Raw genomic sequence first — 70,162 nt, 5'->3', positions numbered from 1 at the left:
AAGAGAACAAAGAAGAAAACTTTAAAAACTAACAGTAAACTCCAACAGAGCCTAGTGTTGTAGTTTGAATTGTGTATGTACTTGTGTCAATGTTTGTTTTTGTATGTTATTTTCTCTCTTTCTTTTTATCTATGCAGTATTTTGGTTTTATAAAAATGTTATTTCTCTTGTATGTAAAAAAAGGCTCTCGTCTCAGCAGGTTCTACAATCTAAGTGATTTATTCCCAATTATTCACCGCGATAAAGTGAGCTGCAGTTAGATTTCTGCTGCATAATTGGTAGAGTGAACATGGTACTGACAGCCAGTTTTCAGACAGACCTCACTTTCACATCATATGTCAAACATCTTGTCATAAGATATTTATTACACATGAAGAGAATATTTTTAGTTTTCCTTTTTATTTCCACTCAGGTTTTCCAAGACTTAAGTTTCTCCAATCTGAGACTATGGAGGAAATGTATCATATCATTATCTCTGAAGACTAGTCTGATAGCTGCAGTCAATGCTGTTTTGGTTTGAAATTGCGGAGGAGCCAATGGGAGGGAGCCTCCTATAAAAGGGGGTTGGGCTGCTCCTATTAAGGTCGTACAATAGTACACATGTGGGGTTCTTAAAATGTGACCAAAAACCATTATTTTAATTATTATTATTATTATTGTTGTATTAATTTGATCACAAACAATGCAGTTTTCAGAGTTAAGTGTATCATTTACATGAACAAGATAAACAGGCTGACAGAAACATGAAACATTAACAAGAAAACTACAATATCAGGGCCACACGGTGGCGTAGTGGTTAGCACTCTCGCCTTGCAGCGAGAAGACCCGCGTTCGAGCCCCGGTTGGAACAAGGGCCTTTCTGCATGGAGTTTGCATGTTCTCCCCGTGTGTGCGTGGGTTCTCTCCGGGTACTCCGGCTTCCTCCCACAGTCCAAAAACATGCAATGTGGGGATAGGTAAATTGGACACTCCAAATTGACCATAGGAGTGAGTGTGAGAGTGAATGGTTGTTTGTCTCTATCTGTGTGTGGCCCTGCGATGGACTGGCGAACTGTCCAGGGTGTACCCCGCCTATCGCCCGATGTAGCTGAGATTGGCACAGCACCCCCCGCGACCCTCTGGCAGAGGATAAAGCGGTAGATGATGACTGACTGACTGACTACAATATCAACTGTGAATGACAGTGAAAGCTTTATTTTGGCCACCAGGTGGTGCTTAATGACCCTAAATAAAAAAAGTATCTTTTGTGAACATTAAATGATCAATTATTCAATAATCTACGTATGAATCAAAAACACATGTATGTAAATATCAAAGTTTTACAAACATGGGGAACAACAGTGAACAAACATTTCATTTCCAAATAATGGAGCAACATCAACATTATATCAAAATGTACATTCAAAATAAGACAATACATCAAAAACAGGGAAGATGACAAGAAAAGTCTAATTTTTTAGAAAAAAATAGTTTTGATTCTGACTTTTAGAGGCCAAAGTCTAAGAAGTGTAAAATAACATGTCAGCGTATCGTTTACATGAACAAGATAAACAGGCTGACAGAAACATGTTGTAACAATCCACCATGCGTGTGCTGCTCTTTGTGTTTAAGTGTTAGTTAAAGTGTTGTATGAATAATTAACAGTCAAGTCTCTCACTGTTAATAATATACTTGACCCGTTTCTACTGCATGTTAGTGAAGAGGTAACTATAAGGAAGCTTTGCACAGATGCAAATCCTAACATTTATATAACATAAACTTCTGTGTAGCTTCTATAATATGTCCAGTACACTCTTGTTCACAGTGACTCTGACTATGACCATGCTGAGTTTCATGCATTTCTACTGTACCGTTTTTCAGGGAAATTAAAGACAAAGTGTCGTTTGTGTTATTTCCGTGTTTGTTGCTCTCGACTTACCTTATCTCTTTAAAACACGATAAACGTTGAACAAGTGTTTTTAACCTTTAGCATTTAAGCCTTCAAGCTCACTAAGAGCGAAAGGTATTTGGTTTTTGTGTTAAATACTGTAACTTTCTCTTTCGCTTCTCACTCCCTCAGTTTTTATGTTACACAAGAAGTAAAAACGTAAGACTACAAAACTACTTACCTTCACGAACAGTCAGGTTCTATTTATTCAGATTAAGCCAGTCGTCACGTGAAGTTCTGATGACGGTTATTAGTGAAACCAAGAAGTTTCAGGTCGAATATTCAACAAATATTTGCATTCGTTTTCCGCCCAGCGATATCCACACAATCCAACTACTTAGCTTCTCGCACAGTCAAAACACCGCCCCCGGCGTGACGGAAGTACTGCGGTGTGACGGAAGTACTGCGGTGTTGTAGCAGCTGGAGCATGGACGTAGAGCACCGAAAATCACCCAGAAACTGTTTTACACCTCTTTTGGTTTTGTTCACACATCAGATCATTTTGGCAAAACTTCAGCAGATTCATCATTGACAATATTTATAAAGACTTATTTTATTATGGGAGAATGTAGTATTTTGCTTTTATAGAACTCAAAATAGAGAGAATATGTACTTTGTTATAAATGTATGATTCTGTTGGCAAAATTCCATATTCATAAATGTAAATTCAGTGGTAAAAAACCTAATTTTGTCCCTTTTACCCATGAAGTTGTACATTATATTTCTTTGATTTCTGGCTCTAACAACAAAAAAGCAATTAAGACTGTCAATGTTTGGTCCTCCTTTTCTTTCTCTTTTTAATAACTCATCAGTTACCCTGGCAAAGTTTTATTTCTCCTGTTTTTGCTCTGTTTGTTCACTAATGCAATATGTTTCTTTCCTCACTTCTGTAATGTAACCATATTTCAATAAAGTTGTTTATAAAAAAAAAAGTCTCAAAACAGGAAGGACTTAGTCCGGGTGGTGAGAACTGCACAGGGGATTGTGGGCCGCCGTCTACCTGATCTGGACTCTGTTTACACCGCACGACTCCAGAGGAGGGCCAGACGGATAGCAACAGACCCCACCCACCCGGGCAACGCTACTTTTTTATTGTTCTATAAGTGCTTTTATCTATTTATGACATTTTAATGTGTGCTGAGAGTCTCAGGAGGAAATGTTGTTATGCTTGCATAATAACAATAAAGAATCTTGAATCTTGAATGTAGACATTTGGGTTTTGGTTTTGAGTTGGACTGAAATCCATTTGATCTGGACTTGGAGTGACCAGCAGAGCTATCTCATTTCTTATCCAGGCTCTGCACTGGCAGATCATGTCGGTCAATGTGCTCTACAGTAAATATCTTCTCTCTAATGAGGAAAACATTTTAGAAATGAACTCTGCATGGTCTCAGGTACTTTTTCTTCTGCAGGATGGAGTGTTTGACCAAACCACAGCTCAAACGCAGGCCTGTCACGAGAAGAGCGAGTCAGCGACTACTGAGAGGGGTCAAAGGGGCAAAACTAGAGCATAGTACAATACTTGTTTGTTTAGTTCAGGTATTTTCTCTACCACATGACCTGTGGCATCAAGATAGATGTGTTGCAGCCAAAATCTTTATTCCAGTGTCTGTGTGTAAATGAATTAGCAAAAGGATCTATTTGTTGATGACGCATGACTTTTTAAGTCAACGTGAGCTCAAGCTTTATGTCATTGTGGAGCCCTTCGCTGGTCTACATCTTCTTTCATTTTTGTGCTGTGTAACTTCCCCAAATCTGCTGATTTCGGTTCTTGTTTTCTCAGCTTTGCATCCATCAAATGAACATTGTGCTGAGACACAGACAAAAATGACAATTCTGTTTACGGCTGTAACTCTTCTTAACGTGCTGATATTTGAATATGAGTGTGAGTGAGCGTGGGTTTGTCACAGTTTTCTACTCACCTGACTCCTCCCCATTCTATCTGCCAAGACACACCTCCTCATCAAGCCAACACCACTCACCTGTGATCACAGCTGCTCCTCATCTCCTGCAGTCCTCCCTGTATTCTCCAGCTCCTCACTCACTACTTTGCCACATTGTTCTTAGTCCTCATGCAAGACTCTCCAGTGTTTGTTTCTGGATTGACTTTTGAACCCTGAACCCTGAACCCTGAACCCTGAACCTCAGCCTTCTGTCTGCGACCACAGTTCTGCCTCTGTCAACGAGTGCCTTCACATGCTGTGGTTCTAATAAAGACTGTTCCTAACTGTCCTGCGCTGTATTGTGCTGCATGTGGGTCCACATACTGCACCTGTTTCAGGATTGTTTTCCAAAAAGTCATTATAAAATAAATCAGTCCATGGGGGGACAGTTTTTCCTTCCCATATTTAGGCTTCATTTTCTTCCGCTGTTTCTTTGTTATTACTATTTTGAACACTTTTGGTCCTGCTTGACACTTTGTTTTTTTTGTTTTTCCCTTTAAAACTTTAACTTTTAGGTAGAACTTTTGTCCGGCCTACAGTCTTCACACATCTTAATCTTCTTTTGGTAGAAGTTGAAGTCACTTTGTTGTTGTTTTAGGTGTCAGCACAAACTTAAAACAGTGAGATTTTTAATGGTTAAATAAGGAAGTGTGAACATGCACATTTTGCACATACACCATGGTAATATTAGACTATTGGACAATGATACTGTAAGTGAAAGTGTTTGAGGCTTGGTGTGGTCAGCATTAACTATCATTTTCAGGATAAAGGAAGTGAAAGAGTGGACTGTGAAAGGAAAACAGGAAACCTTTTTGTTTTGAGACGGCTCACTGGGCCTTCTTCTCTGTGAGATTATAACATTCAAACAGTAAAACTCATTTTTCTCTTCAGGATCTGAAGCAAATAACTCATTTGACGCCTTAATCAAGAAATACTATTTCTTCTGGGTTGTTATTTGTGAAACAGTACATTTTAAAGTCCATGGGTAACAATGATTACGTTTTAGCATTAAAAGTAGAAATCCGGTTAAGGAGGAAACTGAAACATAAAAGGTTATTTTGATAATTACAAGTGCTGCTAATTTAGGGCAGCTGTGGCTTTTGGGTGGTGGCCTAATACATTTTTTTTAAGCACTGTATTTGTCTATATTCTTTTATGTTTATGCCATCAGATTGGTTCTGTGAGAAAGTGTTTTGTTCGTACTTTTGTTTGAGGAGATGATAAATAAAAAACATCAGCTGCCCTGAAATGCCACCTTGACTGTGTGTAAAGCATTATCACTGGGGCTTTTTCACAAAAGTCTTTGTGAAAAATGTTTTGTCCGTCAGTTTAAAACCTGCTGCAAGACAGCAACCACAAATATTACTGCAACTTTGGCATCAACGGTGACTCCAGCGCCCACGGTGACTCCAGCGTCCACGGTGACTCCAGCGTCCACGGTGACTCCAGCCACAGGTGTTTGTAGACTTCATTTATGGTTACAGCAAGAAAACAGCAAGTTATCGTTACACGACAGGAGGAAGCAAATACTAAACTATCCATCCATCCATTTTCTACCGCTTTATCCTCCACGGGCCCCATGGACACACCCTATTTCACTGAAAGAACTTGAATTTTCCATGTCAGTTTGACAAGTTTCCAAGCCCAAAAAGTCATTTCTGGATGTTTGTCCAAACCCAGTCTGCTCCCCTCTGTCTAGTGTCCAAGGCCACACCCGTCCCACGTCCACACTCTGAATACAAATACAAAATGTAATGTTGTGACTGATTTAGGATGGACGTGTCGTGAAAGCGTCACTTACTGCGTGTGCGGCCGACAAGTGGTGAACGTCCCATCTGAAAATGTCCCGGCACTGCAGTCAGCGCAAACTGTGTCTGTCAACGCTGTTCCTGTACAAATGCAAATGACACATACAGTGAGGAGTGAACACAGAATGATGGGATACAAGTTTAAAATCACATCAAAACATCCGACAAAAACATTCAAAGTGTCAAAGAAAACATTTAAAATAAAACCAGAGGGAGGGACGACGTGTTTTTGAGTGAATTTCCATCACCAGCCCATTTTAAAAGGCGGTCCAGCTCAGTGGTTCCAAAACACTGGGTCGGGACACACAAATAGGTCGTGACTCGCGCCTGCGTTCTAAATAACGCACATAAAATCAAGTTTACTTGGAAAATGTTTGTTTACTAATTCCAAATAAATACAGATGTGACAGCAAATTAGTCTCAATTCACATGACAGCTGTGTGCTTTCTCAAAAGTGAGCTTCCTCTTGTGGTACTTCAGAAATACTGTTCATACCAGGGTATGTGATCAGAGTGGAGCTCTTTATCTCTTAGAGTCACTTCATCTCTCACTTTCTTTCTCTTTCACTTCACTTCTCAGGTCATTGAAACAGTGTCAAGTAGGACACGACCTCATGCAATGTCAACACGTTATAAACATAAACATACATTAGATACACGTTATATACATATTGTGAAGACCCCAGTGGGCGGGGTTGTGTAGGTGTGCCTCTCTCCCTTTCTCTCTGTTTTACACAGGAATGCAATCAAGCCTATGCATCGCAGGTGTGTGCAGTTTACAAGGACGCATATATACACATATATATGTATACATACATATATGTGTATATATGTATACATACATATATACACATATATATTTGTATACATACATATATACATGTATATGTACAGACACATGTACATGTATATATACATACCATTATCTCGGATGTACTGTCCTGGTTTACACTGGCGGTGTTTCTCTGCTGTTTCACAGTTTAAGCCTTTGGATTTTACGCAATAGAATCCTTCCAGAGGTTCACAGAGTGCATCCCGTATTCTTGTGCAAGGACTGACTGTCTTCAGGCCAGAAGCTGTCAACAACACACAGTTCAAGTTCAAGTAGTTTATTTGTCAAATGTACTATATGTACGACATACAGCACAGATGAAATTGCAGTCCTCTCAGACCCACGGTGCAAAACAGGCAGTAAACATAAATAAACAATCAACAATAAACAATCATCAGACATGAAGTAAACAATCACCAAGAAAAATAAGTGAGGTAATCACTAAAGGAATCAATCACATGACTGAAGATGAAAAGGTATGTATGTGGTGTGTGTGCAAACAGGTAGAGCTGCATAGCGCAAACTTCCTCCATTACAACAAATAAAACTTTATCTAAGGACACAAGAGCTTCTGTAACAGTTAATACACCAGTATGTAGAAGCCCTTTAAGCAATTTAATACTAAAATACAATTATTATTGTCAAATTTACCGTTTTACAAAAAAAGTCAAATTGGAATAATTTAATTTACATTCATAAACAGAAAACAATAGTTTTATTGGTTGAATATGATGCTTGATTAATTTCTGACTTCTCAGAGAAGAAGCCGGCTCAAATTTGAGTAGAAAAGGGTGAATTAATTTATAATAATTTTAGTTTTAAAAGATTTATTTTGGCCACCAAGTGATGCTTAATCACACTAAAAGTATCTTTTGTGATATATAAAAAAGATCAATTGGTCAATAATATATGTATGAATCAAAAACACATGTATGTAAATATCAAAGTTTCACAAACATGAGAAACAACAGTGAACAAACATTTCATTTCCAAATAATGGAGCGACATCAACATTATATCAAAATGTACATTCAAAATAAGACAATAAATCAAAAAAACATGGAAAATGACAAGAAAGAAAGTCTACATTTTTAGAAAATGCTTCATGTACAGAAATAGTTTTGATTCTGACCTTTAGGGGCCAAAGTCTAAGAAGTGTAAAATAACATTTGCATCACTTCCTCTTGTGTGTCTCCACACTAAAGACGTACGTTTGAGGCGTTTAATCAGTCAGTTTGAGTCCCTGACTGAGTGAGAACGGGACCTTTGACCCATTTTGACTGATACATTATGTGTTTACAGATTTTATTTTGACTTTAACTTGTAAAGGTTTACCTTTAATTACAAACAATTAATTTTGTAACTTGTCCTTTTTGCACAACACAAGAAAAGAACCTCCTTACAAATAAAGTAACTTTTACTCTAATTACATTTTAAACAAGCTACTTTACACAAAGTTTGATTAACTGAAGGAAACATGGTAACAACAACATCTACCTGGAGCACAGCTTGTGCAGTTCAAGCAACGTTTGAGTCCACTGAAAACATCGTTGAAGGTTCCGTCTTCACAGGGATTACACTTAGTGCTGGATTCATCCGAACAGTCTGCTCTTACATACTCTCCTGAGGAAAAAAGAAAGAAAGAAATCAAGTTTAAGCTGCTGTCAGAGATGTTGTGTTACATTTTATTGCCAGTTCTCTGATGGTAGGGTTTTGGGTTTTTTTCCACCAACAAACAGCCAAAACAAAGTGTCTGTGGACATGCTGAAATGTCCTGATAAGGAGACAAAACACTCATTTTGATATTGTATTTGGAAGATGTGGATTTTGATTTTGTGGTTCATTTTTGTTTGTGTTATTAATGTTATTCCACATTACGGCTGCTGTAAAGCAAGGGCCTTCACCTTATTCTCCGGCTACAAGAACAAGACTGCAGCCATTACTCTAACGAAAATGAAAAGAAAGAAAAGAATGAAAGAATACTCGGAGGAATCTTACCAGGTGAACACTTCGGACAGCACTCAGTTCCTGCCTGGTAATATGATGGAATACAAGCTGAACTTCCTCTGCAGACACTGATCATGCAGAGCTGTGGAGAACAGAGCAAGGTTTTTACCCCATCTCTTGATCAGAAATGTTGACATGACTGACGACAAGAGGCGAGGTGTTCAAGGAAAAAGGAAGAAGAGGATACCCCGAGGATGACCAGACCAAAATAAGCTCTTTAGCTTGTTATAGCTACTGTTGCCAAATCAACTCCCATTGTGAAGTGTTTAATCCACAGACGTCAACTGCCACCAGGCTCCTATTGGAGGATACAGCTGTCAATCACACTTCTGACCGTCCATCCATCCATCCATCCATCCATCATCCATCCATCTTCTACCACTTTATCCTACACAGGTCGTCAGTTCATCACATAGAGTCAAACAGCCATCCACTCTCACACTCATGGCCAAACTCCACTACCACATAAAAAACCCTCTACTGAGTGGGTGATGACATCTATGCTTGAGTTAAAAGGTAAACAGCAAACAGTAAGAGAGAGATGAGGTTAAAAATACGTTACCAACAAAGATGCTGCTTTTAAAGGTTTTCTCACAGAAAACATTTTGACAGAGTGTTTGGCGGAGTTTCTTGTGCTGAAGACACCATCTCAATTAGATCTGTGCTGAGGAGGGAGATATAAGATCTGTATATGAAGAGAACAAAGAAGAAAACTATCAAAGGATTAAAGGAAGGAAGTGTCCTGTTGAAGGCTTCTAACTATTACTATGCAGGTAACTACCAGTAAACTCCAACAGAGCCTAGTGTTGTAGTTTGAATTGTGTATGTACTTGTGTCAATGTTTGTTTTTGTATTTTCTTTTCTCTCTTTCTTTTTATCTATGTAGTATTTTGGTTTTATAAAAATGTTATTTCTCTTGTATGTAAAAAAAGGCTCTCGTCTCAGCAGGTTCTACAATCTAAGTGATTTATTCCCAATTATTCACCGTGATAACGTGAGCTGCAGTTAGATTTCTGCTGCATAATTGGTAGAGTGAACATGGTACTGAGAGCCAGTGTTCAGACAGACCTCACTTTCACATCATATGTCAAACATCTTGTCATAAGATATTTATTACACATGAAGAGAATATTTTTAGTTTTCCAAGACTTAAATTTCTCCAATCTGAGACTACGGAGGTCATTTAAAAGTGATAAGTGTCATTTGTTGTACTTTCGATTTATTGCTCAGATCAAAAATAGGAAGTTAAATAATGGGGCCACGGAAAGATTTTGATATTTAATTTGGATTTAATTTTATTTGAAGAAGAATTTTTTTCTGTTTTTCTGAGTAATTATTTTCTGTTTTTCGTGCTCACTACGCTTGTAGTCGGTGATGGTCCTGATGCCTTTCCACATGTTGCGGGTGTTGTCACGGAAGTGTTCCTCGATGCGTTGCCTGTACCGGTGTTTCGCCAGCTTCTTTTCAGGCCCTGCTATAAGCCAGTTTGTGTGAAAAGCACCGTGCCCCTTCTCCAATAAACGGGAGAAAAGGTGTTAAAAGTAGTTTTATAACTCCAGATTCTTTCACTCAACGTCTTTATCTTCAACTCGAATTCATGTGTTCACAGCTCCACAGTTCACACCGTCATCTGCCCCGTGTTCACGATGTCAGTATGAATCCACACAGCAGCTCTTAATACATCGATAATAGGTTTGAAAATAAATGCTAATGAGCGACGAATAAATCACTAAAACCTGCTTTGTTGTTATAATTTTTTTTAAATGTAAAAGAAAACCCATCATTGCCTTCATTTATTCATATTTCTCATAAAGTTTTCACATCGTACGGTTCCCTGACAGTAGCGCCGTTCCCGAGACGCCACATGACCGCGCTTTGCTGTGCTCGTACACAGCTGTGACGTCACTCTGGGAATTAAGATGTTTCTGGGCTTTTTATGGCCTTTACGAAGGTTTTACGAATGTGAAACTCCATGAATTAAGAATATAAAGATCTATACATGCCTGTGTCCATGTCTCAGTTTTACAGGCGTCTCTTTTACTGTTGTGCTCAATGGGAAAATTGCTTTTTTGATGCAGTACCACGAGTGGCCACCATGACAAAATTGTCTTCAAGGTAGAGGGGCGGTGCTCTATCCGGTTCCAATATACGTCCCCCAGCTGACGGCTGCTAGTGCTTCGTACTTGGATCATGCGTGTTGAATATTCGACCTGAAACTTCTTGGTTTCACTAATAAACCTCATCAGAACTTCACGTGACGACTGGCTTAGTCTGAATAAATAGAACCTGACTGTTCGTGAAGGTAAGTAGTACGTAGTCTGTAGTACTCCGTAATCTGTAGTCTTACGTGTTTACTTCTTGTGTTACAGAGAGAGAGAGAGAGAGACGGCGAAAGCGAAAGCAGTATACAGTATTTAAAATGCGGACTGTTTCTTTTGTTTAAAACAAAAACCAAATATCTTTAGCTCTTAGTGAGCTTGAAGGCTTGAATGCTAAAGGTTAAAAACACTTGTTCAACGTTTATCGTGTTTTAAAGAGATAAGGTAAGGCGAGAGTAACAAACCGGAAATAACACAAACGTTTGCCTTTCAAAATTCTAAATTCAAACCTATTATGCGCTTCAACCATTTGGGTGAACGATGTCAAACCAACTGTGCAACATATAGATTAATATTCCTCATGTGCCACAAGGCTTATATTTTCGTCATTTTTTTTTTTACAATTAAAATATTTACAATTTCACTTCTGCAGCGATTACTGTCAAGATGTTCCAACATAAGAATGGCTGTTAGCTGTTAGCTGAGAGATTAAACAGAATACTACAGGAGAATGTGCACCACTTTAGTTTCTTAACTTGTGTCAGGAAACCTGACAAAAAGTCTCAATAGGAACATCTTGACAGTAATCGCTGCAGAAGTAAAATTGTGAAAACTTTATTGTGAAAACTTGACAAAAACATATATTTGAAAAATAAGCCTTGTGGCACATGATGGATGTTCATATCTGTGTTATACAGTTGGTTTGACATCTTGAGGTCAAAAGGTCAAGGAGCATAATAAGTTTATTCATACGTAGATTATTGAATAATTGATCATTTAATGTTCACAAAAGATACTTTTTTTATTCATGGTCATTAAGCACCACCTGGTGGCCAAAATAAATATTTCACTGTCATTCACGGGTGATATTGTAGTTTTCTTGTTAATGTTTCATGTTTCTGTCAGCCTGTTTATCTTGTTCATGTAAATGATACACTTAACTCTGAAAACTGCATTGTTTGTGATCAAAATAATACAGCTTCGGACAGCACAGTACCATGTTCACTCTACCAATTATACAGCAGAAATCTAACTGCAGCTCACTTTATCGCGGTGAATAATTGGGAATAAATCACTTAGATTGTAGAACCTGCTGAGACGAGAGCCTTGTTTTACATACAAGAGAAATAACATTGTTATAAAACCAAAATACTACATAGATAAAAAGAAAGAGAGAAAAGAACATACAAAAACAAACATTGACACAAGTACATACACAATTCAAACTACAACACTGGGCTCTGTTGGAGTTTACTGTTAGTTTTTAAAGTTTTCTTCTTTGTTCTCTTCATATACAGATCTTATATCTCCCTCCTCAGCACAGATCTAATTGAGATGGTGTCTTCAGCACAAGAAACTCCGCCAAACACTCTGTCAAAATGTTTTCTGTGAGAAAACCTTTAAAAGCAGCATCTTTGTTGGTAACGTATTTTTAACCTCATCTCTCTCTTACTGTTTGCTGTTTACCTTTTAACTCAAGCATAGATGTCATCACCCACTCAGTAAAGGGGTTTTTATGTGGTAGTGGAGTTTGGCCATGAGTGTGAGAGTGGATGGCTGTTTGAATCTATGTGATGAACTGACGACCTGTGTAGGATAAAGTGGTAGAAGATGGATGGACGGATGGACGGACACCAGTGTGATTGGCAGCTGTATCCTCCAATAAGAGCCTGGTGGCAGTTGACGTCTGTGGATTAAACACTTAACAATGGGAGTTGATTTGGCAACAGTAGCTATAACAAGCTAAAGAGCTTATTTTGGTCTCGTCATCCTCGGGGTATCCTCTTCTTCCTTTTTCCTTGAACACCTCGCCTCTTGTCGTCAGTCATGTCAACATTTGTGATCAAGAGATGGGGAAAAAACCTTGCTCTGTTCTCCACAGCTCTGCGTGATCAGTGTCTGCAGAGGAAGTTCACGTTGTATTCCATCATATTACCAGGCGGGAACTGAGTGCTGTCTGAAGTGTTCACCTGGTAAGATTCCTCTGAGTGATCAACCGGACCTCAACAGAGGTCTGGGGACACACTTACAAAACCACTACTTATCCCCTGTTTATACTCCAAAAAAGAGCCTTGAGAATCCTACATTATGCCAGTTACAGAGAACATACAAATCAACTATTTACCAAATCAAAAATACTTAAATTCTATGACTTAATAAAATACTGCACAGTACAGATGATTTATAGGGCTGCCAACAAAAACCTCCCTCACAATCTACAGACATTATTCCTGAACAGAGGGGAGGGACACAATCTAAGAGGGAACATGAGGTTTAGGCAGAGAAGGGTAAGAACTACATTAAAATCCTTTACTGTATCGTTCACGGGGGTCAGACAGTGGAACAATCTGGATGAGGAGATGAAAAAATCAGCAAAACTGAGTGTATTTAAAAAGAAGTATGTAGAGATGACTATTAATCGATACAGAATGACACAGAAGGAAAGTATGACAAAGGTCAGGGACAGAAATCTGTAGACACTGTGGGAAACGGTGCGATGGAACATCATGGACACATGTACATACACACATGGAGTCTGAGTTGACTTTCTAGAGCTAGACTATATCTCTGAGTGCTACCGAAAGCTGAAACATGTTTTCTTTGTCAAAATGTCATAAAAAAAAAAAAGAGGAAATGAAATGTATGATGATAATGGGGGCGGGACTAGTTAAGCTTTGCTTCTCCCGCTTTCCCTTTCGGTTATGTTTATTGTGTGAACTGCAATGTTATGTGATGAGTGATCTAAATGTCATGACCGAAATAATTAATAAATAAATAAAGGCCTGTACATACTCTGCAAGAACAGAGACAAGAAGAAAGTAAGTTGTGGCCAGGACATTACATACTTCACGAGAAACTCGAGAAGTGCAGACATCTGGTAAATCCTCATAGGTAATGACAACGTTTCCACATTAACCACACACAATCACACAATATATGTCGGACACCACACAAGAAACAATCTGCCCAGACGATGTGTCGAGAACGAGCTGCAAGAAAGAGAACAGAACGTCTGTGTTCTTGTGGAGAATGTGCAGGCCTTTACCCCCTCAGGAGTGACACTGGATTGTGTTCTGACATACTGTGAAAGGGGGGCAGATATTATTAGATTGTTCTTCTTTCTGTGCCTTTCATTCTTTTTAGTATTGTTATTTTCGTTAGAGTAACGGCTGCAGTCTTGTTCTTGTAGCCGGAGAATAAGGCTACGTTTACATGATGGCGGTCGGAACAGAAGACGCAAAAGTGGCGTCTTCACTTTTTGTTCCGCGTTTAGACGAGCGTTTTCGGGAGGAAACCTGCGTGCATACGGTGACGCAAAAGTGTGTGGGATTCGATTGGGTGTGCATGCCAGGCGGCTAGGTGGCGCTGTGATACACTATTACACAACACCGCCATGTATGAGCGCATGCGCAGAATCTTCCTTTCTCTCCGCGAAAAGCAAAACATCGGGAAAAAAAATGCCTGTACGTTTATTAGAGCTGCCAGAGCAGCTTGAAGGTCCGTCCCATGGAAATAATCCGACATGTTTGTTTTAGAGTTGCACGATACCCGCGGTGCCAAATCGTAACGGTTCCTACTATACTAGAAATTCTTCCACATCCATGAGGCATGACCAACGGATGTCAACCAAAATGCCTCTGTACACAACAGACGTTGTTGTTGTAGTTTTCTAGGAGCAATGGCCGTCTCGTAATAGCGTATTTGTTCTGTTCTGTTTGGTTATGTAGTAAAGTAAAAATCCTGAAAGGGCATTATGGACAAAATCATTACAGCCTTCTTCATCTACCCTTCCCTATCAAGAAATAACTGACAAGGGACCAAAGGAAATTGTGAAATGCTGATTGTTTGGACAATGGAAATTTGCTTTTCTAAATAAAAAACAAAACAACAATGTTTTTGTCCTGGCCTATACACACTTTCTACAGACTTAAGAAAACGTCATTGTTGTTTCTCACAGAGTAATCATTTTAAACACGTTATTCAAATGAAAATGAGAATAATTATGTTAAAATGACCTTTCCCTCTGATATCGTGAATCATATCTCAATCACAATCAGATATTAAGTCCAAGTCGTTCACCCCCAACGTAGCGTTGAAGGTCCAGACTTTAGTGTGAAAACAAATCAATCTAAGGTTAAGTACAACAATGAAAGCACCCTTAAATATCTCCATTAATACCAGGTGTTACTGTAATATTATGGCATTCATGGGGCGACGTAGGGACGAGGGAAGGAGAATACAAATGGTAACAATGTCCCGGAAGGTCCAGCAGCTTGAATTATTTTTTGTCTTATTTCCTCTTCCTGTTTCTTTGCAGGATAATGTGTCAAATTTCCTTTCTCTGTCCCCCTTTTGATAGAGGGAGGCATTGTTGGTTTCTCTCTCTGGAATTGCCTCATCCTTCTGTTTTGTATTGCCTATTTCCTCTGGTATCATTCCTAGGTAACCACTGTGCATGTGTGTGCATGCGTGTGTGTTCACTCAGGACCTTTTTTCTGTTATTAACACTGACTGTGTTTTCATGGAGACCAAAACCTGGTCCCTAATGAGGCAGAACCTCATTCTTGAGTTTACTGATTAAGGTTAGAAGTAAGATTGTGGTTACATGATTGACTTCATCTGTCCTAAAGCATGGACGTTAATGTCCTAACAAGAACGGCTGCCCAAACGTGTGTGTGTGTTTGTGTGCGCGAGCGCACGCTCATATATGACTCAATCATCCTCAGTGCTTTGTCTCCTTATCAGGATATTTCAGCATGTCCACAGCCAAAACAGTAACACAACATCTCTGACAGCAGCTTAAACATGATTTTCTTTCTTTTTTTCCTCAGGAGAGTATGTAAGAGCAGACTGCTCGGATGAATCCAGCACTAAGTGTAATCCCTGTGAAGACGGAACCTTCAACGATGTTTTCAGTGATCGCAAACAATGCTTACACTGCACAAGCTGTGCTCCAGGTAGATGTTGTTGTTATCATGTTTCCCTCAGTGTTTTTAATTCAAGGCAATTAAAGTTTCTAGTCTGCCGAGATCTACTGGTTCACGTAGTCGTTGTTTGTCGTTTGCCGACAGCCTTTCAATGACGGAAGTACAATGTACACGAGAAACCGACACTTCCAGATATAATGGACACAGTATGTTGTGAGTTGTTGAAACATGGCAATTTATGCACTTTCCTACCTTGGTGCTCTGGCACTGGGAAGGGGAAGCTAGTTTCTTGTAGTCAGGGCAGTTGCAAGTCTCAGGCAGGCCACAGGGTGGTCATCTGTCACAATGACCTGACAGTAGAGTTTAGATCAAAGACCCAAAAAAAACAGCACATGCACAATCTGTCGGGGCTGACCCGACCCATTAACTGTAATTATGAGCCTGAGCACGATTTAAACCCAACACTTTTTTAGTAGAAGGTGGAGTGGCTCAGTGGTTAAGACCGGTACCCTGTGTGCGATTGATTGTACTCAATTCCATTGTAAGTAGCTTTGGATTAAAGCGTCTGCTAAATGACATGTAATGTAATGTAGTAAGTGGGTTGTTAATAACCAATAGCGTAGGTTTGCATATGAACGGTGTCTACACCAATATTTGGAGAAAGCCGGTGATTTGGTGTTCTGGTGTTCAATGGAGCGGTGACTTTCTAGGGCTGTCAGTCCAGACCTTAAGCACACGGGTTCAGGCAAAGATTCTAAACTCTACCTGACGGCCACAACAGAGAGGGGAACGTCGTCAATTGACTGAGAATTAGTCCACGATTGAGTGGTTGGACACCCAGGTCCTAAGATATATGTAGAATGTATGTAAGGTAGATGGCCATGGTTTCAGACTCGGCTGTATCTGTCATTGCCATGTGACGACCATGCGGTCTCAGCACAAACCTCTGACATCTATCTGCATGGATGAAAGCCCATCACCTCCAGCTAAACCTCCCCAAAACTGAACTGCTGGTCTTCCCAGACGAGCCAAGATGCATTAATATCGACTCCCTATCTCTGCTTCCTTCCAAGACAGTAAGACGTGTCATGATTTATGACCAGATGACCTTTACAGATCCTGTTGCTTTGCACTATTCAATATAAGAAAAATCAGGCTGTACCTAACCCAACAGGCTACCCAGCTCCTAGTACAGGCTCTGGTCATCTCCCGTCTAGACTACTGCAACACTTTGCTAACAGGCCTCCAACTGTGCTGTGAAACCGCTTCAGATGGTCCAGAATGCGGCGGCACGTCTTCAATCAGCCTGAAAGGGCATATGTCAAGGCCTACAAAGTGCTTCATGGGTCTGCTCCCACCTACTTTAATGCTCTTCTAAAGGTTTATGTTACCTCTACTCGACTACTCTGTTCATCAGAGGATTGTCGTCTGGCGGCGTAAACACCCCGCACAAGACAATCCAGACTCTTTTCGTGTGTCGTTCCACGCTGGTGGAATGACCTACCGAGCGCTACCAGAACAGGGGGCGTCCCTGTCTATCTTCTAGAAGCTCTTGAAAACCCAGCTCTTCCAAGAGCATCTTCTGTCCTAGCACTTACCTCACCCCTTCTGGACTTGGATCCACTTCTGCGCTCTCACCCATCAGTCAGCATCATCAGTCCACTGTTCCTGTCTAGTGGACTACTTCTCTGTAGCTTATTCCTCTTTTGTAAGTGGCTTTGGATAAAAGTGTCTTAAGCTAAACGCTTAAATGTAAATGTGAAATGTTCAGACAGAGCTCTCAAATAGGGATGTCCTGATACAACTTTTTCACTTCCGATACGATACCGATATTGCAGCCTTGAGTATTGGCCGATACTGATATTGATCCGATACGATATCAGCACCAATCATACTGTACATACTTTATTTACATATTTTGTAGTGTGGAATGTTAGAATAGGCTTGATCAAGTGATATTACTTAAACAGAGAACAATAGTCAGCAACAGTAGGTATGAGAAAAACTGACCCATTTATTATTAACCAATGGGTTACATACATTTTCACCTTCAACATAACAATATTCGATTTTTTTAATTTCATACAGTCTATGGTTAATTTCACCAGGAGGAAAGTACCAATTGCTAATAGGGTGAGCGACTCGTCCCGGAGATAAACCCGGAGCCCGAGGCCCCGCATAGCTCTGTGTGTGAAGTTTCAGGTCACATTTAAAACACACAAAGCTCTTGGCATGGCTGGTTTTTGGGCTATAATTAACAAACGGAGGCTGTTGAAAGTCGACAGGTGGCGCTGGTTCATGAAATAATGTTGTTTTAGCAGCTCGCCTCAGGAGGAGCTAGCGTGGTGCTGATGCTAACTCGCGCTTGCTGTGTGGCTTCGTATCCTCTGATTTCAGAGGTTAAAGAAACATGAACCTCTGAAACAGCAGTAGCACACACACACACACACACACACACACACTGTTGTTGTGATCATGTGATCTACATGCATCCAACACGCAGAGCTCACGTGATCAAAACGGGCGCTGCTGGATAGAAGAGCTGGAGCAGAATGGACTGTTGTATCAGAGAGCTTATATCAGAGATTTTAGAGGCAGTCCGATATAATCTGATATGCGTTTTTTGGCTGATATCGGACCAATATCAATATCGGAGTGGAACATCCCTACTCTCAAATTCAATTCAATTTTATTTGTATAGCGCCAAATCACAGCACACATTATCTCAAGGCACTGTACATGGACAACATCATCGAGAGCAGAGAAACCCAACAATTCACACAATGAGCAAACACTAGAGGCATCAGTGGAGACAAAAAGTCTGAGATTAAGCAGCGAGCATAATATTATGACCTAATGGACTCAAACTGACTCTGATTAAACGCCTCAACGTCTTTAGTGTGGAGACACACAAGAGGAAGTGATGCAAATGTTATTTTACACTTCTAAGACTTTGGACCCTATTTCTGTACATGAAGCATTTTCTAAAAATTTAGACTTTTTTTCTTGTCATCTTCCCTGTTTTTTGATTTATTGTCTTATGTTGATGTTGCTCCATTATTTGGAAAGGAAATGTTTGTTCACTGTTGTTTCCCATGTTTGTAAAACTTTGATATTTACATACATGTGTTTTTGATTCATACGTAGATTATTGAACAATTGATCATTTAATGTTCACAAAAGATACTTTTTTAGGGTTAGGGTGATAAATTTGAGCCGGCTTCTTCTCTGAGAAGTCAGAAATTAATCAAGCATCATATTCAAGCAATAAAACTATTGTTTTCTGTTCAGGAATGTGAATTAAATCATTTTAATTTGACATATTTTTGTAAAACGGTAAATTTGACAATAATAATTGTATTTTAGCAATTAAAAAATTTCATTTTGCTTAAAGAGCTTCTACATACTGCTGTATTACAGACAGACAGACAGACTACTTTATTAATCCCTTTGGGAGGTTCCCTCGGGGAAATTAACAGCTCCAACATCCACACACAGCAAAAAACTGTTACACAAGCTCTTGTGTCCTTAGATAAAGTTTTATGTGTGGCAATGGAGTGAATGTGATTCCTTCAATGATTACCTCTGTGTGTTGTTGACAGATTCTGGCCTGAGGATAGCCCGTCCATGCACAAGAACACGGGATGCATTCTGTGAACCTCTGGAAGGATTCTTCTGTATAGAATCCAAAGGCTTATACTGTGAAGCAGCAGAGAAACACAGCCAGTGTAAACCAGGACAGTACATCAGAGATAATGGTACGTATACGTGTGTGTGTGTGTGTGTGTGTGTGTACAAATATTATTTTAGGTAAAAAAAATAAAATGAAACCATTCTAAATGATGAGGTACCGACAGAAGGCAAACTGTCATGACCCAAATCACAGCTGTCATGTGATTTGTGACTAATTTACAGTCACATCTGTATTTATTTGTAATTAGTAAACAAACATTTTCCAAGTAAACTTGATTTTATGTGCGTGTTTAGGAACCACTGAGCTGGACCGCCTGTTAAAATGGGCTTGCATGAAATATTCCCGATTTCCCCCATTCTTAATGGTGATGGAAATTCACTCAAAAACACGTCGTCCCTCATTTTTAATGTTTTCTTTGACACTTTGAATGTTTTTGTCGGATGTTTTGATGTGATTTTAAACTTGTATCCCATCATTCTGTGTTCACTCCTCACTGTATGTGTCATTTGCATTTGTACAGGAACAGCGTTGAAAGACACAGTTTGCGCTGACTGCAGTGCCGGGACATTTTCAGATGGGACGTTCACCACTTGTCGGCCGCACACGCAGTAAGTGACGCTTTCACGACACGTCCATCCTAAATCAGTCACAACATTACATTTTGTATTTGTATTCAGAGTGTGGACGTGGGACGGGTGTGGCCTTGGACACTAGACAGAGGGGAGCAGACTGGGTTTGGACAAACATCCAGAAATGACCTTTTGGGCTTGGAAACTTGTCAAACTGACATGGAAAATTCAAGTTCTTTCAGTGAAATAGGGTGTGTCCATGGGGCCCGTGGAGGATAAAGCGGTAGAAAATGGATGGATGGATAGTTTAGTATTTGCTTCCTCCTGTCGTGTAACGCTAACTTGCTGTTTTCTTGCTGTAACCATAAATGAAGTCTACAAACACCTGTGACAGAAAAAATCCTGTGTGTTGACTTCAGGTCGAGCTCGAGTCGGGTTTTTATACGGAAAATGCTTTGTTTTTAGCTGCAGGTAATGTTTGTAGTGTCCTGAGAAAATGTCCCTCTGTTGTTGCAGGTGTGGAAACCTGCTCAGAGAAGGAACTGCTTCGGCTGATGCTGAATGTGTGGAAGATGGTTCAAGCATCAATGTCACTGTCGGCGTCGTCGTCGTCGTCATCGTCCTTTTAGTCATTTTTTTATACGCTGGTATAAGTGGAGCTTTGTACTTCAGGAAGAAGAAACGTATATCAGGTAGGGTCTGTGTGGAGTTACAGATGTTAACATGGTTCAATGAAAATGATAATGGTTTCTGCTGAGTCATGCCACTGTTGAGATGTTATTCATTGTTTTTGTTTGTTACAGACAAACGTGGATCTGTCTCAACACAGGTATGTTTGTTACTTTCTTTTTGACGCCGTGTGTATGATTTGCTTTACATTGTGGGGGAGGAGTCTTAGTGATGATGCGCATTGTAACAATGTTTATCTCAATGACGACAAGAAAGAGAAAGTCTTAATACTGAGGTACCAGAGGGAAGAGGGACAGAATGTCAACAGCAGCGATGGATAGGTCGTTTGGTGAAAGATGACATCACTGATAATTATTCTTTTTTCTTTTTTTACATTTCTCTTAAAAGGGAGAGGAAAACAGAATGATACAACCACCAGTCTGAGCAGAAACAGGTGAGACAGTAGTGTCATCTTTCTGTGACGTAGTAAACAGTATGTACAACTGAGTGTTTTCTTTGTTCTGTAAGTCAACACAGAGGAGATGATGGCAGGAGGAAGGACAGCTGTCTGTTCGCTGCAGAGTGAATGTGTTCTAATATCCAGTTCTAACCTGCTGGGTGCTGTCACATTTTCTTTGTAGAGTACAGAAATTAAACTGCTGCTGTCTCTGTGAGACTGTGGGCAGCACATCACCCTCACACTCAAGATTCAACCAGCATTTGCCTCGGTGGCCCCCTGAGCCACGGACTGTCCAAGGAATGCTCCGTAATAACAAGGATTTCGTGAGAAATTTTGCAATTGGTTGTCTGAGACAACAGAGGCGTCTGACAGGATGGTTACGGGCGTCCAGTGAAGCACCAATGCCTTTCGCTTTCTTCAAAACAGACAAATGCAATGTGCTCCATGTCAAGAAAAGTTTGTATCTACACCAACAAACCTGGAAGAACAAAAAAACATGGAGGATTCAATGCAGGAAGTACAACTCCAGAGAAAAGACGACGCTACGGAAGCTTATTGCTGCCACACATACAAAAAAAAGTGGAGTGCTCAGTATTATGTTATAACGAGAAACTATCTCACAGAAGAATAATGGCCGTTTCTCAATACCCAAGTAAGCAAGTATGTACTTGCTTACTTGAGAAGTACGCTGGGAGTATATACTTGCCAAGTACGGGAGTACACAATATGTGGCTGTTTCTCAATACTCAAGTAAGCCAGTATGTATGTATTGTTCTGCTGTTTGAATGGTGGCTGGCGCCAAGTGCTGCAGCCTCATTACCACCACCTACAGTGTTGATAAATGAACATATGAAATACTTTTAATAAATGCATATATATTATTATTTTCACATTTAAGTATTTAACTTCATTTATTAATTCATTTCTATTAAAATATACAAACAATGATACTACAATAGATATTACAGCATTGTATTGTATGTACTGTATTGTTAATGTGCAACGTGCAACTTTCCTCTCCTTTTACCAAGTGCAATATATAAAATAACATCCATCCACTCTGCTGTACAATCTACTGTATGCACTATCATATACTGCATATTTCCCTTACTGGCTCCCACTGTAAATACTTGAAATACTTCTTTGCATATCCTTATAATTTTTATCGAAGGTATTGGTGCACTGTTTTGTTGTTTCTTCTTTTATTCTTTTATCTCTTCACTTGCACTACTAGAGCTGTCCTTTAATCTCGTTGTACACTGTATAATGACAATAAAGGTGATTCTGATTCTGATTGTAACTTGTACAAATATATACTACTCTACATATCAAATATTTACATATTATATTTAAATACAGATACAATGACCGTGCGATTTTAATATAAATCTAAAATTCAAACTTTCAGGTCAAAACGTTTCCATTAAAAACAAGTAACACGTCAACAACAAATCTATGGATCACACCAAGCATGTAATGACAGCGACGTCTGAGCCAGCGGATCATTTCATCAGGACAGGCCGAGGTAACGCTGCTCTGTGCCGGGCACAGTAAGCGCCGAGCGTCCGCAGAGGCGGAGCTGATCACCTCCGACAAACTATAAATACGTCATATCTTCATACACAAACCACATGTTTGAATTCTAAATGACTCATTTCTCGCCTCAAATGATGTTAAAACTTTGTTACAGAAAAATATTTATTTCAGATTTATATTTCTATTATCTGCTGCTATGCTCCACCGAAATGTATTCTGGGATACATGGCCATCCCAAGTACGCTTAAGTCACCTCCGATGCATACTTGGTAAAAATGGGTGGAGCGAGAACACTTCCGGGTTTGAGTACCGTCCTCGCTGTTCGCTTACTTGAGAATTGGAACAGCACTTGGACTGAGGCTGATGACGTTTTCACAAGTACGGGAGTACGCAAGTACACACAAGTACGCACAAGTATGGATATTGAGAAATGGCCAATGTGTCCCTGGATCGTAAAAAGCACGCCGCTGCATTATAAGGATCAGATATATTCAGTCTGTCAGTTGTGTGATATATCGGGTCGATCTCCGTGGATTTGTGCATAGTTCATAGTGAACTCTAAAAGGGTTGAAAGAGTGCTGGTCATTGTTGCTGCATCTTTTCCTGCCAACATGAAGGTTCAAAGGCCCTTTAAAGTTGTGGAGCCCAGACAAAATGTCCCCGTGTAGACAGGTTTGCATGCTTTTTGTCACACACACACACACACACACACACACCTCTCTATTCATGAACAGCATTCTTAGTGAGGACAGTGTTGCACCTTAAACCTTAACCATCACAACCAAATACTTTACACTAACCTTCCACCAATTGTAACTAACCTTACAACAAAATCCTAACCCTCAAAAAGACCCTGAAAGCAGTTCTCACAAGGTCAAATCTTTAAATAAATGTATAAAAACAAGCAGTGGCCTCACTATGTTTTGGGAAAGATGTGTCGACTGTGATTTTGTATACATTTATTTTGAGATGTCAGAAACAACAGCTGGTGTACTTTGTAAACACTTGTAGGATTAATGACACATCTGAATTATCCTCTGAACTTTGAACTTTGACTTACCCGTGGACTTATGCAGTGACAGTGTTGTAATATTGGGTTCAAAGTCAAAATTAAGTTATAAGAGAAGTAGGTCCACACACCTTTCATTTCGCCTTGTATAAAAATGTATAGAGCAGCAGAGGAGCAATATTCACCACATGACTCATCACCCAATCGATGTATGTTTTTGAAATTTAAAGTCTGCGGTGTAGACTCCATAGAGAATAAGGAGGAAGGTGTTGCTGGTAATCCAGATTAGGATTGTAATTGGATTTGTTTGTGATTTAAATTTGTTTTAAGAATGTCTGACTGTTTGAAAATCTGTTTGATGTCATTTCTTCCCCTCTCTCGTCATAGCTTCACTCTATTGGTTAATGAAGATTTTGATTGCAATGTTTGCTGAGATCCTTTTGTTGTATTTTTTTATGTCTTCTATTTGTTTTGCACTGTTTTCTTTGTAAGAATAAAGTTTTTATTTTCAAGAAATCAAGCATGTATCTGTAGTGAGGGAGAAAAGCAGCAATGGGAGAGTGGTAAAATAAATGGGAAGTAAACAAAAGTCAAGTTTACACACAATAATGCAGTGAAATATCACAGATTAAAGAGTATGTGGAAGAAGATCTCAGGAGGCCTGGGGTTTTAAGCATTAATAGACTTATGAATGGAACGGACAAACTAAGTCATATTGTGTTGGTAGAATGGCTGACCCACACTCAGCAGCAGGAGCAGAAGGTTTGCTGTAATGCACCCGTTAAACAATAAGAAGAAGAAGAAGTGAAGAGAGGAAGAGGGTGTAGTCTGGTTCGGGGAATTCCTATGACGTCAGCCCGTTGTGTGTCTTGTGATACGCTGTGATGTTTTAAAACAACAAATGCCGAATTGTTGTGCATTGTTTGTCGCCCTGTAAAAATAAAACAATGGTTTCCCCTCTGTTCTGTTGAATGTTAGCTCCACAGTCATTCACTAACCGCTCCAACTCACCGGTAACAATCCTCAGTGTGTTCGTTGAACACTCACTAACGTAAAGCACGTTTCCCAGTCATGACGTAATGCTCACGTGAGAGGTTTTACGCCAAAGATTGTAGTTTCCTTATCGTTATTATTATTATATTCAGCGATTTTTTATTGACGCTTTTCTGCCGTTGACGTTTTTTAGATATGTTGTCCGTGTCGCTGTTGTTTGGTAAGTGCCACAGCAGAGCTAAAGCGCTTCCCCGAAGTACGTCGACACAGAAAGTTAGCATTAGCTTAGCGACATGTGCTAACTTAGCTGTGTGTGTGTGTGTGTGTGTGTGTGTTTAGTTGTTAGTTGTTGGCCTCATTGTTCCCGGGTCGTGGGAACAATGAAAAGAAAAGGAGTACAAGAGCCGTGACGGAGACTGCTGTTCGAAGTGCGACGAAGGTATAAAACACAAGTAGGTCCAGCTGCAGACCCGCAGACCACTCAACGAAACGCCCCTTTACTCAACGAAACGCCCCTTCACTCAACGAAACGCCCCTTCACACTACACGACACTCTGATTGGCTCTCAAGAGACTGCGTCTGAAACGTGATGACGTTTACTAACGTGATAACGTCTTCTTTTATTGAAACTTTATTTACACACGCGTATTTCACAGACACTTGTTGACAAGAGACTTTTATCCCGGTGTGCGACAGGAATAGAGCAGAATAAATACTCGTGTTGACTTTTATGAACACAGAAATGTACTTTCTGTGAAATTTGTGAATAATTAATGTCACTTTGTAAAGTATGAAATGTTATAGCCAAACTGCTAAAATATATAAATGCCGATTGGAAAAGTTCTTTGAACATCACGTTTACACAATATAGTATCACGTTTTTGTGATATAATTATCACGTTTACACAATATAGTATCACGTTTTTGTGATATAATTATCACGTTTATACAATATAATATCACGTTTATGTGATATAATATCACGTTTATACAATATAATATCACGTTTATGTGATATAATTATCACGTTTACACAATATAGTATCACGTTTTTGTGATATAATTATCACGTTTATACAATATAATATCACGTTTATGTGATATAATTATCACGTTTATACAATATAATTATCACGTTTATACAATATAATATCACGTTTATACAATATAATTATCACGTTTATACAATATAATATCACGTTTATACAATATAATTATCACGTTTATACAATATAATATCACGTTTATACAATGTTTATACAACATAATATCACGTTTATACAATATAATATCACGTTTATACAATATAATATCACAAATTCCACTTTGAACACACACTTTGAATAATTTCATTTGTTTTTGCAAACTTCCAACATCATGGCAACCTGTATGTTACAAAAAGGTGTGTTTAATATAGGCCTACATTTATTGAATGTCTTTTTAGTCTGTAGTTTGACATGTTGTTCAACTGGACAGAACAACAATTAGAACTAATAAAAGTCTACTTGATTAGGTTTTTAACCTGAAAGAAACCCTCCTAAAATTCTGTGCTGGTGTGGTCCAGGTGGTGGTAGACAGAAGTTAAGTAGACAAGATCTGCTGAGTATGTCATTAAGGAGATGTGACCTATTTCCAGGAAGATATGTTAAACATTGGTATCTGAATCAAACCCAGCCAGCTGGACATCAGTAGGTCTTTTGATGAAAGTAAAACAAATGCACTGAAACCCTTGATTCTGCACAGAAAGTTGTATAACTTTCAAATCCATGTAATGAATACAAGTGATGAATGATATATTTTCTTTATTTTATACACAACAGACTATCCAGCAGACACATTCACTACCCAGGGATTACAGGCACCTGAGGAATTCCTCACACTCCAAGGCTTTCTTGTAATTGCTCAGGAAGCTATCCAGTTTCTGCCTCGCTTTTGAGGAAATGTGGCTCTGAAGCTGTTCCCCAAGCTGGGTTATGTCGCTGACAAGACAAAATGATATAGCAAAATAATTAAGTCGTTAAAGACACTCAAATACATAATAAGATATAAACTGAAAATTGGATTAACAGTTTCCTAAACTATCCGGCTTACCTTGAGTCAAACTCTGTGCCACGCATGTACATCTCCTTGGCTTTGTCCAGGGAGATGGAGTGAACAGCTCCGAGGGCGTATACTGTTGCCTGTGGCATGAAGATTAAGATTTAGACAGAAGATTGTGTTAGACAGTGACCATGTGTTAAAAGGAGACAGACATATGCAGTCATATAAAACATGTAGTCTACAAATCAGTGTCAGTGTCTGAGATCTCACCTCTGGCAAAAGTACATCCATTACGAATGCCACTGGATCTGCAGACTTCTTGTCTGTCTCAGTACGTTCGAGTACTTCAGACAAGAAGTGCATGACTTTGTCCACTTGTTCATCATCTTCAAAAAGAAGGATGACCCTGTCCTGTTTCTTGGCCCAAGGAGACACCGTGTTGCCTGTGATGATGTTCTGTAAAAATTGTATAGGATTTTAGTTTGGGTATTCATATACAAATACACAAACACCACACTAAATGCCATTGTCACTCACTTTAAGGTGTTGCAGCATGCCCTGATCCTCTGTGATTACACTGGTTAACAGACAACATGCCTCGCGTCGCTTCTGTTGGGCTTGTTGGGCCCTTTCCTAAAATTAAATTACACATAATATGCAACACTGAATACATGTGATTAAGAACTTTGAATAAGACATTTTCTTTCCCTGATTATTTGCACTTCCTCTGATAAGAGGCGTCATCCTGGCTGGCAACTTGTTTGGCCACAGTAACATCACTGCCCTTAATGGATATACAGATAAGCCTGTCTGAGAGGCAAATTGTTACATTACTTCTGAGAACAATCAATATTATCAGGGGCATCTATAAAAATGCAGGAATCTTGAAACTTTTTCTCAATATCTAAATTCTCAACAAGAGTGAAAATAAAATACACATTGACTTAAGATTCTACACACATGAAGTACAGTACACATAGATGAAATGGCTCCAGCATTAGTTTACTTTACTTTACTTATTTTGAGTTTCTGATACTCAAATGGACGAGTTGAATAGTTTGATGGTCACAGTTATCCATGGTCAGGACAAACAGAAATAACATCACATTTAATAATACATAAGGCTCATGGGGAATTTAAAGCCTTTCAGCGTTGAAATGAAAAAATATTTGATAATTTAGGACTTACCACCGTACTCCACCATTGTCTTTTGGTGTCCCTGCAGATGGGACACAAGCTTTGCGTAGCTCCCCTTTGTCTCCGAGTCGCATCTCCTCAGCTCAGGGTCTGCTCCTTCACTGAACGTAGTGTTGCTCTATAAGAGAAAATGTAAAATAAAATTGCATTTTGTATTTTTTATCATGGAAACATTATTAATCCAGAATCAAGTAGTAATGAACTGGACTGCATTTGCCTTTAAGACTTTCCCTGTCCTAAAATATATGCAGGCTAACTGAAATAAAACAAAAATCAAATGACACTGTTGACTGTGATTCAACAGAACTTCTAATCTCTAAACATGAAAAATATTATTCATCATTAAATCTTTTATCTTAACAATTGTAGAACTGAGGTCACACGTTTTCAAATGAGCAAAGCTGTGTGCAACTTGTCAGAGTCATTTAAAGATTAAAAAACAGATAAATACTAATATATAGAGATCATATAGTTTATCTTATACGTTTCTTGGTTGAAAATGAGACAATGTTATATTGTCAATGTTATAACCTGTACATATAAATAAAAGAAAAAAAGGAAAAAAAAGAAAAAAGGGAGAAAATCGCTGCGTCTTGCTTGCTGTTACAATCGCTATCGTTACAGCATGCAGACATTACTTATTTTGGTTTTGTTCACACACCAGATCATTTTGGCAAAACTTCAGCAGATTCATCATTGACAATATTTATAAAGACTTATTTTATTATGGGAGAATGTAGTATTTTGCTTTTATAGAACTCAAAATAGAGAGAATATGTACTTTGTTATAAATTTATTGATTATGTTGGCAAAATTCCATATTCATAAATGTAAATTCAGTGGTAAAAAACCTAATTTTGTCCCTTTTACCCATGAAGTTGTACATTATATTTCTTTGATTTCTGGCTCTAACAACAAAAAAGTAATTAAGACTGTCAATGTTTGGTCCTCCTTTTCTTTCTCTTTTTAATAACTCATCAGTTACCCTGGCAAAGTTTTATTTCTCCTGTTTTTGCTCTGTTTGTTCACTAATGCAATGTGTTTCTTTTGTCACTTCTGTAATGTAACCGTATTTCAATAAAGTTGTTTATAAAAAAAAACAAAGGCTCAAAACAGGAAGGACTTAGTCCGGGTGGTGAGAACTGCACAGGGGATTGTGGGCCGCCGTCTACCTGATCTGGACTCTGTTTACACCGCACGACTCCAGAGGAGGGCCAGACGGATAGCAACAGACCCCACCCACCCGGGCAACGCTACTTTTTTATTGTTCTATAAGTGCTTTTATCTATTTATGACATTTTAATGTGTGCTGAGAGTCTCAGGAGGAAATGTTGTTATGCTTGCATAATAACAATAAAGAATCTTGAATCTTGAATGTAGACATTTGGGTTTTGGTTTTGAGGTGGACTGAAATCCATTTGATCTGGACTTGGAGTGACCAGCAGAGCTATCTCGTTTCTCATCCAGGCTCTGCACTGGCAGATCATGTCGGTCAATGTGCTCTACAGTAAATATCTTCTCTCTAATGAGGAAAACATTTTAGAAATGAACTCTGCATGGTCTCAGGTACTTTTTCTTCTGCAGGATGGAGTGTTTGACCAAACCACAGCTCAAACGCAGGACTGTCACGAGAAGAGCGAGTCAGCGACTACTGAGAGGGGTCAAAGGGGCAAAACTAGAGCATAGTACAATACTTGTTTGTTTAGTTCAGGTATTTTCTCTACCACATGACCTGTGGCATCAAGATAGATGTGTTGCAGCCAAAATCTTTATTCCAGTGTCTGTGTGTAAATGAATTAGCAAAAGGATCTATTTGTTGATGACGCATGACTTTTTAAGTCAACGTGAGCTCAAGCTTTATGTCATTGTGGAGCCCTTCGCTGGTCTACATCTTCTTTCATTTTTGTGCTGTGTAACTTCCCCAAATCTGCTGATTTCGGTTCTTGTTTTCTCAGCTTTGCATCCATCAAATGAACATTGTGCTGAGACACAGACAAAAATGACAATTCTGTTTACGGCTGTAACTCTTCTTAACGTGCTGATATTTGAATATGAGTGTGAGTGAGCGTGGGTTTGTCACAGTTTTCTACTCACCTGACTCCTCCCCACTCTATCTGCCAAGACACACCTCCTCATCAAGCCAACACCACTCACCTGTGATCACAGCTGCTCCTCATCTCCTGCAGTCCTCCCTGTATTCTCCAGCTCCCCACTCACTACTTTGCCACATTGTTCTTAGTCCTCATGCAAGACTCTCCAGTGTTTGTTTCTGGATTGACTTTTGAACCCTGAACCTCAGCCTTCTGTCTGCGACCACAGTTCTGCCTCAGCAGTGTCTCAGGTTTCTGTCTGCCTGTTCCATAGACTGTCTGGTGAGCTCTGTCACGAGTGCCTTCACATGCTGTGGTTCTAATAAAGACTGTTCCTAACTGTCCTGCGCTGTATTGTGCTGCATGTGGGTCCACATACTGCACCTGTTTCAGGATTGTTTTCCAAAAAGTCCTTATAAAATAGATCAGTCCATGAGGGGACAGTTTTTCCTTCCCATATTTAGGCTTCATTTTCTTCCGCTGTTTCTTTGTTATTACTATTTTGAACACTTTTGGTCCTGCTTGACACTTTGTTTTTTTTGTTTTCCCCTTTAAAACGTTTACTTTTAGGTAGAACTTTTGTCCGGCCTACAGTCTTCACACATCTTAATCTTCTTTTGGTAGAAGTTGAAGTCACTTTGTTGTTGTTTTAGGTGTCAGCACAAACTTAAAACGGTGAGATTTTTAATGGTTAAATAAGGAAGTGTGAACATGCACATTTTGCACATACACCATGGTAATATTAGACTATTGGACAATGATACTGTAAGTGAAAGTGTTTGAGGCTTGGTGTGGTCAGCATTAGCTATCATTTTCAGGATAAAGGAAGTGAAAGAGTGGACTGTGAAAGGAAAACAGGAAACCTTTTTGTTTTGAGACGGCTCACTGGGCCTTCTTCTCTGTGAGATTATAACATTCAAACAGTAAAACTCATTTTTCTCTTCAGGATCTGAAGCAAATAACTCATTTGACGCCTTCATCAAGAAATACTATTTCTTCTGGGTTGTTATTTGTGAAACAGTACATTTTAAAGTCCATGGGTAACAATGATTACGTTTTAGCATTAAAAGTAGAAATCCGGTTAAGGAGAAAACGGAAACATAAAAGGTTATTTTGATAATTACCAGTGCTGCTAATTTAGGGCAGCTGTGGCTTTTGGGTGGTGGCCTAATACATTTTTTTTAAGCACTGTATTTGTCTATATTCTTTTATGTTTATGCCATCAGATTGGTTCTGTGAGAAAGTGTTTCGTTTGTACTTTTGTTTGAGGAGATGATGAATAAAAAACATCAGCTGCCCTGAAATGCCACCTTGACTGTGTGCAAAGTATTATCACTGTGGCTTTTTCACAAAAGTCTTTGTGAAAAATGTTTTGTCCGTCAGTTTAAAACCTGCTGCAAGACAGCAATCACAAATATTACTGCAACTTTGGCATCAACGGTGACTCCAGCGCCCACGGTGACTCCAGCGTCCACGGTGACTCCAGCGTCCACGGTGACTCCAGCCACAGGTGTTTGTAGACTTCATTTATGGTTACAGCAAGAAAACAGCAAGTTATCGTTACACGACAGGAGGAAGCAAATACTAAACTATCCATCCATCCATCTTCTACCGCTTTATCCTCCACGGGCCCCATGGACACACCCTATTTCACTGAAAGAACTTGAATTTTCCATGTCAGTTTGACAAGTTTCCAAGCCCAAAAAGTCATTTCTGGATGTTTGTCCAAACCCAGTCTGCTCCCCTCTGTCTAGTGTCCAAGGCCACACCCGTCCCACGTCCACACTCTGAATACAAATACAAAATGTAATGTTGTGACTGATTTAGGATGGACGTGTCGTGAAAGCGTCACTTACTGCGTGTGCGGCCGACAAGTGGTGAACGTCCCATCTGAAAATGTCCCGGCACTGCAGTCAGCGCAAACTGTGTCTGTCAACGCTGTTCCTGTACAAATGCAAATGACACATACAGTGAGGAGTGAACACAGAATGATGGGATACAAGTTTAAAATCACATCAAAACATCCGACACAAACATATACAGTAACATACAGCAGCATTTTATTCAGCTCGCCGCGCGCTGCTGGCGATCAGTGGTGCTGTCCTTAAGTGTTTTTAACTGATTTACAGTTCGGCAGTGTTCGGCTCGATCCTTATGTAGAACGTCTCTTCCTGTGACGGCACTCTGGCTGTTTTCTGCGCACGCTGCCATGTTGATATTGTCAGAGAACTAGTGGAGGGAGGGGGAGACGAATAGAGCTGTAAAGCGCTGTAACGAGGACAAATCAGAAACCCCCTGGAAGAAGTGGGTGTGTGTTTGCCTGTGTCTCATTTGCATATAAAGGGACCATGCACGAAAACCGAGCGTTCTGAGAGGGGCGGGTTTAGCAGGGTTATTGAACTGCTATGATGCTTCATCCTCATGGTATTTTGACCAAGGCATGTCACTGACATGTTCATTAGGACACCAGGGAACTATTTTACTGGGGGAAATGAGGTATAATATGTCTCCTTTGAAACATCCCAGCGTATCACAAGAGACACAACGGGCTGACGTCATAGGAATTCCCCGAACCGGATTACACCCTCTTCCTCTCTTCACTACTTCTTCTTCTTCTTATCGTTTAACGGGTGCATTACAGCAAACCTTCTGCTCCTGCTGCTGAGCGTGGGTCAGCCATTCTACCAACCAAATATGACTTTGTTTGTCCGTTCCATTCATAAGTCTATTAATGCTTAAAACCCCAGGCCTCCTGAGATCTTCTTCCACATACTCTTTAATCTGTGATATTTCACTGCATTATTGTGTGTAAACTTGACTTTTGTTTACTTCCCATTTATTTTACCACTCTCCCATTGCTGCTTTTCTCCCTCACTACAGATACATGCTTGATTTCTTGAAAATAAAAACTTTATTCTTACAAAGAAAACAGTGCAAAACAAATAGAAGACATAAAAAAATACAACAACAAAAGGATCTCAGCAAACATTGAAATCAAAATCTTTTTCATTAACCAATATAGTGAAGCTATGATGAGAGAGGGGAAGAAATGACATCAAACAGATTTTCAAACAGTCAGACATTCTTAAAACAAATTTAAATCACAAACAAATCCAATTAAAATCCTAATCTGGATTACCGGCAACACCTTCCCTTTATTCTCTATGGAGTCTACACTGCAGACTTTAAATTTCAAAAACATACATCGATTGGGTGATGAGTCATGTGGTGAATATTGCTCCTCTGCTGCTCTATACATTTTTATACAAGCTAAAATAAAAGGTGTGTGGACCTACTTCTCTTATAACTTAATTTTGACTTTGAACCCAATATTACAACACTGTCACTGCATAAATCCACAGGTAAATCAAAGTTCAAAGTTCAGAGGATAATTCAGATGCGTAACACCAGTTGTTGCAACACTGTCCTCACTAAGAATGCTGTTCATGAATAGAGAGGTGTGTGTGTGTGTGTGTGTGTGTGTGACAAAAAGCATGCAAACCTGTCTACACTGGGACATTTTGTCTGGGCTCCACAACTTTAAAGGGCATTTGAACCTTCATGTTGGCAGGAAAAGATGCAGCAACAATGACCAGCACTGTTTCAACCCTTTTAGAGTTCACTATGAACTATGCACAAATCCACGGAGATCGACCCGATATATCACACATGTGACAGACTGAATATATCTGATACTTATAATGCAGCGGCGTGCTTTTTACGATCCAGGGACACATTATTCTTCTGTCGTCAACTCCCAGATTAACTTCCCTTCATCTTACTCACTGAAAGTTTCCAAGAGCCCGGAGTCAGCTGCCCTCACAGTGCCCTCTGCTGGACAACTTGAGTAGAGCTTGACCCCTTCTACCCCACACTTCCTTATCGATGGTTCCTTTTGGTCACAACTCGACTAAAAGTGGTGAACAAAAAAGCTCCAAGTTTCAGTTTCACCTTTGCTGTCAGTCAGCGTTGTACGGAAGCTTATTGCTGCCACACATACAAAAAAAAGTGGGGTGCTCAGTATTACGAGAAAAAGAGAAAAACTATTTCGCTATAATGAGAAACTATCTTGTTATTTAGAGATAGTTTCTCGTTATAACGTAATACTGAGCACTCCACTTTTTTTTGTATGTGTGGCAGCAATAAGCTTCCGTAGCGTCGTCTTTTCTCTGGAGTTGTACTTCCTGCATTGAATCCTCCATGTTTTTTTGTTCTTCCAGGTTTGTTGGTGTAGATACAAACTTCTCTTGATATGGAGCACATTGCATTTGTCTGTTTTGAAGAAAGCGAAAGGCATTGGTGCTTCACTGGACGCCCGTAACCATCCTGTCAGACGCCTCTGTTGTCTCAGACAGCCAATTGCAAAATTTCTCATGAAATCCTTGTTATTACGGAGCATTCCTTGGACAGTCCGTGGCTCAGGGGGCCACCGAGGCAAATGCTGGTTGAATCTTGAGTGTGAGGGTGATGTGCTGCCCACAGTCTCACAGAGACAGCAGCAGTTTAATTTCTGTACTCTACAAAGAAAATGTGACAGCACCCAGCAGGTTAGAACTGGATATTAGAACACATTCACTCTGCAGTGAACAGACAGCTGTCCTTCCTCCTGCCATCATCTCCTCTGTGTTGACTTACAGAACAAAGAAAACACTCAGTTGTACATACTGTTTACTACGTCACAGAAAGATGACACTACTGTCTCACCTGTTTCTGCTCAGACTGGTGGTTGTATCATTCTGTTTTCCTCTCCCTTTTAAGAGAAATGTAAAAAAAGAAAAAAGAATAATTATCAGTGATGTCATCTTTCACCAAACGACCTATCCATCGCTGCTGTTGACATTCTGTCCCTCTTCCCTCTGGTACCTCAGTATTAAGACTTTCTCTTTCTTGTCGTCATTGAGATAAACATTGTTACAATGCGCATCATCACTAAGACTCCTCCCCCACAATGTAAAGCAAATCATACACACGGCGTCAAAAAGAAAGTAACAAACATACCCGTGGTGGAGCAGTTACACGTTTGTCTGTAACAAACAAAAACAATGAATAACATCTCAACAGTGGCATGACTCAGCAGAAACCATTATCATTTTCATTGAACCATGTTAACATCTGTAACTCCACACAGACCCTACCTGATATACGTTTCTTCTTCCTGAAGTACAAAGCTGCAATTATACCAGTGCATAAAAAAATAAATAGAAGGACGATGACGACGACGACGACAGTGACATTGATGCTTGAACCATCTTCCCCACATTCAGCATCAGCTGAAGCAGTTCCTTCTCTGAGCAGGTTTTCACACCTGCAACAACAGAGGGACATTTTCTCAGGACACTACAAACATTACCTGCAGCTAAAAACAAAGCATTTTCTGTATAAAAACCCGACTCTAGCTCGACCTGAAGTCAACACACAGGATTTTTCCTGTCACAGGTGTTTGTAGACTTCATTTATGGTTACAGCAAGAAAACAGCAAGTTATCGTTACACGACAGGAGGAAGCAAATACTAAACTATCCATCCATCTGTTTTCTACCGCTTTATCCTCCACGGGCCCCATGGACACACCGTATTTCACTGAAAGAACTTGAATTTTCCATGTCAGTTTGACAAGTTTCCAAGCCCAAAAAGTCATTTCTGGATGTTTGTCCAAACCCAGTCTGCTCCCCTCTGTCTAGTGTCCAAGGCCACACCCGTCCCACGTCCACACTCTGAATACAAATACAAAATGTAATGTTGTGACTGATTTAGGATGGACGTGTCGTGAAAGCGTCACTTACTGCGTGTGCGGCCGACAAGTGGTGAACGTCCCATCTGAAAATGTCCCGGCACTGCAGTCAGCGCAAACTGTGTCTGTCAACGCTGTTCCTGTACAAATGCAAATGACACATACAGTGAGGAGTGAACACAGAATGATGGGATACAAGTTTAAAATCACATCAAAACATCCGACACAAACATTCAAAGTGTCAAAGAAAACATTTAAAATAAAACCCGAGGGAGGGACGACGGGTTTTTAAGTGAATTTCCATCACCAGCCCATTTTAAAAGGCGGTCCAGCTCAGTGGTTCCAAAACACTGGGTCGGGACACACAAATAGGTCGTGACTCGCGCCTCCGTTCTAAATAACGCACATAAAATCAAGTTTACTTGGAAAATGTTTGTTTACTAATTCCAAATAAATACAGATGTGACTGTAAATTAGTCACAAATCACATGACAGCTGTGATTTGGGTCATGACAGTTTGCCTTCTGTCGGTACCTCATCATTTAGAATGGTTTCATTTTATTTTTTTTACCTAAAATAATATTTGTACACACACACACACACACACACACACACACACACACGTATACATACCATTAACTTTGATGTACTGTCCTGGTTTACACTGGCTGTGTTTCTCTGCTGCTTCACAGTATAAGCCTTTGGATTCTATACAGAAGAATCCTTCCAGAGGTTCACAGAATGCATCCCGTGTTCTTGTGCATGGACGGGCTATCCTCAGGCCAGAATCTGTCAACAACACACAGAGGTAATCACTGAAGGAATCACATGACGGAAGCACATTCACTCCATTGCCACACATAAAACTTTATCTAAGGACACAAGAGCTTCTGTAACAGTTTCTTTTAACAGTGCTGTGTGTGGATGTTGGAGCTGTTAATTTCCCTGAGGGAACCTCCCAAAGGGATTAATAAAGTAGTCTGTCTGTCTGTCTGTCTGTCTGTAATACAGCAGTATGTAGAAGCTCTTTAAGCAAAATGACATTTTTAAATGCTAAAATACAATTATTATTGTCAAATTTACCGTTTTACAAAAAAAAGGCAAATTAAAATGATTTAATTCACATTCCTGAACAGAAAACAATAGTTCTATTGCTTGAATATGATGCTTAATTTCTGACATCTCAGAGAAGAAGCCTGCTCAAATTTATCACCCTAACCCTAAAAAAGTATCTTTTGTGAACATTAAATGATCAATTGTTCAATAATCTACGTATGAATCAAAAACACATGTATGTAAATATCAAAGTTTTACAAACATGGGAAACAACAGTGAACAAACATTTCATTTCCAAATAATGGAGCAACATCAACATAAGACAATAAATCAAAAAACAGGGAAGATGACAAGAAAAGAAGTCTAAATTTTTAGAAAATGCTTCATGTACAGAAATAGGGTCCAAAGTCTTAGAAGTGTAAAATAACATTTGCATCACTTCCTCTTGTGTGTCTCCACACTAAAGACGTTGAGGCGTTTAATCAGAGTCAGTTTGAGTCCATTAGGTCATAATATTATGCTCGCTGCTTAATCTCAGCGTTCACCAGAAGTTTGTTTCTTTATAAAAATGGTCACTCTCGCATCATCAATCATGGCATTCAGGTGTTCTTGGTCCACTACTGCCTTTTTCTTTTAGTTCAAACGTGATATTTTGTGACTTTGGTGTTAAAAACACAAACATAACAACCACGTGAGCAGTGGACCAACAACCACAAGGAAGCTTAAACACTATATGGTTTAAAACGTTCCAGCTCCCTGAAGTAAAAGATTGTAAATAGCAATTCTCATAAACTAACTTTTTATATACAGTAAGTACCTCATATATCAACACTTTAAAAGTGCTCAACTATCCTTTAAAGACACAAAACTCCAGTTCTTAAAGCTCATTTTAGCATTTCATGTCAGACTAGTCTTAAGTCTTAAGACATAATGATATGATAAGTTTATCCTATCTATAAATTGACTTGGATTCACTAGAGTGGAGACTAAAAATGAGAAGTCAAGTCTCACTGAGACAAGGAAGTATAAAGGAAAAATAAAAATATTTTCATCATGTGCAGTTATCTTGTGACTCGGTCACTGGTTTGACATGTGATGTTAAACTGAGAGTTGAGGCCACGAGATCGGAGATTTCTTCCTGTTAAAAGGGACTTTTTGTTTCCACTGAGGCCTCTAGTGTTTGCTCATTGTGTGAATTGTTGGGTTTCTCTGCTCTCGATGATGTTGTCCATGTACAGTGCCTTGAGATAATGTGTGCTGTGATTTGGCGCTATACAAATAAAATTGAAGCCAAAAAAACGCATATCAGATTATATCGGACTGCCTCTAAAATGAGCTGCTAAAACAACATTATTTCATGAACCAGCGCCACCTATCGACTTTCAACAGCCTCCGTTTGTTAATTATACCCCCAAAACCAGCCATGCCAAGAGCTTTGTGTGTTTTAAATGCGTACCTGAAACTTCACACACAGAGCTAAGTACGTCTGCGGGGGCCGGTCCTCGGGCAAGAAACTAGCCTAGTGCCAGAGCACCAAGGTAGGAAAGTGCATAAATTGCCATGTTTCAACAACTCACAAAATACTATTTCCATGTACATTGTACTTCCGTCATTGAAAGGCTGTCGGCAAACGACAAACGACAAACGACAAACAACGACTACGTGAACCAGTAGATCTCGGCAGACTAGAAACCCTAAAGGTAGATTTAAAAAAGGTTCGGTACCCCTGTCTTAGGAACATGTTTGCTGAGTTATCACACCATTAGACAGCCTTTAATTGCCTTGAATTAAAAACACTGAAGGAAACATGATAACAACAACATCTACCTGGAGCACAGCTTGTGCAGTGATAGCATTGTTTGAGTCCACTGTAACCATCGTTGAAGGTTCTGTCTTCACAGGGTTCACACTTAGTGTTGGATTCATCCGAGCAGTCTGCTCTTACATACTCTCCTGAGGATAAAAGAAAGAAATCAAGTTTAAAGCTTTTTAGGGTTTTGGGGTTTTTTCCACCAACAAACAGCCAAAACAAATGAATGTGTCTGTGGACATGCTGAAATGTCCTGATAAGGAGACAAAACACTCATTTTGATATTGTATTTGGAATATGTGTATTTTGATTTTGTGGTTCATTTTTGTTTGTGTTATTAATGTTATTCCACATTCCGGCTGCTGTAAAGCAAGGGCCTTCACCTTTACAGCTTATTCTCCGGCTACAAGAACAAGACTGCAGCCGTTACTCTAACGAAAATAACAATACTAAAAAGAATGAAAGGCACAGACAGAAGAACAATCTAATAATATCTGCCCCTCTTTCACAGTATGTCAGTACACAATCCAGTGTCACTCCTGAGGGGGTAAAGGCCTGCACATTCTCCACAAGAACACAGACGTTCTCTTTCTTGCAGCTCGTTCTCGACACATCGTCTGGGCAGATTGTTTCTTGTGTGGTGTCCGACAAATATTGTGTGATTGTGTGTGGTTAATGTGGAAACGTTGTCATTCCCTATGAGGATTTACCAGATGTCTGCACTTCTCGAGTTTCTCGTGAAGTATGTAATGTCCTGGCCACAACTAACTTTCTTCTTGTCTCTGTTCTTGCAGAGTATGTACAGGCCTTAAGACTGACGTCAGTATAAGTTTGTCATTCTGGTTAAGCATGGTTGATCACTCGGAGGAATCTTACCAGGTGAACACTTCGGACAGAAAAAAGGTCCTGAGTGAACACACACACATGCACACACATGCACACACATGCACAGTGGTTACCTAGGAATGATACCAGAGGAAATAGGCAATACAAAACAGAAGGATGAGGCAATTCCAGAGAGAGAAACCAACAATGCCTCCCTCTATCAAAAGGGGGACAGAGAAAGGAAATTTGACACATTATCCAGCAAAGAAACAGGAAGAGGAAATAAGACAAAAAATAATTCAAGCTGCTGGACCTTCCGGGACATTGTTACCATTTGTATTCTCCCTCCCTCGTCCCTACGTCGCCCCATGAATGCCATAATATTACAGTAACACCTGGTATTAATGGAGATATTTAAGGGTGCTTTCATTGTTGTACTTAACCTTAGATTGATTTGTTTTCACACTAAAGTCTGGACCTTCAACGCTACGTTGGGGGTGAACGACTTGGACTAAATATCTGATTGTGATTGAGATATGATTCACGATATCAGAGGGAAAGGTAATTTTACCATAATTATTCTCATTTTCATTTGAATAACGTGTTTAAAATGATTACTCTGTGAGAAACAACAATGACGTTTTCTTAAGTCTGTAGAAAGTGTGTATAGGCCAGGACAAAAACATTTTTGTTTTGTTTTTTATTTAGAAAAGCAAATTTCCATTGTCCAAACAATCAGCATTTCACAATTTCCTTTGGTCCCTTGTCAGTTATTTCTTGATAGAGAAGGGTAGATGAAGAAGGCTGTAATGATTTTGTCCATAATGCCCTTTCAGGATTTTTACTTTACTACATAACCAAACAGAACACAACAAATACGCTATTACGAGACGGCCATTGCTCCTAGAAAACTACAACAACAACGTCTGTTGTGTACAGAGGCATTTTGGTTGACGTCCGTTGGTCATGCCTCATGGATGTAGAAGAATTTCTAGTATAGTAGGAACCGTTACAATTTGGCACTGTGGGTATCGTGCAACTCTAAAACAAACATGTCGGATTATTTCCATGGGACGGACCTTCAAGCTGCTCTGGCAGCTCTAATAAACGTACAGGCATTTTTTTCCCGATGTTTTGCTTTTCGCGGAGAAAGGAAGATTCTGCGCATGCGCTCATACATGGCGGTGTTGTGTGATAGTGTATCACAGCGCCACCTAGCCGCCTGGCATGCACACCCAATCGAATCCCACACACTTGCACGCAGGTTTCCTCCCGAAAACGCTCGTCTAAACGTGGAACAAAAAGTGAAGACGCCACTTTTGCGTCTTCTGTTCAGACCGTCATCATGTAAACGTAGCCTTATTCTCCGGCTACAAGAACAAGACTGCAGCCGCTACTCTAACGAAAATAACAATACTAAAAAGAATGAAAGGCACAGAAAGAAGAACAATCTAATAATATCTGCCCCTCTTTCACAGTATGTCAGTACACAATCCAGTGTCACTCCTGAGGGGGTAAAGGCCTGCACATTCTCCACAAGAACACAGACGTTCTGTTCTCTTTCTTGCAGCTCGTTCTCGACACATCGTCTGGGCGGATTGTTTCTTGTGTGGTGTCCGACATATATTGTGTGATTGTGTGTGGTTAATGTGGAAACGTTGTCATTCCCTATGAGGATTTACCAGATGTCTGCACTTCTCGAGTTTCTCGTGAAGTATGTAATGTCCTGGCCACAACTTACTTTCTTCTTGTCTCTGTTCTTGCAGAGTATGTACAGGCCTTAAGACTGACGTCAGTATAAGTTTGTCATTCTGGTTAAGCATGGTTGATCACTCGGAGGAATCTTACCAGGTGGACACTTCGGACAGCACTCAGTTCCCGCCTGGTAATAAGATGGATAACAACGTGTACGTCCTTTGCAGAAACTGATCACGCAGAGCTGTGGAGAACAGAGCAAGGTTTTTTCCCCATCTCTTGATCAGAAATGTTGACATGACTGACGACAAGAGGCGAGGTGTTCAAGGAAAAAGGAAGAAGAGGATACCCCGAGGATGACCAGACCAAAATGAGCTCTTTAGCTTGTTATAGCTACTGTTGCCAAATCAACTCCCATTGTGAAGTGTTTAATCCACAGACGTCAACTGCCACCAGGCTCTTATTGGAGGATACAGCTGCCAATCACACTGGTGTCCGTCCGTCCATCCATCCATCCATCCATCATCCATCCATCTTCTACCACTTTATCCTACACAGGTCGTCAGTTCATCACATAGAGTCAAACAGCCATCCACTCTCACACTCATGGCCAAACTCCACTACCACATAAAAAAACCCTCTACTGAGTGGGTGATGACATCTATGCTTGAGTTAAAAGGTAAACAGCAAACAGTAAGAGAGAGATGAGGTTAAAAATACGTTACCAACAAAGTTGCTGCTTTTAAAGGTTTTCTCACAGAAAACATTTTGACAGAGTGTTTGGCGGAGTTTCTTGTGCTGAAGACACCATCTCAATTAGATCTGTGCTGAGGAGGGAGATATAAGATCTGTATATGAAGAGAACAAAGAAGAAAACTTTAAAAACTACCAGTAAACTCCAACAGAGCCCAGTGTTGTAGTTTGAATTGTGTATGTACTTGTGTCAATGTTTGTTTTTGTATTTTCTTTTCTCTCTTTCTTTTTATCTATGCAGTATTTTGGTTTTATAAAAATGTTATTTCTCTTGTATGTAAAAAAAAAGGCTCTCGTCTCAGCAGGTTCTACAATCTAAGTGATTTATTCCCAATTATTCACCGCGATAAAGTGAACTGCAGTTAGATTTCTGCTGCATAATTGGTAGAGTGAACATGGTACTGACAGCCAGTGTTCAGACAGACCTCACTTTCACATCATATGTCAAACATCTTGTCACAAGATATTTATTACACATGAAGAGAATATTTTTAGTTTTCCTTTTTATTTCCACTCAGGTTTTCCAAGACTTAAGTTTCTCCAATCTGAGACTATGGAGGAAATTTATCATATCATTATCTCTGAAGACTAGTCTGATAGCTGCAGTCAATGCTGTGTTGGTTTGAAATTGCGGAGGAGCCAATGGGAGGGAGTCTCCTATAAAAAGAAAGGGGTTGGGCTGCTCCCATTAAGGTCGTACAATAGTACACATGTGGGGTTCTTAAAATGTAGCCAAAAACCATTATTTTAATTATTATTATTATTGTTGTATTAATTTGATCACAAACAATGCAGTTTTCAGAGTTAAGTGTATCATTTACATGAACAAGATAAACAGGCTGACAGTAAACATGAAACATTAACAAGAAAACTACAATATCACCTGTGAATGACAGTGAAAGCTTTATTTTGGCCACCAGGTGGTGCTTAATGACCCTAAATAAAAAAAGTATCTTTTGTGAACATTAAATGATCAATTATTCAATAATCTACGTATGAATCAAAAACACATGTATGTAAATATCAAAGTTTTACAAACATGGGGAACAACAGTGAACAAACATTTCATTTCCAAATAATGGAGCAACATCAACATTATAACAAAATGTACATTCAAAATAAGACAATACATCAAAAACAGGGAAGATGACAAGAAAGGAAGTCTAATTTTTTAGAAAAAAATTGTTTTGATTCTGACTTTTAGGGGCCAAAGTCTAAGAAGTGTAAAATAACATGTCAGCGTATCGTTTACATGAACAAGATAAACAGGCTGACAGAAACATGTTGTAACAATCCACCATGCGTGTGCTGCTCTTTGTGTTTAAGTGTTAGTTAAAGTGTTGAATAATTAACACTCAAGTCTCTCACTGTTAATAATATACTTGACCCGTTTCTACTGCATGTTAGTGAAGAGGTAACTATAAGGAAGCTTTGCACAGATGCAAATCCTAACATTTATATAACATAAACTTCTGTGTAGCTTCTATAATATGTCCAGTACACTCTTGTTCACAGTGACTCTGAACATGCTGAGTTTCATGCATTTCTACTGTACCGTTTTTCAGGGAAATTAAAGACAAAGTGTCGTTTGTGTTATTTCCGTGTTTGTTGCTCTCGACTTACCTTATCTCTTTAAAACACGATAAACGTTGAACAAGTGTTTTTAACCTTTAGCATTTAAGCCTTCAAGCTCACTAAGAGCGAAAGGTATTTGGTTTTTGTGTTAAATACTGTTACTTTCTCTTTTGATTCTCTCTCCCTCAGTTTTTATGTAACACAAGAAGTAAACACGTAAGACTACAAGACTACTTACCTTCACGAACAGTCAGGTTCTATTTATTCAGATTAAGCCAGTCGTCACGTGAAGTTCTGATGACGGTTATTAGTGAAACCAAGAAGTTTCAGGTCGAATATTCAACAAACATTTGCATTCGTTTTCCGCCCAGCGATATCCACAGAATCCAAGTACGAAGTAACAGCCGTTAAGCTTCTCGCACAGTCAAAACACCGCCCCCGGCGTGACGGAAGTACTGCGGTGTGACGGAAGTACTGCGGTGTTGTAGCAGCTGGAGCATGGACGTAGAGCACCGAAAATCACCCACAAACTGTTTTACACCTCTTTTGGTTTTGTTCACACATCAGATCATTTTGGCAAAACTTCAGCAGATTCATCATTGACAATATTTATAAAGACTTATTTTATTATGGGAGAATGTAGTATTTTGCTTTTATAGAACTCAAAATAGAGAGAATATGTACTTTGTTATAAATTTATTGATTATGTTGGCAAAATTCCATATTCATAAATGTAAATTCAGTGGTAAAAAACCTAATTTTGTCCCTTTTACCCATGAAGTTGTACATTATATTTCTTTGATTTCTGGCTCTAACAACAAAAAAGTAATTAAGACTGTCAATGTTTGGTCCTCCTTTTCTTTCTCTTTTTAATAACTCATCAGTTACCCTGGCAAAGTTTTATTTCTCCTGTTTTTGCTCTGTTTGTTCACTAATGCAATGTGTTTCTTTTGTCACTTCTGTAATGTAACCATATTTCAATAAAGTTGTTTATAAAAAAAAAACAAAGGCTCAAAACAGGAAGGACTTAGTCCGGGTGGTGAGAACTGCACAGGGGATTGTGGGCCGCCGTCTACCTGATCTGGACTCTGTTTACACCGCACGACTCCAGAGGAGGGCCAGACGGATAGCAACAGACCCCACCCACCCGGGCAACGCTACTTTTTTATTGTTCTATAAGTGCTTTTATCTATTTATGACATTTTAATGTGTGCTGAGAGTCTCAGGAGGAAATGTTGTTATGCTTGCATAATAACAATAAAGAATCTTGAATCTTGAATGTAGACATTTGGGTTTTGGTTTTGAGGTGGACTGAAATCCATTTGATCTGGACTTGGAGTGACCAGCAGAGCTATCTCGTTTCTCATCCAGGCTCTGCACTGGCAGATCATGTCGGTCAATGTGCTCTACAGTAAATATCTTCTCTCTGATGAGGAAAACATTTTAGAAATGAACTCTGCATGGTCTCAGGTACTTTTTCTTCTGCAGGATGGAGTGTTTGACCAAACCACAGCTCAAACGCAGGCCTGTCACGAGAAGAGCGAGTCAGCGACTACTGAGAGGGGTCAAAGGGGCAAAACTAGAGCATAGTACAATACTTGTTTGTTTAGTTCAGGTATTTTCTCTACCACATGACCTGTGGCATCAAGATAGATGTGTTGCAGCCAAAATCTTTATTCCAGTGTCTGTGTGTAAATGAATTAGCAAAAGGATCTATTTGTTGATGACGCATGACTTTTTAAGTCAACGTGAGCTCAAGCTTTATGTCATTGTGGAGCCCTTCGCTGGTCTACATCTTCTTTCATTTTTGTGCTGTGTAACTTCCCCAAATCTGCTGATTTCGGTTCTTGTTTTCTCAGCTTTGCATCCATCAAATGAACATTGTGCTGAGACACAGACAAAATTGACAATTCTGTTTACGGCTGTGACTCTTCTTAACGTGCTGATATTTGAATATGAGTGTGAGTGAGCGTGGGTTTGTCACAGTTTTCTACTCACCTGACTCCTCCCCACTCTATCTGCCAAGACACACCTCCTCATCAAGCCAACACCACTCACCTGTGATCACAGCTGCTCCTCATCTCCTGCAGTCCTCCCTGTATTCTCCAGCTCCTCACTCACTACTTTGCCACATTGTTCTTAGTCCTCATGCAAGACTCTCCAGTGTTTGTTTCTGGATTGACTTTTGAACCCTGAACCCTGAACCCTGAACCTCAGCCTTCTGTCTGCGACCACAGTTCTGCCTCAGCAGTGTCTCAGGTTTCTGTCTGCCTGTTCCATAGACTGTCTGGTGAGCTCTGTCAACGAGTGCCTTCACATGCTGTGGTTCTAATAAAGACTGTTCCTAACTGTCCTGCGCTGTATTGTGCTGCATGTGGGTCCACATACTGCACCTGTTTCAGGATTGTTTTCCAAAAAGTCCTTATAAAATAGATCAGTCCATGAGGGGACAGTTTTTCCTTCCCATATTTAGGCTTCATTTTCTTCCGCTGTTTCTTTGTTATTACTATTTTGAACACTTTTGGTCCTGCTTGACACTTTCTGTTTTTTTTGTTTTCCCCTTTAAAACTTTAACTTTTAGGTAGAACTTTTGTCCGGCCTACAGTCTTCACACATCTTAATCTTCTTTTGGTAGAAGTTGAAGTCACTTTGTTGTTGTTTTAGGTGTCAGCACAAACTTAAAACAGTGAGATTTTTAATGGTTAAATAAGGAAGTGTGAACATGCACATTTTGCACATACACCATGGTAATATTAGACTATTGGACAATGATACTGTAAGTGAAAGTGTTTGAGGCTTGGTGTGGTCAGCATTAGCTATCATTTTCAGGATAAAGGAAGTGAAAGAGTGGACTGTGAAAGGAAAACAGGAAACCTTTTTGTTTTGAGACGGCTCACTGGGCCTTCTTCTCTGTGAGATTATAACATTCAAACAGTAAAACTCATTTTTCTCTTCAGGATCTAAAGCAAATAACTCATTTGACACCTTAATCAAGAAATACTATTTCTTCTGGGTTGTTATTTGTGAAACAGTACATTTTAAAGTCCATGGGTAACAATGATTACGTTTTAACATTAAAAGTATAAATCCGGTTAAGGAGGAAACTGAAACATAAAAGGTTATTTTGATAATTACCAGTGCTGCTAATTTAGGGCAGCTGTGGCTTTTGGGTGGTGGCCTAATACATTTGTTAAGCACTGTATTTGTCTATATTCTTTTATGTTTATGCCATCAGATTGGTTCTGTGAGAAAGTGTTTCGTTCGTACTTTTTTTTGAGGAGATGATAAATAAAAAACATCAGCTGCCCTGAAATGCCACCTTGACTGTGTGCAAAGTATTATCACTGTGGCTTTTTCACAAAAGTCTTTGTGAAAAATGTTTTGTCCGTCAGTTTAAAACCTGCTGCAAGACAGCAACCACAAATATTACTGCAACTTTGGCATCAACGGTGACTCCAGCGCCCACGGTGACTCCAGCGTCCACGGTGACTCCAGCGTCCACGGTGACTCCAGCCACAGGTGTTTGTAGACTTCATTTATGGTTACAGCAAGAAAACAGCAAGTTATCGTTACACGACAGGAGGAAGCAAATACTAAACTATCCATCCATCCATCTTCTACCGCTTTATCCTCCACGGGCCCCATGGACACACCCTATTTCACTGAAAGAACTTGAATTTTCCATGTCAGTTTGACAAGTTTCCAAGCCCAAAAAGTCATTTCTGGATGTTTGTCCAAACCCAGTCTGCTCCCCTCTGTCTAGTGTCCAAGGCCACACCCGTCCCACATCCACACTCTGAATACAAATACAAAATGTAATGTTGTGACTGATTTAGGATGGACGTGTCGTGAAAGCGTCACTTACTGCGTGTGCGGCCGACAAGTGGTGAACGTCCCATCTGAAAATGTCCCGGCACTGCAGTCAGCGCAAACTGTGTCTGTCAACGCTGTTCCTGTACAAATGCAAATGACACATACAGTGAGGAGTGAACACAGAATGATGGGATACAAGTTTAAAATCACATCAAAACATCCAAAAAAACATTCAAAGTGTCAAAGAAAACATTTAAAATAAAACCAGAGGGAGGGACGACGTGTTTTTGAGTGAATTTCCATCACCAGCCCATTTTAAAAGGCGGTCCAGCTCAGTGGTTCCAAAACACTGGGTCGGGACACACAAATAGGTCGTGACTCGCGCCTGCGTTCTAAATAACGCACATAAAATCAAGTTTACTTGGAAAATGTTTGTTTACTAATTCCAAATAAATACAGATGTGACAGCAAATTAGTCTCAATTCACATGACAGCTGTGTGCTTTCTCAAAAGTGAGCTTCCTCTTGTGGTACTTTAGAAATACTGTTCATACCAGGGTATGTGATCAGAGTGGAGCTCTTTATCTCTTAGAGTCACTTCATCTCTCACTTTATATCTCTTTCACAGAGCATTTGCATCGGATGTGGTTTCAGCAGTTGATGAGATGCGTTCCTTTCTTTCTCTTTCACTTCACTTCTTAGGTCATTGAAACAGTGTCAAGTTGGACACGACCTCATGCAATGTCAACACGTTATAAACATAAACATACATTAGATACACGTTATATACATATTGTGACGACCCCAGTGGGCGGGGTTGTGTAGGTGTGCCTCTCTCCCTTTCTCTCTGTTTTACACAGGAATGCAATCAAGCCTATGCATCGCAGGTGTGTGCAGTTTACAAGGACGCATATATACACATATATATGTATACATACATATATACATGTATATGTACATACACATGTACATGTATATATACATACCATTATCTCTGATGTACTGTCCTGGTTTACACTGGCGGTGTTTCTCTGCTGCTTCACAGTTTAAGCCTTTGGATTTTACACAATAGAATCCTTCCAGAGGTTCACAGAGTGCATCCCGTATTCTTGTGCATGGACTGACTGTCTTCAGGCCAGAAGCTGTCAACAACACACAGTTCAAGTTCAAGTAGTTTATTTGTCAAATGTACTATATGTACGACATACAGCACAGATGAAATTGCAGTCCTCTCAGACCCACGGTGCAAAACAGGCAGTAAACATAAATAAACAATCAACAATAAACAATCATCAGACATGAAGTAAACAATCAACAAGAAAAATAAGTGAGGTAATCACTAAAGGAATCAATCACATGACTGAAGATGAAAAGGTATGTATGTGGTGTGTGTGCAAACAGGTAGAGCTGCATAGCGCAAACTTCCTCCATTACAACAAATAAAACTTTATCTAAGGACACAAGAGCTTCTGTAACAGTTAATACACCAGTATGTAGAAGCTATTTAAGCAATTAAATACTAAAATACAATTATTATTGTCAAATTTACCGTTTTACAAAAAAAGTCAAATTGGAATAATTTAATTTACATTCATAAACAGAAAACAATAGTTTTATTGGTTGAATATGATGCTTGATTAATTTCTGACTTCTCAGAGAAGATGCCGGCTCAAATTTGAGTAGAAAAGGGTGAATTAATTTATAATAATTTTAGTTTTAAAAGATTTATTTTGGCCACCAAGTGATGCTTAATCACACTAAAAGTATCTTTTGTGATATATAAAAAAGATCAATTGGTCAATAATATATGTATGAATCAAAAACACATGTATGTAAATATCAAAGTTTCACAAACATGAGAAACAACAGTGAACAAACATTTCATTCCCAAATAATGGAGCGACATCAACATTATAACAAAATGTACATTCAAAATAAGACAATAAATCAAAAAAACATGGAAAATGACAAGAAAGAAAGTCTACATTTTTAGAAAATGCTTCATGTACAGAAATAGTTTTGATTCTGACCTTTAGGGGCCAAAGTCTAAGAAGTGTAAAATAACATTTGCATCACTTCCTCTTGTGTGTCTCCACACTAAAGACGTACGTTTGAGGCGTTTAATCAGTCAGTTTGAGTCCCTGACTGAGTGAGAACGGGACCTTTGACCCATTTTGACTGATACATTATGTGTTTACAGATTTTATTTTGACTTTAACTTGTAAAGGTTTACCTTTAATTACAAACAATTAATTTTGTAACTTGTCCTTTTTGCACAACACAAGAAAATAACCTCGTTACAAATAAAGTAACTTTTACTCTAATTACATTTTAAACAAGCTACTTTACACAAAGTTTGATTAACTGAAGGAAACATGATAACAACAACATCTACCTGGAGCACAGCTTGTGCAGTTCAAGCAACGTTTGAGTCCACTGAAAACATCGTTGAAGGTTCCGTCTTCACAGGGATTACACTTAGTGCTGGATTCATCCGAACAGTCTGCTCTTACATACTCTCCTGAGGAAAAAAGAAAGAAAGAAATCAAGTTTAAGCTGCTGTCAGAGATGTTGTGTTACTTTTTATTGCCAGTTCTCTGATGGTAGGGTTTTGGGGTTTTTTCCACCAACAAACAGCCAAAACAAAGTGTCTGTGGACATGCTGAAATGTCCTGATAAGGAGACAAAACACTCATTTTGATATTGTATTTGGAATATGTGTATTTTGATTTTGTGGTTAATTTTTGTTTGTGTTATTAATGTTATTCCACATTTCGGCTGCTGTAAAGCAAGGGCCTTCACCTTTACAGCTTATTCTCCGGCTACAAGAACAAGACTGCAGCCGTTACTCTAACGAAAATAACAATACTAAAAAGAATGAAAGATCACTCGGAGGAATCTTACCAGGTGAACACTTCGGACAGCACTCAGTTCCCGCCTGGTAATATGATGGAATACAAGCTGAACTTCCTCTGCAGACACTGATCATAGAGCTGTGGAGAACAGTGCAAGTTTTTTTCCCCATCTCTTGATCAGAAATGTTGACATGACTGACGACAAGAGGCGAGGTGTTCAAGGAAAAAGGAAGAAGAGGATACCCCGAGGATGACGAGACCAAAATAAGCTCTTTAGCTTGTTATAGCTACTGTTGCCAAATCAACTCCCATTGTGAAGTGTTTAATCCACAGACGTCAACTGCCACCAGGCTCTTATTGGAGGATACAGCTGCCAATCACACTGGTGTCCGTCCATCCATCCATCCATCCATCCATCCATCATCCATCCATCTTCTACCACTTTATCCTACACAGGTCGTCAGTTCATCACATAGAGTCAAACAGCCATCCACTCTCACACTCATGGCCAAACTCCACTACCACATAAAAAACCCTCTACTGAGTGGGTGATGACATCTATGCTTGAGTTAAAAGGTAAACAGCAAACAGTAAGAGAGAGATGAGGTTAAAAATACGTTACCAACAAAGATGCTGCTTTTAAAGGTTTTCTCACAGAAAACATTTTGACAGAGTGTTTGGCGGAGTTTCTTGTGCTGAAGACACCATCTCAATTAGATCTGTGCTGAGGAGGGAGATATAAGATCTGTATATGAAGAGAACAAAGAAGAAAACTATCAAAGGATTAAAGGACGGAAGTGTCCTGTTGAAGGCTTCTAACTATGCAGGTAACTACCAGTAAACTCCAACAGAGCCCAGTGTTGTAGTTTGAATTGTGTATGTACTTGTGTCAATGTTTGTTTTTGTATTTTCTTTTCTCTCTTTGTTTTTATCTATGTAGTATTTTGGTTTTATAACAATGTTATTTCTCTTGTATGTAAAAAAAGGCTCTCGTCTCAGCAGGTTCTACAATCTAAGTGATTTATTCCCAATTATTCACCGCGATAAAGTGAGCTGCAGTTAGATTTCTGCTGCATAATTGGTAGAGTGAACATGGTACTGACAGCCAGTGTTCAGACAGACCTCACTTTCACATCATATGTCAAACATCTTGTCACAAGATATTTATTACACATGAAGAGAATATTTTTAGTTTTCCTTTTTATTTCCACTCAGGTTTTCCAAGACTTAAGTTTCTCCAATCTGAGACTATGGAGGAAATTTATAAGTGATAAGTGTCATTTGTTGTACTTTGGATTTATTGCTCAGATCAAAAATAGGAAATAAAAATAACGGGGCCACGGAAAGATTTTGATATTTAATTTGGATTTAATTTTATTAGAAGAATTTTTTTCTGTTTTTCTGAGTAATTTTTTTCTCTTTTTCGTGCTAATTTTTTTCCCCTCTTGTTTTTCGGAATAATTTTTTTACTGAATTATCGAGAACTCTCGAGAGAACCTCCAACCTGCAAGTGACTCCCATATTTTCATAGTCTCCATACCGTGATACTATATTGTGTAAACGTGATAATTATATCACATACACGTGATACTATATTGTGTAAACGTGATAATTATATCACATAAACGTGATACTATATTGTGTAAACGTGATAATTATATCACATACACGTGATACTATATTGTGTAAACGTGATAATTATATCACATAAACGTGATACTATATTGTGTAAACGGGATAATTATATCACATAAACGTGTTACTATATTGTGTAAACGTGATAATTATATCACATACACGTGATACTATATTGTGTAAACGTGATAATTATATCACATAAACGTGATACTATATTGTGTAAACGTGATAATTATATCACATACACGTGATACTATATTGTGTAAACGTGATAATTATATCACATAAACGTGATACTATATTGTGTAAACGGGATAATTATATCACATAAACGTGTTACTATATTGTGTAAACGTGATAATTATATCACATAAACGTGATACTATATTGTGTAAACGTGATAATTATATCACATAAACGTGATACTATATTGTGTAAACGTGATAATTATATCAAATACACGTGATACTATATTGTGTAAACGTGATAATTATATCACATACACGTGATACTATATTGTGTAAACGTGATAATTATATCACATACACGTGATACTATATTGTGTAAACGTGATAATTATATCACATAAACGTGATACTATATTGTGTAAACGGGATAATTATATCACATAAACGTGTTACTATATTGTGTAAACGTGATAATTATATCACATAAACGTGATACTATATTGTGTAAACGTGATAATTATATCACATAAACGTGATACTATATTGTGTAAACGTGATAATTATATCAAATACACGTGATACTATATTGTGTAAACGTGATAATTATATCAAATACACGTGATACTATATTGTGTAAACGTGATAATTATATCACATACACGTGATACTATATTGTGTAAACGTGATAATTATATCACATAAACGTGATACTATATTGTGTAAACGTGATAATTATATCACATAAACGTGATACTATATTGTGTAAACGTGATAATTATATCACATACACGTGATACTATATTGTGTAAACGTGATAATTATATCACATAAACGTGATACTATATTGTGTAAACGTGATAATTATATCACATAAACGTGATACTATATTGTGTAAACGTGATAATTAAATGTTGAAATAACTACGTGCCTGTTTCCAATCGGCATTTATATATTTTAGCAGTTTGGCTATAGCATTTCATACTTTACAAAGTGACATTAGTTATTCACAAATTTCACAGAAAGAACATTTCTGTGTTCATAAAAGTCAACACGAGTATTTTTTCTTCTCTATTCCTGTCGCACACGGGGATAAAAGTCTCTGGCCGTTTCTCAATATCCATACTTGTGCGTACTTGTGTACTCCCGTACTTGGCAAGTATATATTCCCAGCGTAATTCTCAAGTACATACTTGCTTACTTGAGTATTGAGAAACGGCCGTTGTCAACAAGTGTCTGTGAAATACGCGTGTTTAAATAAAGTTTGAATAAAAGTAACGTCATCACGTTAGTAAACGTCACCATGTTAGTAAACGTCATCACGTTAGTAAACGTCACCACGTTAGTAAACATCACCACGTTAGTAAACGTCATCACGTTTCAGACGCAGTCTCTTCAGTGACACAGTCCAAGTAGGTCCAGCTGCAGACCCGCAGACCACTCAACGAAACGCCCCTTTACTCAACGAAACGCCCCTTCACTCACGGAACGCCCCTTTACTCAACGAAACGCCCCTTCAAACTACACGACACTCTGATTGGCTCTCAAGAGACTGCGTCTGAAACGTGATGACGTTTACTAACGTGATAACGTCTTCTTTTATTGAAACTTTATTTACACACGCGTATCTCATAGACACTTGTTGACAAGAGACTTTTATCCCGGTGTGCGACAGGAATAGAGAAGAATAAATACTCGTGTTGACTTTTATGAACACAGAAATGTACTTTCTGTGAAATTTGTGAATAATTAATGTAACTTTGTAAAGTATGAAATGTTATAGCCAAACTGCTAAAATATATAAATGCCGATTGGAAAAGTTCTTTGAACATCACGTTTACACAATATAGTATCACGTTTTTGTGATATAATTATCACGTTTATACAATATAGTATCACGTTTTTGTGATATAATTATCACGTTTATACAATATAGTATCACGTTTATGTGATATAATTATCACGTTTATACAATATAATATCACGTTTATGTGATATAATATCACGTTTATACAATATAATATCACGTTTATGTGATATAATTATCACGTTTATACAATATAATATCACGTTTATACAATATAATTATCACGTTTATACAATATAATATCACGTTTATACAATGTTTATACAAAATAATATCACGTTAATACAAAATAATATCACGTTAATACAATATAATATCACGTTTATGTGATATAATATCACGTTTATACAATATAATATCACGTTTATGTGATATAATGATCACGTTTATACAATATAATTATCACGTTTATACAATATAATATCACGTTTATACAATGTTTATACAATATAATATCACGTTTATACAATATAATATCACAAATTCCACTTTGAACACACACTTTAAATAATTTCATTTGTTTTTGCAAACTTCCAACATCATGGCAACCTGTATGTTACAAAAAGGTGTGTTTAATATAGGCCTACAGTTATTGAATGTCTTATTAGTCTGTAGTTTGACATGTTGTTCAACTGGACAGAACAACGATTAGAACTAATAAAAGTCTACTTGATCAGGTTTTTAACCTGAAAGAAACCCTCCTACAATTCTGTGCTGGTGTGGTCCAGGTGGTGGTGACAGAAGTTAAGTAGACAAGATCTGCTGAGTATGTCATTAAGGAGATGTTACCTATTTCCAGGAAGATATGTGAAACATTGGTATCTGAATCAAACCCAGCCAGTTGGACATCAGTAGGTCTTTAGATGAAAGTAAAACAAATGCACTGAAACCCTTGATTCTGCACAGAAAGTTGTATAACTTTCAAATCCATGTAATGAATACAAGTGTTGAATGATATATTTTCTTTATTTTATACACAACAGACTATCCAGCAGACACATTCACTACCCAGGGATTACAGGCACCTGAGGAATTCCTCACACTCCAAGGCTTTCTTGTAATTGCTCAGGAAGCTATCCAGTTTCTGCCTCGCTTTTGAGGAAATGTGGCTCTGAAGCTGTTCCCCAAGCTGGGTTATGTCGCTGACAAGACAAAATGATATAGCAAAATAATTAAGTCGTTAAAGACACTCAAATACATAATAAGATATAAACTGAAAATTCGATTAACAGTTTCCTAAACTATCCTGCTTACCTTGAGTCAAACTCTGTGCCACGCATGTACATCTCCTTGGCTTTGTCCAGGGAGATGGAGTGAACAGCTCCGAGGGCGTATACTGTTGCCTGTGGCATGAAGATTAAGATTTAGACAGAAGATTGTGTTAGACAGTGACCATGTGTTAAAAGGAGACAGACATATGCAGTCATATAAAACATGTAGTCTACAAATCAGTGTCAGTGTCTGAGATCTCACCTCTGGCAAAAGTACATCCATTACGAATGCCACTGGATCTGCAGACTTCTTGTCTGTCTCAGTACGTTCGAGTACTTCAGACAAGAAGTGCATGACTTTGTCCACTTGTTCATCATCTTCAAAAAGAAGGATGACCCTGTCCTGTTTCTTGGCCCAAGGAGACACCGTGTTGCCTGTGATGATGTTCTATAAAAATTGTATAGGAATTTATTTTGGGTATTCATATACAAATACACAAACACCACACTAAATGCCATTGTCACTCACTTTAAGGTGTTGCAGCATGCCCTGATCCTCTGTGATTACACTGGTTAACAGACAACATGCCTCGCGTCGCTTCTGTTGGGCTTGTTGGGCCCTTTCCTAAAATTAAATTACACATAATATGCAACACTGAATACATGTGATTAAGAACTTTGAATAAGACATTTTCTTTCCCTGATTATTTGCACTTGCTCTGATAAGAGGCGTCATCCTGGCTGGCAACTTGTTTGGCCACAGTAACATCACTGCCCTAAATGGATATACAGATAAGCCTGTCTGAGAGGCAAATTGTTACATTACTTCTGAGAACAATCAATATTATCAGGGGCATCTATAAAAATGCAGGAATCTTGAAACTTTTTCTCAATATCTAAATTCTCAACAAGAGTGAAAATAAAATACACATTGACTTAAGATTCTACACACATGAAGTACAGTACACATAGATGAAATGGCTCCAGCATTAGTTTACTTTACTTTACTTATTTTGAGTTTCTGATACTCAAATGGACGAGTTGAATAGTTTGATGGTCACAGTTATCCATGGTCAGGACAAACAGAAATAACATCACATTTAATAATACATAAGGCTCATGGGGAATTTAAAGCCTTTCAGCGTTGAAATGAAAAAATATTTGATAATTTAGGACTTACCACCGTACTCCACCATTGTCTTTTGGTGTCCCTGCAGATGGGACACAAGCTTTGCGTAGCTCCCCTTTGTCTCCGAGTCGCATCTCCTCAGCTCAGGGTCTGCTCCTTCACTGAACGTAGTGTTGCTCTATAAGAGAAAATGTAAAATAAAATTGCATTTTGTATTTTTTATCATGGAAACATTATTAATCCAGAATCAAGTAGTAATGAACTGGACTGCATTTGCCTTTAAGACTTTCCCTGTCCTAAAATATATGCAGGCTAACTGAAATAAAACAAAAATCAAATGACACTGTTGACTGTGATTCAACAGAACTTCTAATCTCTAAACATGAAAAATATTATTCATCATTAAATCTTTTATCTTAACAATTGTAGAACTGAGGTCACACGTTTTCAAATGAGCAAAGCTGTGTGCAACTTGTCAGAGTCATTTAAAGATTAAAAAACAGATAAATACTAATATATAGAGATCATATAGTTTATCTTATACGTTTCTTGGTTGAAAATGAGACAATGTTATATTGTCAATGTTATAACCTGTACATATAAATAAAAGAAAAAAAGGAAAAAAAAGAAAAAAGGGAGAAAATCGCTGCGTCTTGCTTGCTGTTACAATCGCTATCGTTACAGCATGCAGACATTACTTATTTTGGTTTTGTTCACACACCAGATCATTTTGGCAAAACTTCAGCAGATTCATCATTGACAATATTTATAAAGACTTATTTTATTATGGGAGAATGTAGTATTTTGCTTTTATAGAACTCAAAATAGAGAGAATATGTACTTTGTTATAAATTTATTGATTATGTTGGCAAAATTCCATATTCATAAATGTAAATTCAGTGGTAAAAAACCTAATTTTGTCCCTTTTACCCATGAAGTTGTACATTATATTTCTTTGATTTCTGGCTCTAACAACAAAAAAGTAATTAAGACTGTCAATGTTTGGTCCTCCTTTTCTTTCTCTTTTTAATAACTCATCAGTTACCCTGGCAAAATTGTATTTCTCCTGTTTTTGCTCTGTTTGTTCACTAATGCAATGTGTTTCTTTTGTCACTTCTGTAATGTAACCGTATTTCAATAAAGTTGTTTATAAAAAAAAAAGTCTCAAAACAGGAAGGACTTAGTCCGGGTGGTGAGAACTGCACAGGGGATTGTGGGCCGCCGTCTACCTGATCTGGACTCTGTTTACACCGCACGACTCCAGAGGAGGGCCAGACGGATAGCAACAGACCCCACCCACCCGGGCAACGCTACTTTTTTATTGTTCTATAAGTGCTTTTATCTATTTATGACATTTTAATGTGTGCTGAGAGTCTCAGGAGGAAATGTTGTTATGCTTGCATAATAACAATAAAGAATCTTGAATCTTGAATGTAGACATTTGGGTTTTGGTTTTGAGTTGGACTGAAATCCATTTGATCTGGACTTGGAGTGACCAGCAGAGCTATCTCGTTTCTCATCCAGGCTCTGCACTGGCAGATCATGTCGGTCAATGTGCTCTACAGTAAATATCTTCTCTCTGATGAGGAAAACATTTTAGAAATGAACTCTGCATGGTCTCAGGTACTTTTTCTTCTGCAGGATGGAGTGTTTGACCAAACCACAGCTCAAACGCAGGCCTGTCACGAGAAGAGCGAGTCAGCGACTACTGAGAGGGGTCAAAGGGGCAAAACTAGAGCATAGTACAATACTTGTTTGTTTAGTTCAGGTATTTTCTCTACCACATGACCTGTGGCATCAAGATAGATGTGTTGCAGCCAAAATCTTTATTCCAGTGTCTGTGTGTAAATGAATTAGCAAAAGGATCTATTTGTTGATGACGCATGACTTTTTAAGTCAACGTGAGCTCAAGCTTTATGTCATTGTGGAGCCCTTCGCTGGTCTACATCTTCTTTCATTTTTGTGCTGTGTAACTTCCCCAAATCTGCTGATTTCGGTTCTTGTTTTCTCAGCTTTGCATCCATCAAATGAACATTGTGCTGAGACACAGACAAAATTGACAATTCTGTTTACGGCTGTGACTCTTCTTAACGTGCTGATATTTGAATATGAGTGTGAGTGAGCGTGGGTTTGTCACAGTTTTCTACTCACCTGACTCCTCCCCACTCTATCTGCCAAGACACACCTCCTCATCAAGCCAACACCACTCACCTGTGATCACAGCTGCTCCTCATCTCCTGCAGTCCTCCCTGTATTCTCCAGCTCCTCACTCACTACTTTGCCACATTGTTCTTAGTCCTCATGCAAGACTCTCCAGTGTTTGTTTCTGGATTGACTTTTGAACCCTGAACCCTGAACCCTGAACCTCAGCCTTCTGTCTGCGACCACAGTTCTGCCTCAGCAGTGTCTCAGGTTTCTGTCTGCCTGTTCCATAGACTGTCTGGTGAGCTCTGTCAACGAGTGCCTTCACATGCTGTGGTTCTAATAAAGACTGTTCCTAACTGTCCTGCGCTGTATTGTGCTGCATGTGGGTCCACATACTGCACCTGTTTCAGGATTGTTTTCCAAAAAGTCCTTATAAAATAGATCAGTCCATGAGGGGACAGTTTTTCCTTCCCATATTTAGGCTTCATTTTCTTCCGCTGTTTCTTTGTTATTACTATTTTGAACACTTTTGGTCCTGCTTGACACTTTCTGTTTTTTTTGTTTTCCCCTTTAAAACTTTAACTTTTAGGTAGAACTTTTGTCCGGCCTACAGTCTTCACACATCTTAATCTTCTTTTGGTAGAAGTTGAAGTCACTTTGTTGTTGTTTTAGGTGTCAGCACAAACTTAAAACAGTGAGATTTTTAATGGTTAAATAAGGAAGTGTGAACATGCACATTTTGCACATACACCATGGTAATATTAGACTATTGGACAATGATACTGTAAGTGAAAGTGTTTGAGGCTTGGTGTGGTCAGCATTAGCTATCATTTTCAGGATAAAGGAAGTGAAAGAGTGGACTGTGAAAGGAAAACAGGAAACCTTTTTGTTTTGAGACGGCTCACTGGGCCTTCTTCTCTGTGAGATTATAACATTCAAACAGTAAAACTCATTTTTCTCTTCAGGATCTGAAGCAAATAACTCATTTGACGCCTTAATCAAGAAATACTATTTCTTCTGGGTTGTTATTTGTGAAACAGTACATTTTAAAGTCCATGGGTAACAATGATTACGTTTTAGCATTAAAAGTAGGAAAACGGAAACATAAAAGGTTATTTTGATAATTACAAGTGCTGCTAATTTAGGGCAGCTGTGGCTTTTGGGTGGTGGCCTAATACATTTTTTTAAGCACTGTATTTGTCTATATTCTTTTATGTTTATGCCATCAGATTGGTTCTGTGAGAAAGTGTTTTGTTCGTACTTTTGTTTGAGGAGATGATGAATAAAAAACATCAGCTGCCCTGAAATGCCACCTTGACTGTGTGTAAAGTATTATCACTGTGGCTTTTTCACAAAAGTCTTTGTGAAAAATGTTTTGTCCGTCAGTTTAAAACCTGCTGCAAGACAGCAATCACAAATATTACTGCAACTTTGGCATCAACGGTGACTCCAGCGCCCACGGTGACTCCAGCGTCCACGGTGACTCCAGCGTCCACGGTGACTCCAGCCACAGGTGTTTGTAGACTTCATTTATGGTTACAGCAAGAAAACAGCAAGTTATCGTTACACGACAGGAGGAAGCAAATACTAAACTATCCATCCATCCATCTTCTACCGCTTTATCCTCCACGGGCCCCATGGACACACCCTATTTCACTGAAAGAACTTGAATTTTCCATGTCAGTTTGACAAGTTTCCAAGCCCAAAAAGTCATTTCTGGATGTTTGTCCAAACCCAGTCTGCTCCCCTCTGTCTAGTGTCCAAGGCCACACCCGTCCCACGTCCACACTCTGAATACAAATACAAAATGTAATGTTGTGACTGATTTAGGATGGACGTGTCGTGAAAGCGTCACTTACTGCGTGTGCGGCCGACAAGTGGTGAACGTCCCATCTGAAAATGTCCCGGCACTGCAGTCAGCGCAAACTGTGTCTGTCAACGCTGTTCCTGTACAAATGCAAATGACACATACAGTGAGGAGTGAACACAGAATGATGGGATACAAGTTTAAAATCACATCAAAACATCCGACACAAACATTCAAAGTGTCAAAGAAAACATTAAAAATAAAACCAGAGGGAGGGACGACGTGTTTTTGAGTGAATTTCCATCACCAGCCCATTTTAAAAGGCGGTCCAGCTCAGTGGTTCCAAAACACTGGGTCGGGACACACAAATAGGTCGTGACTCGCGCCTGCGTTCTAAATAACGCACATAAAATCAAGTTTACTTGGAAAATGTTTGTTTACTAATTCCAAATAAATACAGATGTGACTGTAAATTAGTCTCAATTCACATGACAGCTGTGTGCTTTCTCAAAAGTGAGCTTCCTCTTGTGGTACTTCAGAAATACTGTTCATACCAGGGTATGTGATCAGAGTGGAGCTCTTTATCTCTTAGAGTCACTTCATCTCTCACTTTATATCTCTTTCACTTCACTTCTTAGGTCATTAAAACAGTGTCAAGTTGGACACGACCTCATGCAATGTCAACACGTTATAAACATAAACATACATTAGATACATGTTATATACATATTGTGACGACCCCAGTGGGCGGGGTTGTGTAGGTGTGCCTCTCTCCCTTTCTCTCTGTTTTACACAGGAATGCAATCAAGCCTATGCATCGCAGGTGTGTGCAGTTTACAAGGACGCATATATACACATATATATGTATACATACATATATATGTGTATATATGTATACATACATATATATGTACACACACACACACACACGTATACATACCATTAACTTTGATGTACTGTCCTGGTTTACACTGGCGGTGTTTCTCTGCTGCTTCACAGTTTAAGCCTTTGGATTTTACACAATAGAATCCTTCCAGAGGTTCACAGAGTGCATCCCGTGTTCTTGTGCATGGACTGACTGTCTTCAGGTCAGAAGCTGTTGACAGCACACAAAGGCACAGGTAGAGCTGCATAGCGCAAACTTCCTCCATTACAACAAATAAAACTTTATCTAAGGACACAAGAGCTTCTGTAACAGTTAATACACCAGTATGTAGAAGCCCTTTAAGCAATTTAATACTAAAATACAATTATTATTGTCAAATTTACCGTTTTACAAAAAAAGTCAAATTGGAATAATTTAATTTACATTCATAAACAGAAAACAATAGTTTTATTGGTTGAATATGATGCTTGATTAATTTCTGACTTCTCAGAGAAGAAGCCGGCTCAAATTTGAGTAGAAAAGGGTGAATTCATTTATAATAATTTTAGTTTTAAACAGGTTTTTGAAAGATTTATTTTGGCCACCAAGTGATGCTTAATCACACTAAAAGTATCTTTTGTGAACATTAAATGATCAATTATTCAATAATCTACGTATGAATCAAAAACACATGAATGTAAATATCAAAGTTTCACAAACATGGGAAACAACAGTGAACAAACATTTCATTTCCAAATAATGGAGCGACATCAACATTATATCAAAATGTACATTCAAAATAAGACAATAAATAAAAAAAAAATGGAAAATTACAAGAAAGAAAGTCTACATTTTTAGAAAATGCTTCATGTACAGAAATAGTTTTGATTCTGACCTTTAGGGGCCAAAGTCTAAGAAGTGTAAAATAACATTTGCATCACTTCCTCTTGTGTGTCTCCACACTAAAGACGTACGTTTGAGGCGTTTAATCAGAGTCAGTTTGAGTCCCTGACTGAGTGAGAAAGTGAAAGCATCTGTGACCTTTGACCCATTTTGACTGATACATTATGTGTTTACAGATTTTATTTTGACTTTAACTTGTAAAGGTTTACCTTTAATTACAATTAATTTGTGTCCCCTTGTCCTTTTTGCACGACACAAGAAAAGAACCTCGTTACAAATAAAGTAACTTTTACTCTAATTACATTTTAAACAAGCTACTTTACACAAAGTTTGATTAACTGAAGGAAACATGGTAACAACAACAACATCTACCTGGAGCACAGCTTGTGCAGTTCAAGCAACGTTTGAGTCCACTGAAAACATCGTTGAAGGTTCCGTCTTCACAGGGATTACACTTAGTGCTGGATTCATCCGAACAGTCTGCTCTTACATACTCTCCTGAGGAAAAAAGAAAGAAAGAAATCAAGTTTAAGCTGCTGTCAGAGATGTTGTGTTACTTTTTATTGCCAGTTCTCTGATGGTAGGGTTTTGGGGTTTTTTCCACCAACAAACAGCCAAAACAAATGAATGTGTCTGTGGACATGCTGAAATGTCCTGATAAGGAGACAAAACACTCATTTTGATATTGTATTTGGAATATGTGTATTTTGATTTTGTGGTTAATTTTTGTTTGTGTTATTAATGTTATTCCACATTTCGGCTGCTGTAAAGCAAGGGCCTTCACCTTTACAGCTTATTCTCCGGCTACAAGAACAAGACTGCAGCCGTTACTCTAACGAAAATAACAATACTAAAAAGAATGAAAGATCACTCGGAGGAATCTTACCAGGTGAACACTTCGGACAGCACTCAGTTCCCGCCTGGTAATATGATGGAATACAAGCTGAACTTCCTCTGCAGACACTGATCATAGAGCTGTGGAGAACAGTGCAAGTTTTTTTCCCCATCTCTTGATCAGAAATGTTGACATGACTGACGACAAGAGGCGAGGTGTTCAAGGAAAAAGGAAGAAGAGGATACCCCGAGGATGACCAGACCAAAATAAGCTCTTTAGCTTGTTATAGCTACTGTTGCCAAATCAACTCCCATTGTGAAGTGTTTAATCCACAGACGTCAACTGCCACCAGGCTCTTATTGGAGGATACAGCTGCCAATCACACTGGTGTCCGTCCATCTATCCATCCATCCATCATCCATCCATCTTCTACCACTTTATCCTACACAGGTCGTCAGTTCATCACATAGAGTCAAACAGCCATCCACTCTCACACTCATGGCCAAACTCCACTACCACATAAAAAACCCTCTACTGAGTGGGTGATGACATCTATGCTTGAGTTAAACAGCAAACAGTAAGAGAGAGATGAGGTTAAAAATACGTTACCAACAAAGTTGCTGCTTTTAAAGGTTTTCTCACAGAAAACATTTTGACAGAGTGTTTGGCGGAGTTTCTTGTGCTGAAGACACCATCTCAATTAGATCTGTGCTGAGGAGGGAGATATAAGATCTGTATATGAAGAGAACAAAGAAGAAAACTATCAAAGGATTAAAGGAAGGAAGTGTCCTGTTGAAGGCTTCTAACTATGCAGGTAACTACCAGTAAACTCCAACAGAGCCCAGTGTTGTAGTTTGAATTGTGTATGTACTTGTGTCAATGTTTGTTTTTGTATGTTCTTTTCTCTCTTTCTTTTTATCTATGTAGTATTTTGGTTTTATAAAAATGTTATTTCTCTTGTATGTAAAAAAAGGCTCTCGTCTCAGCAGGTTCTACAATCTAAGTGATTTATTCCCAATTATTCACCGCGATAAAGTGAGCTGCAGTTAGATTTCTGCTGCATAATTGGTAGAGTGAACATGGTACTGACAGCCAGTGTTCAGACAGACCTCACTTTCACATCATATGTCAAACATCTTGTCATAAGATATTTATTACACATGAAGAGAATATTTTTAGTTTTCCAAGACTTAAATTTCTCCAATCTGAGACTACGGAGGTAATTTAAAAGTGATAAGTGTCATTTGTTGTACTTTCGATTTATTGCTCAGATCAAAAATAGGAAGTTAAATAATGGGGCCACGGAAAGATTTTGATATTTAATTTGGATTTAATTTTATTTGAATGTGACCGGCACTAGGATTACTTGTGTATGACAACGCCACTCTCTTTAAAGGGGAGAGACCCTGGACTACACGCAGTGTGACTAATCTACAGCAACCACTCCCCACTCAGGTTAATACCTATTAGGGCAAGGACAAGCAGAGGCTCTTGAAGTTGTACAAAAATAAAGTTTATTTTAACAATATCCCCTCAACAATAAAATCAATACTTTTGTATTTGATAAGGCTGATACCTAGAGTTGGACACACACATAACCAGGTGAATACTGTTATGTATTTAAAGGTTTGAAGGCACTGCACACTTAAAAGACACTGCACACTTAAAGGTTCGAAGGCACTGCACACTTCCAGAGCAAACATTAAATTCTACGACACCATGGAAAGGTGGATGGTCACAACTATCAAGGTAAGCGCAACAAAACAAAAATGGAGACACTAATTATAAGGATTTCTGGGAGGAGAGAACAGTGGCTGCCCTGCCGACGTGTGTCGCCAGTTCAGCCTGCTTTGAGCTAAGCTGTAGCGCATCCAGGTAATACAGTAGATTGACTGGGACAGCTAATGCTGCTTGTCATAAAGTGCTGATGATTAATATCTTAAACTGCTACGAGGTAAGGCCTACAGGTACGAGGTACAATGCAGTTTAACCCTCATGGCACCAACCGACACACTCTTTTCTTCTCAGACCTGCGACGCCGGCAACAGGAGCATGGACGAGGGTGAGCTACGAGAACAAACGTGGACTTGCAAAGTCCCGCGAGATCCTAGTCTCATGTACTGTGAGGCTGCTGTTGCTAGGTTCCCCACCTGGTGACCTGGGTCCTAGCGTCCCATATGTTACATGAAGAAGAATTTTTTTCTGTTTTTCTGAGTAATTATTTTCTGTTTTTCGTGCTCACTACGCTTGTAGTCGGTGATGGTCCTGATGCCTTTCCACATGTTGCGGGTGTTGTTGTCACGGAAGTGTTCCTCGATGCGTTGCCTGTACCGGTGTTTCGCCAGCTTCTTTTCAGGCCCTGCTATAAGCCAGTTTGTGTGAAAAGCACCGTGCCCCTTCTCCAATAAACGGGAGAAAAGGTGTTAAAAGTAGTTTTATAACTCCAGATTCTTTCACTCAACGTCTTTATCTCCAACTCGAATTCATGTGTTCACAGCTCCACAGTTCACACCGTCATCTGCCCCGTGTTCACGATGTCAGTATGAATTCACACAGCAGCTCTAAATACATCGATAATAGGTTTGAAAATAAATGCTAATGAGCGACTAATAAATCACTAAAACCTGCTTTGTTGTTATAATTTTTTTTAAATGTAAAAGAAAACCCATCATTGCCTTCATTTATTCATATTTCTCATAAAGTTTTCACATCGTACGGTTCCCTGACAGTAGCGCCGTTCCCGAGACGCCACATGACCGCGCTTTGCTGTGCTCGTACACAGCTGTGACGTCACTCTGGGAATTAAGATGTTTCTGGGCTTTTTATGGCCTTTACGAAGGTTTTACGAATGTGAAACTCCATGAATTAAGAATATAAAGATCTATACATGCCTGTGTCCATGTCTCAGTTTTACAGGCGTCTCTTTTACTGTTGTGCTCAATGGGAAAATTGCTTTTTTGATGCAGTACCACGAGTGGCCACCATGACAAAATTGTCTTCAAGGTAGAGGGGCGGTGCTCTATCCGGTTCCAATATACGTCCCCCAGCTGACGGCTGCTAGTGCTTCGTTCTTGGATCGTGCGTGTTGAATATTCGACCTGAAACTTCTTGGTTTCACTAATAAACCTCATCAGAACTTCACGTGACGACTGGCTTAGTCTGAATAAATAGAAGAACCTGACTGTTCGTGAAGGTAAGTAGTACGTAGTCTGTAGTACTCCGTAATCTGTAGTCTTACGTGTTTACTTCTTGTGTAACAGAGAGAGAGAGAGAGAGAGAGAGACGGCAAAAGCAGTAAACAGTATTTAAAATGTGGACTGTTTCTTTTGTTTAAAACAAAAACCAAATACCTTTCGCTCTTAGTGAGCTTGAAGGCTTAAATGCTAAAGGTTAAAAACACTTGTTTAACGTTTATCGTGTTTTAAAGAGATAAGGTAACAAACCGGAATAACACTAACAAACCGGAAATAACACTAACGTTTGCCTTTCAAAATTAAAATTCTAACCTATTGTAACAATCCTGAAAGGCATGTGTTAGTTGCATTTTCAATGTGTGTGTTGACAAAACTGTTACTGTTCCTTTAAGGTTTTTTACGAGTGATTCCGTGTGTTTTGCGCATGCGCGAAGTCTGTGTTGTGGTCAAGAATTTATGGAAGTGTGTTCATGTTCTGGAGGCGTGGGTTGCGGCCGAAACATCAACCCGTGTTCATGACTGAATAAAGAGTCGTCTTGTTAAAAGAGATACGTCTGCTGCCTACTGTGTGTAGGCGTTACATTGGTGTCAGAAGTGGGATTATGATGTCACCACAAAAGGGAGGCATTTTAGCACTGGTGAACTGGTGTGGGTTTACAGCCCAAAAAGAAAAAAAGGACGGTGCCCCAAGTTGGACAGTAAATGGGTGGGGCCCTGCAGAGTGTTAGAGAGGGTGGGGGAAGTGGTCTACCGTGTGCAGTTACCACCTAGAGGCAGAAGGGCGGTCCTGCATAGAGACAGACTGGCACCATACAGAGGACATTCTCTTCCTGCCTTTTCAGAAGGACGGCCTCCGCCCCCTCCTGCTCCGGTGGTCATGAGCCCACAGAATGAACCGTCTTTCCCCCTGGGTGGCCCAACTCCCCAGTCTAGGGGGTTCCCTGACCCCTCTGCCAGTCCTAGACGGCCTAGGAGGCCGCGTCAGTTACCCCCGCGCTTCAGGGACTTTATTGTTCCCTCGGGGACGAGGAACTAACTGTTGGGGGGGCTGTGTAACAATCCTGAAAGGCATGTGTTAGTTGCATTTTCAATGTGTGTGTTGACAAAACTGTTACTGTTCCTTTAAGGTTTTTTACGAGTGATTCCGTGTGTTTTGCGCATGCGCGAAGTCTGTGTCTTGGTCAAGAATTTATGGAAGTGTGTTCATGTTCTGGAGGCGTGGGTTGCGGCCGAAACATCAACCCGTGTTCATGACTGAATAAAGAGTCGTCTTGTTAAAAGAGATACGTCTGCTGCCTACTGTGTGTAGGCGTTACACTATTATGCGCTTCAACCATTTGGGTGAACGATGTCAAACCAACTGTGCAACATATAGATTAATATTCCTCATGTGCCACAAGGCTTATATTTCAAATATATCTTTTCGTCATTTTGTTTTACAATTAAAATAATTACAATTTCACTTCTGCAGCGATTACTGTCAAGATGTTCCAACATAATAATGGCTGTTAGCTGTTAGCTGAGAGATTAAACAGAATACTACAGGAGAATGTGCACAACTTTAGTTTCTTAACTTGTGTCAGGAAACCTGACAAAAAGTCTCAATAGGAACATCTTGACAGTAATCGCTGCAGAAGTAAAATTGTGAAAACTTTATTGTGAAAACTTGACAAAGAGATATATTTGAAAAATAAGCCTTGTGGCACATGATGGATGTTCATATCTGTGTTATACAGTTGGTTTGACATCTTGAGGTCAAAAGGTCAAGAAGCATAATAAGTTTATTCATACGTAGATTATTGAATAATTGATCATTTAATGTTCACAAAAGATACTTTTTTTTTTAGGGTCATTAAGCACCACCTGGTGGCCAAAATATTTCACTGTCATTCACGGGTGATATTGTAGTTTTCTTGTTAATGTTTCATGTTTCTGTCAGCCTGTTTATCTTGTTCATGTAAATGATACACTTTACTCTGAAAACTGCATTGTTTGTGATCAAATTAATACAACAACAATAATAATAATAATTAAAATAATGTTTTTTGGTCACATTTTAAGAACCCCACATGTGTACTATTGTACGACCTTAATGGGAGCAGCCCAACCCCTTTCTTTTTATAGGAGACTCCCTCCCATTGGCTCAACTCAGCATTGACTGCACCTATCAGACTAGTCTTCAGAGATAATGATATGATAAATTTCCTCCATAGTCTCAGATTGGAGAAACTTAAGTCTTGGAAAACCTGAGTGGAAATAAAAAGGAAAACTAAAAATATTCTCTTCATGTGTAATAAATATCTTGTGACAAGATGTTTGACATATGATGTGAAAGTGAGGTCTGTCTGAACACTGGCTGTCAGTACCATGTTCACTCTACCAATTATGTAGCAGAAATCTAACTGCAGCTCACTTTATCGCGGTGAATAATTGGGAATAAATCACTTAGATTGTAGAACCTGCTGAGACGAGAGCCTTTTTTTACATACAAGAGAAATAACATTGTTATAAAACCAAAATACTACATAGATAAAAAGAAAGAGAGAAAAGAACATACAAAAACAAACATTGACACAAGTACATACACAATTCAAACTACAACACTGGGCTCTGTTGGAGTTTACTGTTAGTTTTTAAAGTTTTCTTCTTTGTTCTCTTCATATACAGATCTTATATCTCCCTCAGCACAGATCTAATTGAGATGGTGTCTTCAGCACAAGAAACTCCGCCAAACACTCTGTCAAAATGTTTTCTGTGAGAAAACCTTTAATAGCAGCATCTTTGTTGGTAACGTATTTTTAACCTCATCTCTCTCTTACTGTTTGCTGTTTACCTTTTAACTCAAGCATAGATGTCATCACCCACTCAGTAGAGGGTTTTTTATGTGTTAGTGGAGTTTGGCCATGAGTGTGAGCGTGGATGGCTGTTTGACTCTATGTGATGAACTGACGACCTGTGTAGGATAAAGTGGTAGAAGATGGATGGATGATGGATGGATGGATGGATGGACGGACGGTCACCAGTGTGATTGGCAGCTGTATCCTCCAATAAGAGCCTGGTGGCAGTTGACGTCTGTGGATTAAACACTTCACAATGGGAGTTGATTTGGCAACAGTAGCTATAACAAGCTAAAGAGCTTATTTTGGTCTCGTCATCCTCGGGGTATCCTCTTCTTCCTTTTTCCTTGAACACCTCGCCTCTTGTCGTCAGTCATGTCAACATTTCTGATCAAGAGATGGGGAAAAAACCTTGCTCTGTTCTCCACAGCTCTGCATGATCAGTGTCTGCAGAGGACGTACACGTTGTAATCCATCAGATTACTGGGCGGGAACTGAGTGCTGTCCGAAGTGTCCACCTGGTAAGATTCCTCCGAGTGATCAACCATGCTTAACCAGAATGACAAACTTATACTGACGTCAGTCTTAAGGCCTGTACATACTCTGCAAGAACAGAGACAAGAAGAAAGTTAGTTGTGGCCAGGACATTACATACTTCACGAGAAACTCGAGAAGTGCAGACATCTGGTAAATCCTCATAGGGAATGACAACGTTTCCACATTAACCACACACAATCACACAATATTTGTCGGACACCACACAAGAAAGAATCTGCCCGGACGATGTGTCGAGAACGAGCTGCAAGAAAGAGAACAGAACGTCTGTGTTCTTGTGGAGAATGTGCAGGCCTTTACCCCCTCAGGAGTGACACTGGATTGTGTACTGACATACTGTGAAAGAGGGGCAGATATTATTAGATTGTTCTTCTTTCTGTGCCTTTCATTCTATTTAGTATTGTTATTTTCGTTAGAGTAACGGCTGCAGTCTTGTTCTTGTAGCCAGAGAATAAGCTATAAAGGTGAAGGCCCTTGCTTTACAGCAGCCGAAATGTGGAATAACATTAATAACACAAACAAAAATGAACCACAAAATCAAAATACACATATTCCAAATACAATATCAAAACGAGTGTTTTGTCTCCGTATCAGGATATTTCAGCATGTCCACAGACACATTCATTTGTTTTGGCTGTTTGTTGGTGGAAAAAAACCCAAAACCCTGCCATCAGAGAACTGGCAATAAAAAGTAACACAACATCTCTGACAGCAGCTTAAACTTGATTTCTTTCTTTCTTTTTTCCTCAGGAGAGTATGTAAGAGCAGACTGTGTGGATGAATCCAGCACTAAGTGTAATCCCTGTGAAGACGGAACCTTCAACGATGTTTTCAGTGGACTCAAACGTTGCTTGACCTGCA

General features: G+C 39.0%; 7 protein-coding genes and 1 long non-coding RNA gene across 14 annotated transcripts in view; 1 reads left to right on the top strand and 7 right to left on the bottom strand.

Annotated features, from left to right (window-relative positions):
• Positions 1–2,248, bottom strand: part of LOC131468169 (tumor necrosis factor receptor superfamily member 14-like) — a 9,679-nt gene extending 7,431 nt beyond the window's left edge. The window contains exon 1 of the mRNA XM_058642152.1: positions 2,109–2,248. The gene's annotated coding sequence lies outside the window, so the exon portion shown is untranslated. The remainder of the gene's footprint in view (positions 1–2,108) is intronic.
• Positions 2,249–4,120: 1,872 nt separating this feature from the next.
• On the bottom strand, positions 4,121–9,534 carry LOC131468170 (tumor necrosis factor receptor superfamily member 14-like). Of its 2 annotated transcripts, none has more exons than XM_058642156.1 (6): positions 9,079–9,534; positions 8,508–8,598; positions 8,007–8,132; positions 6,598–6,753; positions 5,672–5,759; positions 4,121–5,602 (listed from the first exon to the last, which is right to left on the bottom strand). In XM_058642156.1, exons 1-6 carry the CDS (start codon positions 9,118–9,120, stop codon positions 5,566–5,568), a joined length of 540 nt encoding a protein of 179 aa, XP_058498139.1. In that variant the 5' UTR covers positions 9,121–9,534; the 3' UTR covers positions 4,121–5,565. The 2 variants fall into 2 exon arrangements, with proteins under 2 accessions (XP_058498139.1, XP_058498138.1); XM_058642155.1 differs by having other exon boundaries at positions 4,121–5,336; positions 9,079–9,533.
• Positions 9,535–10,667: 1,133 nt separating this feature from the next.
• On the top strand, positions 10,668–22,046 carry LOC131468168 (tumor necrosis factor receptor superfamily member 14-like). 4 transcript variants are annotated; one of them, XM_058642150.1, is made up of 10 exons: positions 10,668–10,818; positions 12,133–12,255; positions 12,717–12,807; positions 15,667–15,792; positions 19,365–19,520; positions 19,977–20,064; positions 20,542–20,717; positions 20,829–20,854; positions 21,103–21,148; positions 21,336–22,046. In XM_058642150.1, exons 2-9 carry the CDS (start codon positions 12,214–12,216, stop codon positions 21,136–21,138), a joined length of 741 nt encoding a protein of 246 aa, XP_058498133.1. In that variant the 5' UTR covers positions 10,668–10,818; positions 12,133–12,213; the 3' UTR covers positions 21,139–21,148; positions 21,336–22,046. The 4 variants fall into 4 exon arrangements, with proteins under 4 accessions (XP_058498133.1, XP_058498131.1, XP_058498132.1 ...); XM_058642148.1 differs by lacking the exon at positions 21,336–22,046 and adding an exon at positions 21,223–21,278; XM_058642149.1 differs by lacking the exons at positions 10,668–10,818; positions 21,336–22,046 and adding an exon at positions 21,223–21,278 and having other exon boundaries at positions 11,846–12,255.
• Positions 22,047–26,756: 4,710 nt separating this feature from the next.
• On the bottom strand, positions 26,757–28,237 carry LOC131468176 (PWWP domain-containing DNA repair factor 3A-like). The gene is made up of 4 exons (XM_058642164.1): positions 27,921–28,237; positions 27,270–27,365; positions 27,003–27,188; positions 26,757–26,872 (listed from the first exon to the last, which is right to left on the bottom strand). Exons 2-4 carry the CDS (start codon positions 27,285–27,287, stop codon positions 26,780–26,782), a joined length of 297 nt encoding a protein of 98 aa, XP_058498147.1. The 5' UTR covers positions 27,288–27,365; positions 27,921–28,237; the 3' UTR covers positions 26,757–26,779.
• A 6,797-nt stretch (positions 28,238–35,034) lies between these two features.
• On the bottom strand, positions 35,035–39,466 carry LOC131468183 (tumor necrosis factor receptor superfamily member 14-like). The gene is made up of 5 exons (XM_058642175.1): positions 39,435–39,466; positions 38,633–38,868; positions 36,383–36,538; positions 35,802–35,889; positions 35,035–35,324 (listed from the first exon to the last, which is right to left on the bottom strand). The coding sequence occupies exons 1-5, from the start codon at positions 39,464–39,466 to the stop codon at positions 35,090–35,092; spliced, it is 747 nt and encodes a 248-aa protein (XP_058498158.1). The 3' UTR covers positions 35,035–35,089.
• A 6,995-nt stretch (positions 39,467–46,461) lies between these two features.
• Positions 46,462–50,890, bottom strand: LOC131468172 (tumor necrosis factor receptor superfamily member 14-like). 2 transcript variants are annotated; one of them, XM_058642159.1, is made up of 5 exons: positions 50,180–50,890; positions 49,671–49,796; positions 48,262–48,417; positions 47,329–47,416; positions 46,462–46,993 (listed from the first exon to the last, which is right to left on the bottom strand). In XM_058642159.1, exons 1-5 carry the CDS (start codon positions 50,298–50,300, stop codon positions 46,852–46,854), a joined length of 633 nt encoding a protein of 210 aa, XP_058498142.1. In that variant the 5' UTR covers positions 50,301–50,890; the 3' UTR covers positions 46,462–46,851. The 2 variants fall into 2 exon arrangements, with proteins under 2 accessions (XP_058498142.1, XP_058498143.1); XM_058642160.1 differs by lacking the exon at positions 46,462–46,993 and adding an exon at positions 47,008–47,259.
• Positions 50,891–55,074: 4,184 nt separating this feature from the next.
• On the bottom strand, positions 55,075–56,362 carry LOC131468177 (uncharacterized). Its single transcript, XR_009241683.1, has 4 exons — positions 56,212–56,362; positions 55,561–55,656; positions 55,294–55,479; positions 55,075–55,163 (listed from the first exon to the last, which is right to left on the bottom strand). It is a non-coding gene; the product is annotated as an uncharacterized LOC131468177 (long non-coding RNA).
• Positions 56,363–57,338: 976 nt separating this feature from the next.
• On the bottom strand, positions 57,339–63,277 carry LOC131468173 (tumor necrosis factor receptor superfamily member 14-like). 2 transcript variants are annotated; one of them, XM_058642161.1, is made up of 4 exons: positions 62,767–63,277; positions 62,253–62,378; positions 60,165–60,252; positions 57,339–59,829 (listed from the first exon to the last, which is right to left on the bottom strand). In XM_058642161.1, the coding sequence occupies exons 1-4, from the start codon at positions 62,885–62,887 to the stop codon at positions 59,688–59,690; spliced, it is 477 nt and encodes a 158-aa protein (XP_058498144.1). In that variant the 5' UTR covers positions 62,888–63,277; the 3' UTR covers positions 57,339–59,687. The 2 variants fall into 2 exon arrangements, with proteins under 2 accessions (XP_058498144.1, XP_058498145.1); XM_058642162.1 differs by having other exon boundaries at positions 59,689–60,095.
• Between the last annotated feature and the right edge of the window lie 6,885 nt (positions 63,278–70,162).

This window comes from Solea solea, chromosome 11 (assembly GCF_958295425.1).
Source record: "Solea solea chromosome 11, fSolSol10.1, whole genome shotgun sequence".
NCBI lineage: Eukaryota > Metazoa > Chordata > Actinopteri > Pleuronectiformes > Soleidae > Solea > Solea solea.
This window is presented reverse-complemented; position numbering and strand designations above follow the sequence as displayed.

Coding starts and splice junctions, on each gene's coding strand:
- LOC131468170 (XM_058642155.1), bottom strand. CDS start 9,120: ATGTTTTCTGTGAGAAAACCTTTAAAAGCAGCATCTTTGTTG. Junction 8,599..9,078: donor TAAAAGCAGCATCTTTGTTG/GTAACGTATTTT, acceptor TGTTCTCCACAG/CTCTGCATGATCAGTGTCTG. Junction 6,754..8,006: donor CTGCACAAGCTGTGCTCCAG/GTAGATGTTGTT, acceptor TGTTGTTGACAG/CTTCTGGCCTGAAGACAGTC.
- LOC131468168 (XM_058642150.1), top strand. CDS start 12,214: ATGTTTTCTGTGAGAAAACCTTTAAAAGCAGCATCTTTGTTG. Junction 12,256..12,716: donor TAAAAGCAGCATCTTTGTTG/GTAACGTATTTT, acceptor TGTTCTCCACAG/CTCTGCGTGATCAGTGTCTG. Junction 12,808..15,666: donor CTGTCTGAAGTGTTCACCTG/GTAAGATTCCTC, acceptor TTTTTTCCTCAG/GAGAGTATGTAAGAGCAGAC.
- LOC131468176 (XM_058642164.1), bottom strand. Junction 26,873..27,002: donor TGGATGTACTTTTGCCAGAG/GTGAGATCTCAG, acceptor TTCATGCCACAG/GCAACAGTATACGCCCTCGG.
- LOC131468183 (XM_058642175.1), bottom strand. CDS start 39,466: ATGCTTAACCAGAATGACAAACTTATACTGAC. Junction 38,869..39,434: donor AATGACAAACTTATACTGAC/GTCAGTCTTAAG, acceptor TCTCCTTATCAG/GACATTTCAGCATGTCCACA. Junction 36,539..38,632: donor CTGCACAAGCTGTGCTCCAG/GTAGATGTTGTT, acceptor TGTTGTTGACAG/ATTCTGGCCTGAGGATAGCC.
- LOC131468172 (XM_058642159.1), bottom strand. CDS start 50,300: ATGGGGAAAAAAACTTGCACTGTTCTCCACAGCTCTATGATCAGTGTC. Junction 47,417..48,261: donor ACAGTACATCAGAGATAATG/GTATGTATATAT, acceptor GCATTTGTACAG/GAACAGCGTTGACAGACACA. Junction 46,994..47,328: donor ACTTGTCGGCCGCACACGCA/GTAAGTGACGCT, acceptor CCATAAATGAAG/TCTACAAACACCTGTGGCTG.
- LOC131468173 (XM_058642161.1), bottom strand. CDS start 62,887: ATGGGGAAAAAAACTTGCACTGTTCTCCACAGCTCTATGATCAGTGTC. Junction 60,253..62,252: donor CTGCACAAGCTGTGCTCCAG/GTAGATGTTGTT, acceptor GCATTTGTACAG/GAACAGCGTTGACAGACACA. Junction 59,830..60,164: donor ACTTGTCGGCCGCACACGCA/GTAAGTGACGCT, acceptor CCATAAATGAAG/TCTACAAACACCTGTGGCTG.